Genomic DNA, 69,627 nt, shown 5'->3' with positions numbered 1-69,627 from the left:
ATATCTCTCTTTTGCAAAGAGCTGCGCATTGGAAAATTCAGGGCTATGTCGTGTAGATGATGGCCTAACAGGAGGCTTTAAAATTTTCTTTCTAGTGACCTTCGTTTGAGAGAAAAATGCAAAGGTACAAGACAGCTTTTCCTTGCCAATATCTCTCTTTTGCAAAGAGCTGCGCATTGGAAAATTCAGGGCTATGTCGTGTAGATGATGGCCTAACAGGAGGCTTTAAAATTTTCTTTCTAGTGACCTTCGTTTGGGAGAAAAATGCAAAGGTACAAGACAGCTTTTCCTTGCCAATATCTCTCTTTTGCAAAGAGCTGCGCATTGGAAAATTCAGGGCTATGTCGTGTAGATGATGGCCTAACAGGAGGCTTTAAAATATTCTTTCTAGTGTCCTTCGTTTGGGAGAAAAATGCAATGGTACAAGACAGCTTTTCCTTGCCAATATCTCTCTTTTGCAAAGAGCTGCGCATTGGAAAATTCAGGGCTATGTCGTGTAGATGATGGCCTAACAGGAGGCTTTAAAATTTTCTTTCTAGTGTCCTTCGTTTGGGAGAAAAATGCAAAGGTACAAGACAGCTTTTCCTTGCCAATATCTCTCTTTTGCAAAGAGCTACGCATTGGAAAATTCAGGGCTATGTCGTGTAGATGATGGCCTAACAGGAGGCTTTAAAATTTTCTTTCTAGTGACCTTCGTTTGGTAGAAAAATGCAAAGGTACAAGACAGCTTTTCCTTGCCAATATCTCTCTTTTGCAAAGAGCTGCGCATTGGAAAATTCAGGGCTATGTCGTGTAGATGATGGCCTAACAGGAGGCTTTAAAATATTCTTTCTAGTGTCCTTCGTTTGGGAGAAAAATGCAATGGTACAAGACAGCTTTTCCTTGCCAATATCTCTCTTTTGCAAAGAGCTGCGCATTGGAAAATTCAGGGCTATGTCGTGTAGATGATGGCCTAACAGGAGGCTTTACAATTTTCTTTCTAGTGACCTTCGTTTGGGAGAAAAATGCAAAGGTACAAGACAGCTTTTCCTTGCCAATATCTCTCTTTTGCAAAGAGCTGCGCATTGGAAAATTCAGGGCTATGTCGTGTAGATGATGGCCTAACAGTAGGCTTTAAAATTTTCTTTCTAGTGTCCTTCGTTTGGGAGAAAAATGCAAAGGTACAAGACAGCTTTTCCTTGCCAATATCTCTCTTTTGCAAAGAGCTGCGCATTGGAAAATTCAGGGCTATGTCGTGTAGATGATGGCCTAACAGGAGGCTTTAAAATGTTCTTTCTAGTGTCCTTCGTTTGGGAGAAAAATGCAATGGTACGAGACAGCTTTTCCTTGCCAATATCTCTCTTTTGCAAAGAGCTGCGCATTGGAAAATTCAGGGCTATGTCGTGTAGATGATGGCCTAACAGGAGGCTTTAAAATTTTCTTTCTAGTGTCCTTCGTTTGGGAGAAAAATGCAATGGTACAAGACAGCTTTTCCTTGCCAATATCTCTCTTTTGCAAAGAGCTGCGCATTGGAAAATTCAGGGCTATGTCGTGTAGATGATGGCCTAACAGGAGGCTTTAAAATTTTCTTTCTAGTGCCCTTCGTTTGGGAGAAAAATGCAATGGTACAAGACAGCTTTTCCTTGCCAATATCTCTCTTTTGCAAAGAGCTGCGCATTGGAAAATTCAGGGCTATGTCGTGTAGATGATGGCCTAAAAGGAGGCTTTAAAATTTTCTTTCTAGTGTCCTTCGTTTGGGAGAAAAATGCAAAGGTACAAGACAGCTTTTCCTTGCCAATATCTCTCTTTTGCAAAGAGCTAGGCATTGGAAAATTCAGGGCTATGTCGTGTAGATGATGGCCTAACAGGAGGCTTTAAAATTTTCTTTCTAGTGTCCTTCGTTTGGGAGAAAAATGCAAAGGTACAAGACAGCTTTTCCTTGCCAATATCTCTCTTTTGCAAAGAGCTACGCATTGGAAAATTCAGGGCTATGTCGTGTAGATGATGGCCTAACATGAGGCTTTAAAATTTTCTTTCTAGTGACCTTCGTTTGGGAGAAAAATGCAAAGGTACAAGACAGCTTTTCCTTGCCAATATCTCTCTTTTGCAAAGAGCTGCGCATTGGAAAATTCAGGGCTATGTCGTGTAGATGATGGCCTAACAGGAGGCTTTAAAATTTTCTTTCTAGTGCCCTTCGTTTGGGAGAAAAATGCAAAGGTACAAGACAGCTTTTCCTTGCCAATATCTCTCTTTTGCAAAGAGCTGCGCATTAAAAAATTCAGGGCTATGTCGTGTAGATGATGGCCTAACAGGAGGCTTTAAAATTTTCTTTCTAGTGACCTTCGTTTGGGAGAAAAATGCAAAGGTACAAGACAGCTTTTCCTTGCCAATATCTCTCTTTTGCAAAGAGCTGCGCATTGGAAAATTCAGGGCTATGTCGTGTAGATGATGGCCTAACAGGAGGCTTTAAAATTTTCTTTCTAGTGCCCTTCGTTTGGGAGAAAAATGCAAAGGTACAAGACAGCTTTTCCTTGCCAATATCTCTCTTTTGCAAAGAGCTGCGCATTGGAAAATTCAGGGCTATGTCGTGTAGATGATGGCCTAACAGGAGGCTTTAAAATTTTCTTTCTAGTGTCCTTCGTTTGGGAGAAAAATGCAATGGTACAAGACAGCTTTTCCTTGCCAATATCTCTCTTTTGCAAAGAGCTGCGCATTGGAAAATTCAGGGCTATGTCGTGTAGATGATGGCCTAACAGGAGGCTTTAAAATGTTCTTTCTAGTGTCCTTCGTTTGGGAGAAAAATGCAATGGTACAAGACAGCTTTTCCTTGCCAATATCTCTCTTTTGCAAAGAGCTGCGCATTGGAAAATTTAGGGCTATGTCGTGTAGATGATGGCCTAACAGGAGGCTTTAAAATTTTCTTTCTAGTGTCCTTCGTTTGGGAGAAAAATGCAATGGTACAAGACAGCTTTTCCTTGCCAATATCTCTCTTTTGCAAAGAGCTGCGCATTGGAAAATTCAGGGCTATGTCGTGTAGATGATGGCCTAACAGGAGGCTTTAAAATTTTCTTTCTAGTGTCCTTCGTTTGGGAGAAAAATGCAATGGTACAAGACAGCTTTTCCTTGCCAATATCTCTCTTTTGCAAAGAGCTGCGCATTGGAAAATTCAGGGCTATGTCGTGTAGATGATGGCCTAACAGGAGGCTTTACAATTTTCTTTCTAGTGACCTTCGTTTGGGAGAAAAATGCAAAGGTACAAGACAGCTTTTCCTTGCCAATATCTCTCTTTTGCAAAGAGCTGCGCATTGGAAAATTCAGGGCTATGTCGTGTAGATGATGGCCTAACAGTAGGCTTTAAAATTTTCTTTCTAGTGTCCTTCGTTTGGGAGAAAAATGCAAAGGTACAAGACAGCTTTTCCTTGCCAATATCTCTCTTTTGCAAAGAGCTGCGCATTGGAAAATTCAGGGCTATGTCGTGTAGATGATGGCCTAACAGGAGGCTTTAAAATGTTCTTTCTAGTGTCCTTCGTTTGGGAGAAAAATGCAATGGTACAAGACAGCTTTTCCTTGCCAATATCTCTCTTTTGCAAAGAGCTGCGCATTGGAAAATTCAGGGCTATGTCGTGTAGATGATGGCCTAACAGGAGGCTTTAAAATTTTCTTTCTAGTGTCCTTCGTTTGGGAGAAAAATGAAAGGTACAAGACAGCTTTTCCTTGCCAATATCTCTCTTTTGCAAAGAGCTACGCATTGGAAAATTCAGGGCTATGTCGTGTAGATGATGGCCTAACAGGAGGCTTTAAAATTTTCTTTCTAGTGACCTTCGTTTGGTAGAAAAATGCAAAGGTACAAGACAGCTTTTCCTTGCCAATATCTCTCTTTTGCAAAGAGCTGCGCATTGGAAAATTCAGGGCTATGTCGTGTAGATGATGGCCTAACAGGAGGCTTTAAAATATTCTTTCTAGTGTCCTTCGTTTGGGAGAAAAATGCAATGGTACAAGACAGCTTTTCCTTGCCAATATCTCTCTTTTGCAAAGAGCTGCGCATTGGAAAATTCAGGGCTATGTCGTGTAGATGATGGCCTAACAGGAGGCTTTACAATTTTCTTTCTAGTGACCTTCGTTTGGGAGAAAAATGCAAAGGTACAAGACAGCTTTTCCTTGCCAATATCTCTCTTTTGCAAAGAGCTGCGCATTGGAAAATTCAGGGCTATGTCGTGTAGATGATGGCCTAACAGTAGGCTTTAAAATTTTCTTTCTAGTGTCCTTCGTTTGGGAGAAAAATGCAAAGGTACAAGACAGCTTTTCCTTGCCAATATCTCTCTTTTGCAAAGAGCTGCGCATTGGAAAATTCAGGGCTATGTCGTGTAGATGATGGCCTAACAGGAGGCTTTAAAATGTTCTTTCTAGTGTCCTTCGTTTGGGAGAAAAATGCAATGGTACGAGACAGCTTTTCCTTGCCAATATCTCTCTTTTGCAAAGAGCTGCGCATTGGAAAATTCAGGGCTATGTCGTGTAGATGATGGCCTAACAGGAGGCTTTAAAATTTTCTTTCTAGTGTCCTTCGTTTGGGAGAAAAATGCAATGGTACAAGACAGCTTTTCCTTGCCAATATCTCTCTTTTGCAAAGAGCTGCGCATTGGAAAATTCAGGGCTATGTCGTGTAGATGATGGCCTAACAGGAGGCTTTAAAATTTTCTTTCTAGTGCCCTTCGTTTGGGAGAAAAATGCAATGGTACAAGACAGCTTTTCCTTGCCAATATCTCTCTTTTGCAAAGAGCTGCGCATTGGAAAATTCAGGGCTATGTCGTGTAGATGATGGCCTAAAAGGAGGCTTTAAAATTTTCTTTCTAGTGTCCTTCGTTTGGGAGAAAAATGCAAAGGTACAAGACAGCTTTTCCTTGCCAATATCTCTCTTTTGCAAAGAGCTAGGCATTGGAAAATTCAGGGCTATGTCGTGTAGATGATGGCCTAACAGGAGGCTTTAAAATTTTCTTTCTAGTGTCCTTCGTTTGGGAGAAAAATGCAAAGGTACAAGACAGCTTTTCCTTGCCAATATCTCTCTTTTGCAAAGAGCTACGCATTGGAAAATTCAGGGCTATGTCGTGTAGATGATGGCCTAACATGAGGCTTTAAAATTTTCTTTCTAGTGACCTTCGTTTGGGAGAAAAATGCAAAGGTACAAGACAGCTTTTCCTTGCCAATATCTCTCTTTTGCAAAGAGCTGCGCATTGGAAAATTCAGGGCTATGTCGTGTAGATGATGGCCTAACAGGAGGCTTTAAAATTTTCTTTCTAGTGCCCTTCGTTTGGGAGAAAAATGCAAAGGTACAAGACAGCTTTTCCTTGCCAATATCTCTCTTTTGCAAAGAGCTGCGCATTAAAAAATTCAGGGCTATGTCGTGTAGATGATGGCCTAACAGGAGGCTTTAAAATTTTCTTTCTAGTGCCCTTCGTTTGGGAGAAAAATGCAATGGTACAAGACAGCTTTTCCTTGCCAATATCTCTCTTTTGCAAAGAGCTGCGCATTGGAAAATTCAGGGCTATGTCGTGTAGATGATGGCCTAACAGGAGGCTTTAAAATTTTCTTTCTAGTGTCCTTCGTTTGGGAGAAAAATGCAATGGTACAAGACAGCTTTTCCTTGCCAATATCTCTCTTTTGCAAAGAGCTGCGCATTGGAAAATTCAGGGCTATGTCGTGTAGATGATGGCCTAACAGGAGGCTTTAAAATTTTCTTTCTAGTGTCCTTCGTTTGGGAGAAAAATGCAAAGGTACAAGACAGCTTTTCCTTGCCAATATCTCTCTTTTGCAAAGAGCTGCGCATTGGAAAATTCAGGGCTATGTCGTGTAGATGATGGCCTAACAGGAGGCTTTAAAATGTTCTTTCTAGTGTCCTTCGTTTGGGAGAAAAATGCAATGGTACAAGACAGCTTTTCCTTGCCAATATCTCTCTTTTGCAAAGAGCTGCGCATTGGAAAATTTAGGGCTATGTCGTGTAGATGATGGCCTAACAGGAGGCTTTACAATTTTCTTTCTAGTGTCCTTCGTTTGGGAGAAAAATGCAATGGTACAAGACAGCTTTTCCTTGCCAATATCTCTCTTTTGCAAAGAGCTGCGCATTGGAAAATTCAGGGCTATGTCGTGTAGATGATGGCCTAACAGGAGGCTTTAAAATTTTCTTTCTAGTGTCCTTCGTTTGGGAGAAAAATGCAATGGTACAAGACAGCTTTTCCTTGCCAATATCTCTCTTTTGCAAAGAGCTGCGCATTGGAAAATTCAGGGCTATGTCGTGTAGATGATGGCCTAACAGGAGGCTTTACAATTTTCTTTCTAGTGACCTTCGTTTGGGAGAAAAATGCAAAGGTACAAGACAGCTTTTCCTTGCCAATATCTCTCTTTTGCAAAGAGCTGCGCATTGGAAAATTCAGGGCTATGTCGTGTAGATGATGGCCTAACAGTAGGCTTTAAAATTTTCTTTCTAGTGTCCTTCGTTTGGGAGAAAAATGCAAAGGTACAAGACAGCTTTTCCTTGCCAATATCTCTCTTTTGCAAAGAGCTGCGCATTGGAAAATTCAGGGCTATGTCGTGTAGATGATGGCCTAACAGGAGGCTTTAAAATGTTCTTTCTAGTGTCCTTCGTTTGGGAGAAAAATGCAATGGTACAAGACAGCTTTTCCTTGCCAATATCTCTCTTTTGCAAAGAGCTGCGCATTGGAAAATTCAGGGCTATGTCGTGTAGATGATGGCCTAACAGGAGGCTTTAAAATTTTCTTTCTAGTGTCCTTCGTTTGGGAGAAAAATGCAATGGTACAAGACAGCTTTTCCTTGCCAATATCTCTCTTTTGCAAAAAGCTGCGCATTGGAAAATTCAGGGCTATGTCGTGTAGATGATGGCCTAACAGGAGGCTTTAAAATTTTCTTTCTAGTGCCCTTCGTTTGGGAGAAAAATGCAATGGTACAAGACAGCTTTTCCTTGCCAATATCTCTCTTTTGCAAAGAGCTGCGCATTGGAAAATTCAGGGCTATGTCGTGTAGATGATGGCCTAAAAGGAGGCTTTAAAATTTTCTTTCTAGTGTCCTTCGTTTGGGAGAAAAATGCAAAGGTACAAGACAGCTTTTCCTTGCCAATATCTCTCTTTTGCAAAGAGCTGCGCATTGGAAAATTCAGGGCTATGTCGTGTAGATGATGGCCTAACAGGAGGCTTTAAAATTTTCATTCTAGTGTCTTTCGTTTGGGAGAAAAATGCAAAGGTACAAGACAGCTTTTCCTTGCCAATATCTCTCTTTTGCAAAGAGCTGCGCATTGGAAAATTCAGGGTTATGTCGAGTAGATGATGGCCTAACAGGAGGCTTTAAAATTTTCTTTCTAGTGTCCTTCGTTTGGGAGAAAAATGCAATGGTACAAGACAGCTTTTCCTTGCCAATATCTCTCTTTTGCAAAGAGCTGCGCATTGGAAAATTCAGGGCTATGTCGTGTAGATGATGGCCTAACAGGAGGCTTTAAAATTTTCTTTCTAGTGTCCTTCGTTTGGGAGAAAAATGCAAAGGTACAAGACAGCTTTTCCTTGCCAATATCTCTCTTTTGCAAAGAGCTGCGCATTGGAAAATTCAGGGCTATGTCGTGTAGATGATGGCCTAACAGGAGACTTTAAAATTTTCTTTCTAGTGTCCTTCGTTTGGGAGAAAAATGCAATGGTACAAGACAGCTTTTCCTTGTACCTTTGCATTTTTCTCCCAAACGAAGGACACTAGAAAGAAAATTTTAAAGCCTCCTGTTAGGCCATCATCTACACGACATAGCCCTGAATTTTCCAATGCGCAGCTCTTTGCAAAAGAGAGATATTGGCAAGGAAAAGCTGTCTTGTACCATTGCATTTTTCTCCCAAACGAAGGTCACTAGAAAGAAAATTTTAAAGCCTCCTGTTAGGCCATCATCTACACGACATAGCCCTGAATTTTCCAATGCGTAGCTCTTTGCAAAAGAGAGATATTGGCAAGGAAAAGCTGTCTTGTACCTTTGCATTTTTCTCCCAAACGAAGGACACTAGAAAGAAAATTTTAAAGCCTCCTGTTAGGCCATCATCTACACGACATAGCCCTGAATTTTCCAATGCGCAGCTCTTTGCAAAAGAGAGATATTGGCAAGGAAAAGCTGTCTTGTACCTTTGCATTTTTCTCCCAAACGAAGGACACTAGAAAGAACATTTTAAAGCCTCCTGTTAGGCCATCATCTACACGACATAACCCTGAATTTTCCAATGCGCAGCTCTTTGCAAAAGAGAGATATTGGCAAGGAAAAGCTGTCTTGTACCTTTGCATTTTTCTCCCAAACGAAGGTTACTAGAAAGAAAATTTTAAAGCCTCCTGTTAGGCCATCATCTACACGACATAGCCCTGAATTTTCCAATACGCAGCTCTTTGCAAAAGAGAGATATTCGCAAGGAAAAGCTGTCTTGTACCATTGCATTTTTCTCCCAAACGTAGGACACTAGAAAGAAAATTTTAAAGCCTCCTGTTAGGCCATCATCTACACGACATAGCCCTGAATTTTCCAATGCGCAGCTCTTTGCAAAAGAGAGATATTGGCAAGGAAAAGCTGTCTTGTTCCTTTGCATTTTTCTCCCAAACGAAGGTCACTAGAAAGAAAATTTTAAAGCCTCCTGTTAGGCCATCATCTACACGACATAGCCCTGAATTTTCCAATGCGTAGCTCTTTGCAAAAGAGAGATATTGGCAAGGAAAAGCTGTCTTGTACCTTTGCATTTTTCTCCCAAACGAAGGACACTAGAAAGAAAATTTTAAAGCCTCCTGTTAGGCCATCATCTACACGACATAGCCCTGAATTTTCCAATGCGCAGCTCTTTGCAAAAGAGAGATATTGGCAAGGAAAAGCTGTCTTGTACCATTGCATTTTTCTCCCAAACGAAGGGCACTAGAAAGAAAATTTTAAAGCCTCCTGTTAGGCCATCATCTACACGACATAGCCCTGAATTTTTTAATGCGCAGCTCTTTGCAAAAGAGAGATATTGGCAAGGAAAAGCTGTCTTGTACCTTTGCATTTTTCTCCCAAACGAAGGGCACTAGAAAGAAAATTTTAAAGCCTCCTGTTAGGCCATCATCTACACGACATAGCCCTGAATTTTCCAATGAGTAGCTCTTTGCAAAAGAGAGATATTGGCAAGGAAAAGCTGTCTTGTACCTTTGCATTTTTCTCCCAAACGAAGGACACTAGAAAGAAAATTTTAAAGCCTCCTGTTAGGCCATCATCTACACGACATAGCCCTGAATTTTCCAATGCGCAGCTCTTTGCAAAAGAGAGATATTGGCAAGGAAAAGCTGTCTTGTACCATTGCATTTTTCTCCCAAACGAAGGACACTAGAAAGAACATTTTAAAGCCTCCTGTTAGGCCATCATCTACACGACATAGCCCTGAATTTTCCAATGCGCAGCTCTTTGCAAAAGAGAGATATTGGCAAGGAAAAGCTGTCTTGTACCTTTGCATTTTTCTCCCAAACGAAGGTCACTAGAAAGAAAATTTTAAAGCCTCCTGTTAGGCCATCATCTACACGACATAGCCCTGAATTTTCCAATGCGTAGCTCTTTGCAAAAGAGAGATATTGGCAAGGAAAAGCTGTCTTGTTACTTTGCATTTTTCTCCCAAACGAAGGACACTAGAAAGAAAATTTTAAAGCTCACTGCTCACAGCTCACTGAAAATAAAAAACCTAAAACTAAACTTTCACTAAGAAGCTCAGGAGAGCCCCTAGTGTGCACCCTTCTCGGCCGGGCACAAAAATCTAACTGAGGCTTGGAGGATTGTCATAGGGGGAGGAGCCAGTGCACACCAGGTAGTCCTAAAGCTTTACTTTTGTGCCCAGTATCCTGCGGAGCCGCTAATCCCCATGGTCCTTACGGAGTTCCCAGCATCCACTAGGACGTCAGAGAAACACTGATAGAGTACATTATATTTATGAATTAATTGCTTCCAGATTCTGCAGCAGCATCATCAGCACCACCAGTGTTACTCACAGTCACTTCACACTGACTGCTGCACAACACATCACTTAATTTCCGGGCCGCCCGCCACCTGGTGAAGAGACATGGGAGATGAAGGACCAGCAGTGCCACGTTGAGCGGAAGTATTGTGAATTAGTTACCCACACACTCCTTGTGACACCTGCTCCCCGTCTGCCCTCCCACCCGCCGCCTGCCGTCCGGAACCCGCACTGACAAGTAAGTCTCAGCAGAATGTGTCTGCCAGCAGCTCCCAGTCCCTCCTAGAGGAACACTGCCAGTGGTGTGGCGGCCGCGGCACACTAGGACTGAGAGACCGCAGCAGGAGGAAAGCACAGGTGGGCGGGAGGAGAGCATGGGCGGACATCACCACGTCACATTGCAAGGTGACGCCAGTCCCCCCAGTGAGGCCGCCGACGAATGCACTCAGCATAGTATTAGCAGCAGGCAGAGGGGGGTCGGGTGCAGCGGTGGTGGGAGGTACGGAAATGAGCTGCAGGCTAGGCTCCACCGATCACACAGTCAGCGATCACTGTGCTACAGCAAGCGTGGCGTGCAGCGGTGCTGAACATTAGGGAGTGCCTGTGCGCACCAGGCACCCCCTGTACGCACGCCTATGCGCTACCACCCCCCATATGCCACACTACATCACTATGCTACAGCCCTCCCATATGCTGCACTTCATAATTACACTATACCCCCCATACAACATACTACATCACCACACTACACTACTCACAATAAAATTAAAACATCCCAGTTCCTCATTCTTAATGAGCTCACGTGAGTTCTCTCCCCAACGGAGCTCCAGACCAAGTAACAATGAAGACACCAGCAGCGTGTAGGGGGCAGGCCTGGTCCACTTGTCAGGAGAGAGCAGTCACAGGATGGTAAGAAGGGGGCGGGGCCTAGTCCTACAGACGGGAGAGAGCACAGACAGGAGAGAGCAAGGTACAGGGGTAGAAGGGGACGGAGCCTATTCTTACAGGCTTTCAAAATTCGACTTTAAAATTCGACATTTGACAAATTCGACTTTTCTGCAATGGTACAAATGCGGCAATTCGACAAAAGTATATTCAATTGAAGTTTGTAAATTCGACAACAGTGCTTTTAAACAGTAAATTCGTCATTTTCAATCCGCCACACTTTGCTGGCGGAATCTAATAAAAAAAATTTAAAAACATGTTTTTTTTTTGCAGTTTTTTTTTTTTGGTAATAGCATATCTATTTATATTAGAAGGGATTAGGTACTTGGTTTGTCTTTTTTGGAGGCACAAGTATTATTTATATATTTTTTAAAATATTATTTATTTTTTAAATGGAATGTGAAAAACCCGAAAAAAAAATTGCGTGGGTCCCCCCTCCAAAGCATAACCAGCCTCGGGCTCTTCGAGCCGGTCCTGGTTCTAAAAATCCGGGGGAAAAACGGACAGGGGATCCCCCGTAATTTTAAAACCAGCACCGGGCTCTGCGCCTGGTGCTGGTGCAAAAAATACGGGGGACAAAAAGAGTAGGGGTCCCCCGTATTTTTTACACCAGCATCGGGCTCCAAGAAATCAGCTTGAATGCTTCAGGGGCTGGGGCATAGTCAACATGAGCCCCACACCGAAGGAGGGTGGACCTTCATGATCATAGTATCTCACCTGGCAGGTAAGTATGAGTTGGGCTAGAGCTGGGGAGGGTCGCTGCTCGGGCACCCCCCTGTCAAGTGAAGGAGATCCAACTGAGGCAGCACAAAGGAACTCTCGAAAGAAGAACAAGGCTAGAGGAAGATCTGACCTTGTTATCAGATTTTGGTGATCTTTAAGTAGACAAGTCAAAATTTCAAAAACCCCTCTTATGGTGTAGGGTACCTGGCCTTCTCTGATGTAATCAGAGTTAGATTTGATTCAGTGATTTTATAAAAACAGCTAGGAAGCACAATTTAGCAGTGGGTTGCAGAGAAAAAGAAATATGCTGGCAGAAAAATCCAATTGAGTGATTAAACAGCTCTTCATTTTCTGGCTTTATTTTTATGCTAACTAATTTGTTCTCTGAAAAGTGTCCACAAAGCCAAGTATCTGATTAACATATTTGTAGTGATGGTTTTTCACCTATTACTAAATTAAACTTGCTTCATTGGAAAGGCAGCAAGATGCATCCTCATTTCAATATCTACTGAAATAATACAGGTTGACACCAGGAAACATTAACGCCACTGCATCCTTGCTGCTTTCTCATGTGGAAGTCTGTTTAATGTGAAAACAAGGTGATATCTAATTAGCACACAGGTAAGGAATTAAGAAAATCTTTATTTAAGGGTGAAGATGTTTCTCACATAATCGTTGCCCCAATGCATCATTGAAATTCAAGCTGGAAAGATGATTTTAATATATCACTTGTACATTTTGTATTGCTCTTCTGGTGACAATGTAGTTTGTTTTTGTCAATTACCATTTTAATAATCGGGTAAAGAAAATTAATTGGATTTTTGAAAGAAAACAATACTGTCAATATACTATTAAAACAAATTAAAATGGTAAAAGTTATTGTACTTTAAGTAAAAATAAAAGCTAAAATATCAATCCCAGTTTTGGATTACTTTAATGAACAAAAAAAAATGCATATAGCAAAGGATAGTTTCAATCTGCCTACCTCTGGGTTATGGACCCAGCATGCTTCCAGTGCAGTACTCTGCTGCACATGTAAGTGCAAGAGATCCTGAAGCACTCACTCATCATGCGAAAGTACCAATGTGTTTCTTCATTGGTTGCTGGAAGAAACATCTTACAAAAACTCTCCAGATTATTGACTTTTTAAAGTTTTTCTAGGAAACGTTCTAGATGAATGCTTATTAGTCTTTGTCAGTATGTACTTTTTGCAAAGTGTCTCTGTGGCGCAATCGGTTAGTGTGTTCAGCTATTAATCAAAAGGTTGGTGGTTCAATCCCACCCAGGGACGTAATTGACCTTGTGATCAGATTTTGGTGATATTTAAGTAGACAAGTCAAAATTTCGAAAACCCCTGTTATGGTGTAGGGTACCTGGCCTTCTCTGATGTAATCAGAGTTAGATTTGATTCAGTGATTTTATAAAAACAGCTAGGAAGCACAATTTAGCAGTGGGTTGCAGAGAAAAAGAAATATGCTGGCAAAAAAATCCAATTGACTGATTAAACAGCTCTTCATTTTCTGGCTTTATTTTTATGCTAACAAATTTGTTCTCTGAAAAGTGTCCACAAAGCCAAGTATCTGATTAACATCTTTGTAGGGATGGTTTTTCACCTATTACTAAATTAAACTTGCTTCATTGGAAAGGCAGCAAGATGCATCCTCATTTCAATATCTACTGAAATAATACAGGTTGACACCAGGAAACATTAACGCCACTGCATCCTTGCTGCTTTCTCATGTGGAAGTCTGTTTAATGTGAAAACAAGGTGATATCTAATTAGCACACAGGTAAGGAATTAAGAAAATCTTTATTTAAGGGTGAAGATGTTTCTCACAAAATCGTTGCCCCAATGCATCATTGAAATTCAAGCTGGAAAGATGATTTTAATATATCACTTGTACATTTTGTATTGCTCTTCTGGTGACAATGTAGTTTGTTTTTGTCAATTACCATTTTAATACTCGGGTAAAGAAAATTAATTGGATTTTTGAAAGAAAACAATACTGTCAATATACTATTAAAACAAATTAAAATGGTAAAAGTTATTGTACTTTAAGTAAAAATAAAAGCTAAAATATCAATCCCAGTTTTGGATTACTTTAATGAACAAAAAAAAAATGCATATAGCAAAGGATAGTTTCAATCTGCCTACCTCTGGGTTATGGGCCCAGCATGCTTCCAGTGCAGTACTCTGCTGCACATGTAAGTGCAAGAGATCCTGAAGCACTCACTCATCATGCGAAAGTACCAATGTGTTTCTTCATTGGTTGCTGGAAGAAACATCTTACAAAAACTCTCCAGATTATTGACTTTTTAAAGTTTTTCTAGGAAACGTTCTAGATGAATGCTTATTAGTCTTTGTCAGTATGTACTTTTTGCAAAGTGTCTCTGTGGCGCAATCGGTTAGTGTGTTCAGCTATTAATCAAAAGGTTGGTGGTTCAATCCCACCCAGGGACGTAATTGACCTTGTGATCAGATTTTGGTGATATTTAAGTAGACAAGTCAAAATTTCGAAAACCCCTGTTATGGTGTAGGGTACCTGGCCTTCTCTGATGTAATCAGAGTTAGATTTGATTCAGTGATTTTATAAAAACAGCTAGGAAGCACAATTTAGCAGTGGGTTGCAGAGAAAAAGAAATATGCTGGCAAAAAAATCCAATTGACTGATTAAACAGCTCTTCATTTTCTGGCTTTATTTTTATGCTAACAAATTTGTTCTCTGAAAAGTGTCCACAAAGCCAAGTATCTGATTAACATCTTTGTAGGGATGGTTTTTCACCTATTACTAAATTAAACTTGCTTCATTGGAAAGGCAGCAAGATGCATCCTCATTTCAATATCTACTGAAATAATACAGGTTGACACCAGGAAACATTAACGCCACTGCATCCTTGCTGCTTTCTCATGTGGAAGTCTGTTTAATGTGAAAACAAGGTGATATCTAATTAGCACACAGGTAAGGAATTAAGAAAATCTTTATTTAAGGGTGAAGATGTTTCTCACAAAATCGTTGCCCCAATGCATCATTGAAATTCAAGCTGGAAAGATGATTTTAATATATCACTTGTACATTTTGTATTGCTCTTCTGGTGACAATGTAGTTTGCTTTTGTCAATTACCATTTTAATAATCGGGTAAAGAAAATTAATTGGATTTTTGAAAGAAAACAATACTGTCAATATACTATTAAAACAAATTAAAATGGTAAAAGTTATTGTACTTTAAGTAAAAATAAAAGAGCAAAAATATCAATCCCAGTTTTGGATTACTTTAATTAACAAAAAAAAAAATGCATATAGCAGAGGATAGTTTCAATCTGCCTACCTCTGGGTTATGGACCCAGCATGCTTCCATTACAGTACTCTGCTGCACATGTAAGTGCAAGAGATCCTGAAGCACTCACTTATCATGGGAAAGTACCAATGTGTTTCTTCATTGGTTGATGGAAGAAACATCATACAAAAACTCTCCACATTATTGACTTTTTAAAATGTTTCTAGGAATCGTTCTAGATGAATGCTTATTAGCCTTTGTCAGTATGTACTTTTGCAAAGTGTCGCGGTGGCGCAATCAGTTAGTGTGTAAGGCTATTAACCAAAAGGTTGGTGGTTCAATCCCACCCAGGGACTTAATTGACCTTGTTATCAGATTTTGGTGATCTTTAAGTAGACAAGTCAAAATTTCGAAAACCCCTGTTATGGTGTAGGGTACCTGGCCTTCTCTGATGTAATCAGAGTTAGATTTGATTCAGTGATTTTATAAAAACAGCTAGGAAGCACAATTTAGCAGTGGGTTGCAGAGAAAAAGAAATATGCTGGCAAAAAAATCCAATTGACTGATTAAACAGCTCTTCATTTTCTGGCTTTATTTTTATGCTAACAAATTTGTTCTCTGAAAAGTGTCCACAAAGCCAAGTATCTGATTAACATCTTTGTAGGGATGGTTTTTCACCTATTACTAAATTAAACTTGCTTCATTGGAAAGGCAGCAAGATGCATCCTCATTTCAATATCTACTGAAATAATACAGGTTGACACCAGGAAACATTAACGCCACTGCATCCTTGCTGCTTTCTCATGTGGAAGTCTGTTTAATGTGAAAACAAGGTGATATCTAATTAGCACACAGGTAAGGAATTAAGAAAATCTTTATTTAAGGGTGAAGATGTTTCTCACAAAATCGTTGCCCCAATGCATCATTGAAATTCAAGCTGGAAAGATGATTTTAATATATCACTTGTACATTTTGTATTGCTCTTCTGGTGACAATGTAGTTTGCTTTTGTCAATTACCATTTTAATAATCGGGTAAAGAAAATTAATTGGATTTTTGAAAGAAAACAATACTGTCAATATACTATTAAAACAAATTAAAATGGTAAAAGTTATTGTACTTTAAGTAAAAATAAAAGAGCAAAAATATCAATCCCAGTTTTGGATTACTTTAATTAACAAAAAAAAAATGCATATAGCAGAGGATAGTTTCAATCTGCCTACCTCTGGGTTATGGACCCAGCATGCTTCCATTACAGTACTCTGCTGCACATGTAAGTGCAAGAGATCCTGAAGCACTCACTCATCATGGGAAAGTACCAATGTGTTTCTTCATTGGTTGATGGAAGAAACATCATACAAAAACTCTCCACATTATTGACTTTTTAAAATGTTTCTAGGAATCGTTCTAGATGAATGCTTATTAGCCTTTGTCAGTATGTACTTTTGCAAAGTGTCGCGGTGGCGCAATCAGTTAGTGTGTAAGGCTATTAACCAAAAGGTTGGTGGTTCAATCCCACCCAGGGACTTAATTGACCTTGTTGTCAGATTTTGGTGATCTTTAAGTAGACAAGTCAAAATTTCAAACCCCCTGTTATGGTGTAGGGTACCTGGCCTTCTCTGATGTAATCAGAGTTAGATTTGATTCAGTGATTTTATAAAAACAGCTAGGAAGCACAATTTAGCAGTGGGTTGCAGAGAAAAAGAAAAATGCTGGCAGAAAAATCCAATTGAGTGATTAAACAGCTCTTCATTTTCTGGCTTTATTTTTATGCTAACTAATTTGTTCTCTGAAAAGTGTCCACAAAGCCAAGTATCTGATTAACATATTTGTAGGGATGGTTTTTCACCTATTACTAAATTAAACTTGCTTCATTGGAAAGGCAGCAAGATGCATCCTCATTTCAATATCTACTGAAATAATACAGGTTGACACCAGGAAACATTAACGCCACTGCATCCTTGCTGCTTTCTCATGTGGAAGTCTGTTTAATGTGAAAACAAGGTGATATCTAATTAGCACACAGGTAAGGAATTAAGAAAATCTTTATTTAAGGGTGAAGATGTTTCTCACAAAATCGTTGCCCCAATGCATCATTGAAATTCAAGCTGGAAAGATGATTTTAATATATCACTTGTACATTTTGTATTGCCCTTCTGGTGACAATGTAGTTTGTTTTTGTCAATTACCATTTTAATAATAGGGTAAAGAAAATTAAGTGGATTTTTGAAAGAAAACAATACTGTCAATATACTATTAAAACAAATTAAAATGGTAAAAGTTATTGTACTTTAAGTAAAAATAAAAGCTAAAATATCAATCCCAGTTTTGGATTACTTTAATGAACAACAAAAAAATGCATATAGCAAAGGATAGTTTCAATCTGCCTACCTCTGGGTTATGGACCCAGCATGCTTCCATTGCAGTACTCTGCTGCACATGTAAGTGCAAGAGATCCTGAAGCACTCACTCATCATGCGAAAGTACCAATGTGTTTCTTCATTGGTTGCTGGAAGAAACATCTTACAAACACTCTCCAGATTATTGACTTTTTAAAGTTTTTCTAGGAAACGTTCTAGATGAATGCTTATTAGTCTTTGTCAGTATATACTTTTTGCAAAGTGTCTCTGTGGCGCAATCGGTTAGTGTGTTCAGCTATTAATCAAAAGGTTGGTGGTTCAATCCCACCCAGGGACGTAATTGACCTTGTGATCAGATTTTGGTGATATTTAAGTAGACAAGTCAAAATTGCAAACCCCCTCTTATGGTGTAGGGTACCTGGCCTTCTCTGATGTAATCAGAGTTAGATTTGATTCAGTGATTTTATAAAAAAACAGCTAGGAAGCACAATTTAGCAGTGGGTTGCAGAGAAAAAGAAAAATGCTGGCAGAAAAATCCAATTGAGTGATTAAACAGCTCTTCATTTTCTGGCTTTATTTTTATGCTAACTAATTTGTTCTCTGAAAAGTGTCCACAAAGCCAAGTATCTGATTAACATCTTTGTAGGGATGGTTTTTCACCTATTACTAAATTAAACTTGCTTCATTGGAAAGGCAGCAAGATGCATCCTCATTTCAATGTCTACGGAAATAATACAGGTTGACACCAGGAAACATTAACGCCACTGCATCTTTGCTGTTTTCTCATGTGGAAGTCTGTTTAATGTGAAAACAAGGTGATATCTAATTAGCACACAGGTAAGGAATTAAGAAAATCTTTATTTAAGGGTGAAGATGTTTCTCACAAAATCGTTGCGCCAATGCATCATTGAAATTCAAGCTGGAAAGATGATTTTAATATATCACTAGTACATTTTGTATTGCTCTTCTGGTGACAATGTAGTTTGTTTTTGTCAATTACCATTTTAATAATCGGGTAAAGAAAATTAAGTGGATTTTTGAAAGAAAACAATACTGTCAATTATAAGGGCACGGTCGTGCCCTTATATTAAGGCTGAATCGAACAAACGGAATTCTCCCATAGGGAACTTCTGAGATGGGGGCATGGTGTTTGAGGGGCTACACCTCAAAACTGATAGGACGTACTGAGCTGAAATTTGGCATGGACGCGTAGAATCGTCACCCGCTGCTGCAGGCCAAATTTCAGGGCAAAATAATAAAAAATGAGGAATTGGGAGTAAGCTAAATTCCAACTGTCAGTTTTTTTCTGCCACTCCCTCTGTGGCTTTTTGACAACGTTTTCCTATAGAGTGAATGAAGATTTTTTTGGGAAGGCATAACTCAGGATAGAGGACGAATTAAGACTTGGGGTTTGTTTTACTAGATAGAGTATGCCCCAGTGTAGTGCCTTTTGGGGTTGTGGTTTTTCAGAAAGTTATAGGGTTTTTTTAATTAAGAGAAATATGCCCCATTATAGAGATAGGGCATTTCAATTTGTTGCGCGTGCGCAGTGACCGCCAGCAGGGGGTGTACAGAGAGTAGCTCTGGCAGTTGGGCACGAGGAGACAGAGCGGGAAGGAGTCACGTGGAGCTGCAGGAGGACAGCCAGCGGTTCCCGGCGTGTGAGTTCATTGAGGTCCATGAAGCGGGAGGAGATCGCCGGAGCTGCGTAGCACTGGGTGAGTTCTGTCAGGCAGCCCACCGCTGTGTACCCAGCTTCCACTTCTCCCCCGCGTGTCCGGCCACCCTCCCTTCCCGCCCGCCCGGCCACCCTCCCCTCCCGCCCGCCCGCCCGCCCGCTCGCCCGCCCGCCCGCTCGCCCGCCCGCTTGCCCGCTGTGTGCCCGGCCGCCCGCCGGACCTTCCCTGGTGGCTGCCTGCGTCTCCTCCCCGCGTCTGTGGTGCGGCTGGCAGTAGGAGGCGTCTCGGGCAGCTGTGTCCGGCCACTCCTCCCTCCTCCTCCTCCCGCTGTGTCCGGCCCTCCCTACCTGCAGTATGCGGTATTTATCAAGGTCTCTATGGTCACCAGTCACCCCCCCTTCCCCCTCTCGCCCTCCCTGCTGTGTGTCCGTCTCCCCCCCCCTGCTGTGTGTCCGTCGCCCCCCCCCCCTTGCCCTCCCTGCTGTGTGTCCCCCCCTCCTCCCTGCAGTGTGTTCCCCCCCGTGCCCTCCCTGCTGTGTGTCCGGCCACCCTCCCCTCCTCCCGCTGTGTCCGGCCACCCCCCCCTCCCGCTGTGTCCGGCCACCACCCCCCCTCTCGCTGTGTCCGTCCACCCCCCCCTCCCGCTGTGTCCGGCCACCCCCCCCCTCCCGCTGTGACCGGCCACCCCCCCCACTCCCGCTGTGTCTGGCCACCCCCCCCTCCCTCTGTGTCCGGCCACCCTCCCCTCCTCCCGCTGTGTCCGGCCACCCTCCCCTCCTCCCGCTGTGTCCGGCCACCCCCCCCTCCCGCTGTGTCCGGCCACCCCCCCTCCCGCTGTGTCCGTCCACCCCCCCCTCCCGCTGTGTCCGGCCACCCTCCCCCTCCCGCTGTGTCCGGCCACCCCCCCCCTCCTCCCGCTGTGTCCGGCCACCCCCCCTCCTCCCGCTGTGTCAGGCCACCCCCCCTCCTCCCGCTGTGTCTGTCCACCCCCCCTCCTCCTCTCTGCTGTGTGTCCGTTCTCCCCCCGCCCTCCCTGCTGTGTGTCCGTCCCCCCCCGCCCTCCCTGCAGCGCCTGACACACGCACATGCAGCGCCTGACACACACGCACACACGCAGCACCTGACACACACACACAGACGCAGCACCTGACACTCACACGGACCTGACACACACGCACACACTCACACGCAGCGCCTGACACACACAGACACGCAGCGCCTGACACACACAGACACGCAGCGCCTGACACACACACACTCACGCACCTGACACACACACTCACGCACCTGACACACACACACACACTCACGCACCTGACACACACATACTCACGCACCTGACACACGCACACTCACGCACCTGACACACGCACACGGCACGCAGCACCTGACACACACACACAGCACCTGACACACACACACACACGCAGCACCTGACACACAGACATGCAGCGCCTGACACACACACACAGACACGCAGCACCTGACACACACACGCAGACACGCAGCACCTGACACACACACACACACGCAGCACCTGACACACACACGCAGACATGCAGCACCTGACACACACACGCAGACACGCAGCACCTGACACACACACGCAGACACGCAGCACCTGACACAGACACGCAGCACCTGACACACACACACATACGCAGCACCTGACACACACACACACACAGCACCTGACACATACACACGCAGCACCTGACACAGACATGCAGCGCCTGACACACACACGCAGACATGCAGCACCTGACACACACATGCAGCACCTGACAGACACACACACACACACACACACACACACACACATGCAGCACCTGACACACCCACACACACAGACATGCAGCACCTGACACACCCACACACACACGCAGCACCTGACACACATACATACATGTGGCATTTAACGCACACACGCACAGCACCTGACACACAATCATATACACTCAGAGCACCTAACACACACATACACTCGCAGCACCTCCCACACACTCGTATACACACGCAGCACCTGCCACTCACACATATATACACATGTAGCACCTGCCACTCCCACATACATGAACAGCACCTAACACACACATATATACATGCAGCACCTGACACACACATACACGTGCAGCACCTGACAGTCACACACATACAGATGCGACACAAACACATACACGCTCAACACCTGACACCCACGTGGCAGCTGACGCATACAAATGCAGCACCTGAGATACACACATATACACGTGCAGCACCTGAGACACACACATACACGTACAGCACCTGACACACACACACATGTATGTACACGCGCGGCTCCAGGCACACACATACGTACGTACACACGCGGAATTTAACACACACACACACATACACGTGCGGCACCTGACACACATGTACGAACACGCGTGGCTCCTGACACACACACACGCGTGGCTCCTGACACACACACACACATGTACGAACACGCGCGGCTCCTGACACACACACGTATATACGTATACGCACGGCACCTGACACCTACACGTATGTACGTATACGCACGGCTCCTGACACCCACACGCATGTACACGCGCGGCTCCTGGCACACACACACACACACACGTACGTACACGCGCGGCACCTGACACACGCCTGTACGTACACACATGCACAGCACCTGACATACACACATGTAGGTACGCGCCACCTGACACACACACACACACACACGTACACGTACGACACTTGACACACACGTACGTACACGCACGGCACTGACACGTATGTACGCGCACGGCACCTGACACTCACGTACATACTAGTGATGAGTGGGTTCGGTTCGTCGGAATCCGAACCCCCCGAACTTCACCCATTTTACACGGGTCCGAGGCAGGTTCGAACCTTCCCGCCTTGCTCGGCTAGCCTGAGCGCGCACGAACGTCATCATCCCGCTGTCGGATTCTCGCGAGATTCGGATGTCTGCATTCGTGGAAAGGGATCCCATGTGTAAACATGGGACCCCTTTCAGTCCGTCTGGTCCGGGTGTTCGGTTTGTTGTTTTGCCAAGTACGTGGATTTAATCTGGAACCTGGATCAGGTGAGTATAATTATCTTTTATTTTCAGGTACCCGTGGATTCTACTTGGAGAAGAGGACCGACTGCTTCATGTCAACATAGGTAAGTATGTGTGTGTCGGCAGGTGGGAAATAAAGTTATACTTTCACGGTGTCTGTGTCCTGTTTTTATTTGGGTATTTTTTCCCCAGTAGAACTACAGGTACCAGCGGGCCCGTTTTTCTCCTGCATGCTGGTACTTGTGGTTCTCCAAGTACCAGCTTGCGGGGGAGGCTTGCTGGGACTTGTAGTACTACTAGAAAAAACAATATTCTTTAAATTTTCTCAAGGCTATCAGCCTCCCATCCGCAGCCCTTGGATGGGGGGGACAGCCTCGGGCTTCACCCCTGGCCCTTAGGTGGCTGGGGGGGACCCCTTGATTGAAGGGGTCCCCACTCCCCCAGGGTACCCCGGCCAGGGGTGACTAGTTGGATATTTAATGCCACGGCCGCAGGGCACTGTATAAAAGTGACCCCCGGCTGTGGCATTATCTGTCCAGCTAGTGGAGCCCGATGCTGGTGTAAAAAATACGGGGGACCCCTACTCTTTTTGTCCCCCGTATTTTTTGCACCAGCACCAGGCGCAGAGCCCGGTGCTGGTTTTAAAATTACGGGGGATCCCCTGTCCGTTTTTCCCCCGGATTTTTAGAACCAGGACCGGCTCGAAGAGCCCGAGGCTGGTTATGCTTTGGAGGGGGGACCCACGCAATTTTTTTTTCGGGTTTTTCACATTCCATTTAAAAAATAAATAATATTTTAAAAAATATATAAATAATACTTGTGCCTCCAAAAAAGACAAACCAAGTACCTAATCCCTTCTAATATAAATAGATATGCTATTACCAAAAAAAAAAAACTGCAAAAAAAAAACATGTTTTTAAATTTTTTTTATTAGATTCCGCCAGCAAAGTGTGGCGGATTGAAAATGACGAATTTACTGTTTAAAAGCACTGTTGTCGAATTTACAAACTTCAATTGAATATACTTTTGTCGAATTGCCGCATTTGTACCATTGCAGAAAAGTCGAATTTGTCAAATGTCGAATTTTAAAGTCGAATTTTGAAAGCCTGTAAGAATAGGCTCCGTCCCCTTCTACCCCTGTACCTTGCTCTCTCCTGTCTGTGCTCTCTCCCGTCTGTAGGACTAGGCCCCGCCCCCTTCTTACCATCCTGTGACTGCTCTCTCCTGACAAGTGGACCAGGCCTGCCCCCTACACGCTGCTGGTGTCTTCATTGTTACTTGGTCTGGAGCTCCGTTGGGGAGAGAACTCACGTGAGCTCATTAAGAATGAGGAACTGGGATGTTTTAATTTTATTGTGAGTAGTGTAGTGTGGTGATGTAGTATGTTGTATGGGGGGTATAGTGTAATTATGAAGTGCAGCATATGGGAGGGCTGTAGCATAGTGATGTAGTGTGGCATATGGGGGGTGGTAGCGCATAGGCGTGCGTACAGGGGGTGCCTGGTGCGCACAGGCACTCCCTAATGTTCAGCACCGCTGCACGCCACGCTTGCTGTAGCACAGTGATCGCTGACTGTGTGATCGGTGGAGCCTAGCCTGCAGCTCATTTCCGTACCTCCCACCACCGCTGCACCCGACCCCCCTCTGCCTGCTGCTAATACTATGCTGAGTGCATTCGTCGGCGGCCTCACTGGGGGGACTGGCGTCACCTTGCAATGTGACGTGGTGATGTCCGCCCATGCTCTCCTCCCGCCCACCTGTGCTTTCCTCCTGCTGCGGTCTCTCAGTCCTAGTGTGCCGCGGCCGCCACACCACTGGCAGTGTTCCTCTAGGAGGGACTGGGAGCTGCTGGCAGACACATTCTGCTGAGACTTACTTGTCAGTGCGGGTTCCGGACGGCAGGCGGCGGGTGGGAGGGCAGACGGGGAGCAGGTGTCACAAGGAGTGTGTGGGTAACTAATTCACAATACTTCCGCTCAACGTGGCACTGCTGGTCCTTCATCTCCCATGTCTCTTCACCAGGTGGCGGGCGGCCCGGAAATTAAGTGATGTGTTGTGCAGCAGTCAGTGTGAAGTGACTGTGAGTAACACTGGTGGTGCTGATGATGCTGCTGCAGAATCTGGAAGCAATTAATTCATAAATATAATGTACTCTATCAGTGTTTCTCTGACGTCCTAGTGGATGCTGGGAACTCCGTAAGGACCATGGGGATTAGCGGCTCCGCAGGATACTGGGCACAAAAGTAAAGCTTTAGGACTACCTGGTGTGCACTGGCTCCTCCCCCTATGACAATCCTCCAAGCCTCAGTTAGATTTTTGTGCCCGGCCGAGAAGGGTGCACACTAGGGGCTCTCCTGAGCTTCTTAGTGAAAGTTTAGTTTTAGGTTTTTTATTTTCAGTGAGACCTGCTGGCAACAGGCTCACTGCATCGAGGGACTAAGGGGAGAAGAAGCGAACTCACCTGCGTGCAGAGTGGATTGGGCTTCTTAGGCTACTGGACACCATTAGCTCCAGAGGGACCGAACACAGGCCCAGCCTCGGAGCTCGGTCCCAGAGCCGCGCCGCCGGCCCCCTTACAGAGCCAGAAGCAAGAAGAGGTCCGGAAAATCGGCGGCAGAAGACATCCTGTCTTCACCAAGGTAGCGCACAGCACTGCAGCTGTGCGCCATTGCGCCTCAGCACACTTCACACTTCGGTCACTGAGGGTGCAGGGCGCTAGGGGGGGGCACCCTGAGCAGCAATAGAAACACCTTGGCTGGCGAAAATACATCATATATAGCCCCCAGGGCTATATGGATGAATTTTAACCCCTGGCAGATTCCACAGAAAAACGGGAGAAAAGGCCGCCGAGAAGGGGGCGGAGCCTATCTCCTCAGCACACTGGCGCCATTTTCTCTCACAGCTCCGTTGGAGGGAAACTCCCTGGCTCTCCCCTGCAGTTACTACACTACAGAAAGGGGTTAAAAAAGAGAGGGGGGCACTAATTAGGCGTAGTATAACAATACAGCAGCTATAAGGGGAAAAACACTTATATAAGGTTATCCCTGTATATATATATATATATATAGCGCTCTGGTGTGTGCTGGCATACTCTCCCTCTGTCTCCCCAAAGGGCTAGTGGGGTCCTGTCCTCTATCAGAGCATTCCCTGTGTGTGTGTGTGTCGGTACGATTGTGTCGACATGTATGAGGAGGAAAATGGTGTGGAGGCGGAGCAATTGCCTGTAATGGAGTTGTCACCCCCTAGGGAGTCGACACCTGAGTGGCTGAGCTTATGGAAGGAATTACGTGACAGTGTCAGCTCTTTACAAAAGATTGATGACATGAGACAGCCGGCTACTCAGCCTGTGCCTGTCCAGGTGTCTCAAAAGCCATCAGGGGCTCTAAAACGCCCGTTACCGCAGATGGCAGATACAGACGCCGACACGGATACTGATTCCAGTGTCGACGATTAAGAGACGAATGTGACTTCCAGTAGGGCCACACGTTACATGATTGAGGCTATGGAAAATGTTTTTACACATTTCTGATAATACCAGTACCACTAAAAAGGGTATTATGTTGGGTGAGAAAAAACTGCCTGTAGTTTTTCCTGCATCTGAGGAATTAAATGAAGTGTGTGATGATGCGTGGGTTTCCCCCGATAAAAACTGTTAATTCCTAAAAAGTTATTAGCATCATACCCCTTCCCGCCAGAGGATAGGGCACATTGGGAAACACCCCCTAGGGTGAATAAAGCGCTCACACGCTTGTCTAAACAGGTGGCACTACCGTCCCCGGATACGGCCGCCCTTAAGGAACCTGCTGACAGAAAGCAGTAAAATATCCTAAAATGTATATACACTCACACGGGTGTGATACTGCGACCAGCAATCGCCTCAGCCTGGATGTGCAGTGCTGGGGTGGCTTGGTCGGATTCCCTGACTGACAATATTGATACCCTAGATAGGGACAGTATATTACTGACTATAGAGCATTTAAAAGATGCTTTCTATATATGCGTGATGCACAGAGGGATATTTGCCGACTGGCATCAAGAGTAAGTGCGCTGTCCATTTCTGCCAGAAGAGGGTTATGGACAAGACAGTGGTCAGGTGATGCTGATTCCAAAAGGCATATGGAAGTATCGCCTTATAAAAGGGAGGAGTTATTTGGGGTAGGTCTAACAGACCTGGTGGCCACGGCAACGGCTGGGAAATCCACATTTTTACCCCAGGTAGCCTCTCAACATAAGAAGACGCCGTATTATCAGGCGCAGTCCTTTGGGCCCCATAAGGGCAAGCGGGCAAAAGGCTCCTCATTTCTGCCCCGTGGCAGAGGGAGAGGAAAAAGGCTGCAGCAAACAGCCAGTTCCCAGGAACAGAAACGGTGGGGGCCCGTCTCATAAATTTCAGCGTGCAGTGGGCTCACTCACAGGTGGACCCCTGGATCCTTCAGGTGGTATCTCAGGGGTACAAATTGGAATTCGAGACGTCTCCCCTTCGCCGTTTTCCTAAAGTCTGCTTTACCGACGTCTCCCTCCGACAGGGAGGCGGTATGGGAAGCCATTCACAAGCTGTATTCCCAGCAGGTGATAATCAAGGTACCCCTCCTACAACAGGGAAAGGGGTATTATTCCACGCTGTTTGTGGTACCGAAGCCGGACGGCTCGGTGAGACCTAATTTAAATCTGAAATCCTTGAACACTTACATACAAAGGTTCAAATTCAAGATGGAGTCACTCAGAGCGGTGATGGCAAACCGGGAAGAAGGGGATTATATGGTGTCTCTGGACATCAAGGATGCTTATCTCCATGTCCCAAATTACCCTTCTCACCAAGGGTACCTCAGGTTTGTGGTACAGAACTGTCACTATCAGTTTCAGACGCTGCCGTTTGGTTTGTCCACGGCACCCCGGGTCTTTACCAAAGTAATGGCCGAAATGATGATACTCCTTCGAAGGAAGGGAGTTTTAATTATCCCTTACTTGGACGATCTCCGGATAAGGGCAAGATCCAGGGAACAGTTGGTAGTCGGGGTAGCACTATCTCAAGTAGTGTTGCGGCAGCACGGTTGGATTCTTAATATTCCAAAATCGCAGCTGATTCCGACGACACGTCTTCTATTCCTAAGGATGATCCTGGACACAGTCCAGAAAATAAGAATTTACTTACCGATAATTCTATTTCTCATAGTCCGTAGTGGATGCTGGGGACTCCGAAAGGACCATGGGGAATAGCGGCTCCGCAGGAGACTGGGCACAAAGTAAAAGCTTTAGGACTAGCTGGTGTGCACTGGCTCCTCCCCCTATGACCCTCCTCCAAGCCTCAGTTAGGATACTGTGCCCGGACGAGCGTACACAATAAGGAAGGATTTTGAATCCCGGGTAAGACTCATACCAGCCACACCAATCACACCGTACAACTTGTGATCTGAACCCAGTTAACAGCATGATAACAGAAGGAGCCTCTGAAAAGATGGCTCACAACAACAATAACCCGATTTTTGTAACAATAACTATGTACAAGTAATGCAGACAATCCGCACTTGGGATGGGCGCCCAGCATCCACTATGGACTATGAGAAATAGAATTATCGGTAAGTAAATTCTTATTTTCTCTAACGTCCTAGTGGATGCTGGGGACTCCGAAAGGACCATGGGGATTATACCAAAGCTCCCAACCGGGTGGGAGAGTGCGGATGACTCTGCAGCACCGAATGAGAGAACTCCAGGTCCTCCTCAGCCAGGGTATCAAATTTGTAGAATTTAGCAAACATGTTTTCCCCTGACCAAGTAGCTGCTCGGCAAAGTTGTAAAGCCGAGACCCCTCGGGCAGCCGCCCAAGATGAGCCCACTTTCCGTGTGGAATGGGCTTTTACAGATTTTGGCTGTGGCAGGCCTGCCACAGAATGTGCAAGCTGAATTGTACTACAAATCCAACGAGCAATCGTCTGCTTAGAAGCAGGAGCACCCAGCTTGCTGGGTGCATACAGGATAAACAGCGAATCAGATTTTCTGACTCCAGCCGTCCTGGAAACATATATTTTCAGGGCCCTGACTACGTCCAGCAACTTGGAATCCTCCAAGTCCCTAGTAGCCGCAGGCACCACATATGAAAAATTAGGTAAGGGCTTTTATAGGATAAAGCCGCCAATTCTGAGACACGATGTACAGAGAGCCAACGTAAAAAATAACAATGTTTATTAATAAAACATATAAAAAGATTAATTGTCAAATAACCGGTGAAAAATATATATAAATATATATAAGAACATTCTACCTTTGAGAAAGTCACGTGAACGTGACGAAACGCGTCAGGACCCGCCCCTATCCACACTCAGCTCAGGTGAAATCTTCCAGGTGTTCCTTGGTCCCCGCTGCACCCTCCTTCTACAGCATCCGACATCAGCGGCTTCAGCGCACACGCCGCCACGACCGGGTTGTGAGAGAGACGGTCCATTCCTTTCCGCTGCACAGCGTATATGGGCATTGCAGGACATTGAAGCCGAGGACGCTCGGCTCTTACCAGCCCATTTTGGAAAGGTATTGAATATCAATTTCAACTGAGGGACTTTTTTATTCATTAGGATCCTACCAACACACCTGGTATTTATCAACTATCTAACAAGTGAATCACTGAACTTTTCACCCCAATAAGCTGAGTCATTACAATATACCACTAGTTCACGTCTAGTGACTGTTCTTATATATATTTGTATATATTTTTCACCGGTTATTTGACAATTAATCTTTTTATATGTTTTATTAATAAACATTGTTATTTTTTACGTTGGCTCTCTGTACATCATGTTTCGTTCCTGATATTCAGCGCAGCCGTTTGTTCTTTTTCTATGCTATCACCACAATACTACACATAGTATTCCGGCAAGCGCAGACTATCAGGAACATAAAATTGTGATTATTTAATTCTATGAAACACGTATTGGTTTTCACTTTTTATTTTGATGATTAGGCGCTCGTTTGTTGCAGTTTTTTGTTTTGGTCAATTCTGAGACACGCCTGGCTGAAGCCAGGGCTAACAGCATTACCACTTTCCATGTGAGATATTTTAAGTCCACAGTGGTGAGTGGTTCAAACCAATGTGATTTTAGGAATCCCAAAACTATATTGAGATCCCAAGGTGCCACTGGAGGCACAAAAGGAGGCTGTATATGCAGTACTCCCTTGACAAACGTCTGAACTTCAGGAACAGAAGCCAGTTCTTTTTGGAAGAATATTGACAGGGCCGAAATTTGAACCTTAATGGACCCTAATTTGAGGCCCATAGACAGTCCTGTTTGCAGGAAATGCAGGAAACGACCCAGTTGAAATTCCTCTGTAGGGGCCTTCCTGGCCTCGCACCACGCAACATATTTACGCCAAATACGGTGATAATGTTGTATGGTTACATCCTTCCTGGCTTTGATCAGGGTAGGGATGACTTCATCCGGAATGCCTTTTTCCTTCAGGATCCGGCGTTCAACCGCCATGCCGTCAAACGCAGCCGCGGTAAGTCTTGGAACAGACATGGTCCCTGCTGGAGCAGGTCCTTTCTTAGAGGTAGAGGCCACGGGTCTTCCGTGAGCATCTCTTGAATTTCCGGGTACCAAGTCCTTCTTGGCCAATCCGGAGCCACGAGTATAGTCTTTACTCCTCTCCTTCTTATGATTCTCAGTACTTTTGGTATGAGAGGAAGAGGAGGGAACACATACACTGACTGGTACACCCACGGTGTTACCAGAGAGTCCACAGCTATTGCCTGAGGGTCCCTTGACCTGGCGCAATATCTGTCCAGCTTTTTGTTGAGGCGGGACGCCATCATGTCCACCCTTTGGTTTTTCCCAACGGTTCACAATCATGTGGAAGACTTCTGGGTGAAGTCCCCACTCCCCCGGGTGAAGATCGTGTCTGCTGAGGAAGTCTGCTTCCCAGTTGTCCACTCCCGGAATGAACACTGCTGACAGTGCTATCACATGATTCTCCGCCCAGCGAAGAATCCTTGCCACTTCCATCATTGCCCTCCTGCTTCTTGTGCCGCCCTGTCTGTTTACGTGGGCGACTGCCGTGATGTTGTCCGACTGGATCAACACCGGCTGACCCTGAAGCAGAGGTCTTGCCTGACTTAGGGCATTGTAAATGGCCCTTAGTTCCAGGATATTTATGTGAAGTGACGTTTCCATGCTTGACCACAAGCCCAGGAAATTTCTTCCCTGTGTGACTGCTCCCCAGCCTCTCAGGCTGGCATCCGTGGTCACCAGGACCCAATCCTGAATGCCGAATCTGCGGCCCTCTAGGAGATGAGCACTCTGTAACCACCACAGGAGAGACATCCTTGTCCTTGGAGACAGGGTTATCCGCTGATGCATTTGAAGATGCGATCCGGACCATTTGTCCAGCAGATCCCACTGAAAAGTTCTTGCATGGAATCTGCCGAATGGAATCGCTTCGTAAGAAGCCACCATCTTTCCCAGGACCATTGTGCATTGTACTGACACTTGGCCTGGTCTTAGGAGGTTCCTGACTATGTCGGATAACTCCTTGGCTTTCTCCTCCGGGAGAAACACCTTTTTCTGTACTGTGTCCAGAATCATCCCTAGGAACAGCAGACGTGTCGTCGGAATCAGCTGCGATTTTGGAATATTTAGAATCCATCCGTGCTGTCGTAGTACTACTTGAGATAGTGCTACTCCGACCTCTAACTGTTCTCTGGACCTTGCCTGCTTACTTTGTGCCTTCCAATGCACAATGCAAACTACAGGTAGTGCTGCAGGGCCCACACCCTTTTACTTGCCGTACAGAGCAGCTCTGGAGCTGTTACAGTGCCCAGCTGCTGCAAGAAATCAGCTTGAATGCTTCAGGGGCTGGGGCATAGCCAACATGAGCCCCACACCGAAGGAGGGTGGAGGTGTTTAATGCGAACTAGGGGTCATCCAAGCACCGCAAAAGGCCGCCATGCCCTGCACGCCCCTTTTCTCTTTTCATATGCAGACGAGGGTTGAAGCCAACTTTGACCCACTGCTTGGATGACATCACCGTATGCAAATCCATCTGCTGCAGGCCTTCCCCCAGGAATGCTTGCACTAGTTGTTGCATTTGGTTTGTTGTTTGACCCACTGCTTGGATGACATCACCGTATGCAAATCCATCTGCTGCAGGCCTTCCCCCAGGAATGCTTGCACTAGTTGTTGCATTTGGTTTGTTGTTTGGGGGTGCTTCATTATTAGGCAGCCTTCTGCCCTCCCATGTTCATCTGAAAATTTGTGTTCTCCCTGCAGTTGTTGTCCCCAGATGAGAGTTCCCTTGTGCTGCCTCAGTTGAATCTCCTTTACTTGACAGAGATGTGCCTGAGCAGCGGCCCTCCCCAGCCCTATCCCAAATCATACTTATTTTGCATAGGAGATACCATGGTCATGAAGATTGTTCTCCCAGGGTGAGGTTCATTCATTGCATTCTGGGTATGCTGACCCCTGTGATTTCCCCAAATGTGGGAAACTCGACTGCATTATTTGTGGTAGTGGGGGACTGTGTTTGTGCTTTCCTCTGGTCAGCTCTGGTAAAAGTCAGATTTATTTGTCTCAGATCTTCCTCTAGCCTTGTTCTTCTTTCGAGAGTTCCCTTGTGCTGCCTCAGTTGGATCTCCTTCACTTGACAGGGTGGTACCCGAGCAGCGACCCTCCCCAGCTCTAGCCCAACTTCTACTTACCTGGCAGGTGAGATACTATGATCATGTAAGTGCTTCTCCCAGGGCAAGGCTCACCCATTGCACTCTGGGTGTGCTGCTCCTGCGATTTCCCCAAATGTGGGAAACTTGACTGCATAATTTGTGTTTCCCCTGGTCGGCTCTCATATAATTCAGATCTCTTTGTCTCAGGTCTCTCTCCAGCCTAGTTTGCTGTCTGTTTCAACTTCTCTTTTCTTGAGCCGCTCCCTTCTATGCCCTTGCGCACTATCCTGACTTCTCCCGTCTGCTTACTTTGTGCCTTCCAATGCACAATGCAAACTACAGGTAGTGCTGCAGGGCCCACACCCTTTTACTTGCCGTTCAGAGCAGCTCTGGAGCTGTTACAGTGCCCAGCTGCTGCAAGAAATCAGCTTGAATGCTTCAGGGGCTGGGGCATAGCCAACATGAGCCCCACACCGAAGGAGGGTGGAGGTGTTTAATGCGAACTAGGGGTCATCCAAGCGCCGCAAAAGGCCACCATGCCCTGCACGCCCCTTTTCTCTTTGAAGCCAACTTTGACCCACTGCTTGGATGACATCACCATATGCAAATCCATCTGCTGCAGGCCTTCCCCCAGGAATGCTTGTACTAGTTGTTGCATTTGGTTTGTTGTTTGGGGGTGCTTCAGTATTAGGCAGCCTTCTGCCCTCCCATGTTTATCTGGAAATATGTGTTCTCCCTGCAGTTGTTGTCCCCAGATGAGAGTTCCCTTGTGCTGCCTCAGTTGAATCTCCTTTACTTGACAGAGATGTGCCTGAGCAGCGGCCCTCCCCAGCCCTATCCAAAATCATACTTATTTTGCATAGGCGATACCATGGTCATGAAGATTGTTCTCCCAGGGTGAGGTTCATTCATTGCATTCTGGGTATGCTGACCCCTGTGATTTCCCCAAATGTGGGAAACTCGACTGCATTATTTGTGGTAGTGGGGGACTGTGTTTGTGCTTTCCTCTGGACAGCTCTGGTAAAAGTCAGATTTATTTGTCTCAGATCTTCCTCTAGCCTTGTTCTTCTTTCGAGAGTTCCCTTGTGCTGCCTCAGTTGGATCTCTTTCACTTGACAGGGGGGTGCCAGAGCAGCGACCCTCCTCAGCTCTAGCCCAACTCCTACTTACCTGCCAGGTGAGATACTTTGATCATGAAGGTGCTTCTCCCAGGGCAAGGCTCACCCATTGCACTCTGGGTGTGGTGCCCCTGCGATTTCCCCAAATGTGGGAAGCTTGACTGCATAATTTGTGTTTCCCCTGGTCGGCTCTCGTATAATTCAGATCTCTTTGTCTCAGGTCTCTCTCCAGCCTAATTTGCTGTCTGTTTCCACTTCTTTTTTCATGAGCCCCTCCCTTTTATACCCTTGTGCACTATCCTGACTTCTCCTCCTGTCTGCTTTCTTTGTGCCTTCCAATGCACAATGCAAACTACAGGTAGTGCTGCAGGGCCCACACCCTTTTACTTGCCGTACAGAGCAGCTCTGGAGCTGTTACAGTGCCCAGCTGCTGCAAGAAATCAGCTTGAATGCTTCAGGGGCTGGGGCATAGCCAACATGAGCCCCACACCGAAGGAGGGTGGAGGTGTTTAATGCGAACTAGGGGTCATCCAAGCGTCGCAAAAGGCCGCCATGCCCTGCACGCCCCTTTTCTCTTTTCATATGCAGACGAGGGTTGAAGCCAACTTTGACCCACTGCTTGGATGACATCACCGTATGCAAATCCATCTGCTGCAGGCCTTCCCCCAGGAATGCTTGCACTAGTTGTTGCATTTGGTTTGTTGTTTGGGGGTGCTTCAGTATTAGGCAGCCTTCTGCCCTCCCATGTTCATCTGAAAATATGTGTTCTCCCTGCAGTTGTTGTCCCCAGATGAGAGTTCCCTTGTGCTGCCTCAGTTGAATCTCCTTTACTTGACAGAGATGTGCATGAGCAGCGGCCCTCCCCAGCCCTATCCCAAATCATACTTATTTTGCATAGGAGATACCATGGTCATGAAGATTACTCTCCCAGGGTGAGGTTCATTCATTGCATTCTGGGTATGCTGACCCCTGTGATTTCCCCAAATGTGGGAAACGCGACTGCTTTATTTGTTGGTAGTGGGGGGACTGTGTTTGTGCTTTCTTCTGGTCAGCTCTGGTAAAAGTCAGATTTCTTTGTCTCAGATCTTCCTCTAGCCTTGTTCTTCTTTCGAGAGTTCCTTTGTGCTGCCTCAGTTGGATCTCCTTCACTTGACAGGGGGGTGCCCGAGCAGCGACCCTCCCCAGCTCTTGCCCAACTCCTACTTACCTGCCAGGTGAGATACTATGATCATGAAGGTGCTTCTCCCAGGGCAAGGCTCACCCATTGCACTCTGGGTGTGCTGCCCCTGCGATTTCCCCAAATGTGGGAAACTTGACTGCATAATTTGTGTTTCCCCTGGTCGGCTCTCGTATAATTCAGATCTCTTTGTCTCAGGTCTCTCTCCAGCCTAGTTTGCTGTCTGTTTCCACTTCTCTTTTCTTGAGCCGCTCCCTTCTATGCCCTTGCGCACTATCCTGACTTCTCCCATCTGCTTACTTTGTGCCTTCCTACGCACAATGCGAACTACAGGTAGTGCTGCAGGGCCCACACCCTTTTAGTTGCCTTACAGAGCAGCTCTGGAGCTGTTACAGTGCCCAGCTGCTGCAAGAAATCAGCTTGAATGCTTCAGGGGCTGGGGCATAGCCAACATGAGCCCCACACCGAAGGAGGGTGGAGGTGTTTAATGCGAACTAGGGGTCATCCAAGCGCCGCAAAAGGCCGCCATGCCCTGCATAACCCTTTTCTCTTTTCATATGCAGATGAGGGTTCCAGCCAACTTTGGCCCACTGCTTGGATGACATCACCGTATGCAAATCCGTCTTCTGCAGACCTTCACCCAGGAATGCTTTTACTAGTTGTTGCATTTGGTTTGTTGTTTGGGGGTGCTTCAGTATTAGGCAGCCTTCTGTCCTCCCATGTTCATCTGAAAATATGTGTTCTCCCTGCAGTTGTTGTCCCCAGATGAGAGTTCCCTTGTGCTGCCTCAGTTGAATCTCCTTTACTTGACAGAGATGTGCCTGAGCAGCGGCCCTCCCCAGCCCTATCCCAAATCATACTTATTTTGCATAGGAGATACCATGGTCATGAAGATTGTTCTCCCAGGGTGAGGTTCATTCATTGCATTCTGGGTATGCTGACCCCTGTGATTTCCCCAAATTTGGGAAACTCGACTGCATTATTTGTGGTAGTGGGGGACTGTGTTTGTGCTTTCCTCTGGTCAGCTCTGGTAAAAGTCAGATTTCTTTGTCTCAGATCTTCCTCTAGCCTTGTTCTTCTTTCGAGAGTTTCCTTGTGCTGCCTCAGTTGGATCTCCTTCACTTGACAGGGGGGTGCCCGAGCAGCGACCCTCCCAAGCTCTAGCCCAACTCCTACTTACCTGCCAGGTGAGATACTATAATCAGGAAGGTGCTTCTCCCAGGGCAAGGCTCACCCATTGCACTCTGGGTGTGCTGCTCCTGCGATTTCCCCAAATGTGGGAAACTTGACTGCATAATTTGTGTTTCCCCTGGTCGGCTCTCGTATAATTCAGATCTCTTTGTCTCAGGTCTCTCTCCAGCCTAGTTTGCTGTCTGTTTCAACTTCTCTTTTCTTGAGCCGCTCCCTTCTATGCCCTTGCGCACTATCCTGACTTCTCACGTCTGCTTACTTTGTGCCTTCCAATGCACAATGCAAACTACAGGTAGTGCTGCAGGGCCCACACCCTTTTACTTGCCGTTCAGAGCAGCTCTGGAGCTGTTACAGTGCCCAGCTGCTGCAATAAATCAGCTTGAATGCTTCAGGGGATGGGGCATGGCCAACATGAGCCCCACACCAAAGGAGGGTGGGGGTGTTTAATGCGAACTAGGGGTCATCCAAGCATCGCAAAAGGCCGCCATGCCCTGCACGCCCCTTTTCTCTTTTCATATGCAGATGAGGGTTGAAGCCAACTTTGACCCACTGCTTGGATGACATCACCGTATGCAAATCCGTCTTCTGCAGAACTTACCCCAGGAATGCTTGCACTAGTTGTTGCATTTGGTTTGTTGTTTGGGGGTGCTTCAGTATTAGGCAGCCTTCTGCCCTCCCATGTTCATCTGAAAATATGTGTTCTCCCTGCAGTTGTTGTCCCCAGATGAGAGTTCCCTTGTGCTGCCTCAGTTGAATCTCCTTTACTTGACAGAGATGTGCATGAGCAGCGGCCCTCCCCAGCCCTATCCCAAATCATACTTATTTTGCATAGGAGATACCATGGTCATGAAGATTACTCTCCCAGGGTGAGGTTCATTCATTGCATTCTGGGTATGCTGACCCCTGTGATTTCCCCAAATGTGGGAAACGCGACTGCTTTATTTGTTGGTAGTGGGGGACTGTGTTTGTGTTTTCCTCTGGTCAGCTCTGGTAAAAGTCAAATTTCTTTGTCTCAGATCTTCCTCTAGCCTTGTTCTTCTTTCGAGAGTTTCCTTGTGCTGCCTCAGTTGGATCTCCTTCACTTGACAGGGGGGTGCCCGAGCAGCGACCCTCCCCAGCTCTAGCCCAACTCCTACTTACCTGCCAGGTGAGATACTATGATCATGAAGGTGCTTCTCCCAGGGCAAGGCTCACCCATTGCACTCTGGGTGTGCTGCCCCTGCGATTTCCCCAAATGTGGGAAACTTGACTGCATAATTTGTGTTTCCCCTGGTCAGGTCTCGTATAATTCAGATCTCTTTGTCTCAGGTCTCTCTCCAGCCTAGTTTGCTGTCTGTTTCAACTTCTCTTTTCTTGAGCCGCTCCCTTTTATACCCTTGTGCACTATCCTGACTTCTCCTCCTGTCTGCTTACTTTGTGCCTTCCAATGCGCAATGCAAACTACAGGTAGTGCTGCAGGGCCCACACCCTTTTACTTGCCTAACAGAACAGCTCTGGAGCTGTTACAGTGCCAAGCTGCTGCAAGAAATCAGCTTGAATGCTTCAGGGGATGGGGCATGGCCAACATGAGCCCCACACCGAAGGAGGGTGGGGGTGTTTAATGCGAACTAAGGGTCATCCAAGCGCCGCAAAAGGCCGCCATGCCCTGCATACCCCTTTTCTCTTTTCATATGCAGATGAGGGTTCCAGCCAACTTTGGCCCACTGCTTGGATGACATCACCGTATGCAATTCCGTCTTCTGCAGAACTTCCCCCAGGAATGCTTGTACTAAGTGTTGCATTTGGTTTGTTGTTTGGGGGTGCTTCAGTATTAGGCAGCCTTCTGCCCTCCCATGTTCATCTGAAAATATGTGTTCTCCCTGCAGTTGTTGTCCCCAGATGAGAGTTTCCTTGTGCTGCCTCAGTTGAATCTCCTTTACTTGACAGAGATGTGCATGAGCAGCGGCCCTCCCCAGCCCTATCCCAAATCATACTTATTTTGCATAGGAGATACCATGGTCATGAAGATTGTTCTCCCAGGGTGAGGTTCATTCATTGCATTTTGGGTATGCTGACCCCTGTGATTTCCCCAAATGTGGGAAACTCGACTGCATTATTTGTGGTAGTGGGGGACTGTGTTTGTGCTTTCCTCTGGTCAGCTCTGGAAAAAGTCAGATTTCTTTGTCTCAGATCTTCCTCTAGCCTTGTTCTTCTTTCGAGAGTTCCCTTGTGCTGCCTCAGTTGGATCTCTTTCACTTGACAGGGGGGTGCCCGAACAGCGACTTTCCCCAGCTCTAGCCCAACTCCTACTTACCTGCCAGGTGAGATACTATGATCATGAAGGTGCTTCTCCCAGGGCAAGGCTCACCCATTGCACTCTGGGTGTGCTGCCCCTGCGATTTCCCCAAATGTGGGAAACTTGACTGCATAATTTGTGTTTCCCCTGGTCGGCTCTCGTATAATTCAGATCTCTTTGTCTCAGGTCTCTCTCCAGCCTAGTTTGCTGTCTGTTTCCACTTCTCTTTTCTTCAGCCGCTCCCTTCTATACCCTTGTGCACTATCCTGACTTCTCCTCCCATCTGCTTACTTTGTGCCTTCCAATGCACAATGCAAACTACAGGTAGTGCTGCAGGGCCCACACCCTTTTACTTGCCTTACAGAGCAGCTCTGGAGCTGTTACAGTGCCCAGCTGCTGCAAGAAATCAGCTTGAATGCTTCAGGGGATGGGGCATGGCCAACATGAGCCCCACACCAAAGGAGGGTGGAGGTGTTTAATGCGAACTAGGGGTCATCCAAGCACCGCAAAAGGCCACCATGCCCTGCACGCCCCTTTTCTCTTTTCATATGCAGATGAGGGTTGAAGCCAACTTTGACCCACTGCTTGGATGACATCACCGTATGCAAATCCGTCTTCTGCAGAACTTCCCCCAGGAATGCTTGGACTAGTTGTTGCATTTGGTTTGTTGTTTGGGGGTGCTTCAGTATTAGGCAGCCTTCTGCCCTCCCATGTTCATCTGAAAATATGTGTTCTCCCTGCAGTTGTTGTCCCCAGATGAAAGTTCCCTTGTGCTGCCTCAGTTGAATCTCCTTTACTTGACAGAGATGTGCATGAGCAGCGGCCCTCCCCAGCCCTATTCCAAATCATACTTATTTTGCATAGGAGATACCATGGTCATGAAGATTTTTCTCCCAGGGTGAGGTTCATTCATTGCATTTTGGGTATGCTGACCCCTGTGATTTCCCCAAATGTGGGAAACTTGACTGCATTATTTGTGGTAGTGGGAGACTGTGTTTGTGCTTTCCTCTGGTCAGCTCTGGTAAAAGTCAGATTTCTTTGTCTCAGATTTTCCTTTAGCCTTGTTCTTCTTTCGAGAGTTCCCTTGTGCTGCCTCAGTTGGATCTCCTTCACTTTACAGGGGGGTACCCGAGCAGCGACCCTCCCCAGCTCTAGCCCAACTCCTACTTACCTGCCAGGTGAGATACTATGATCATGAAGGTGCTTCTCCCAGGGCAAGGCTCACCCATTGTACTCTGGGTGTGCTGCTCCTGCGATTTCCCCAAATGTGGGAAACTTGACTGCATAATTTGTGTTTCCCCTGGTCGGCTCTCGTATAATTCAGATCTCTTTGTCACAGGTCTCTCTCCAGCCTAGTTTGCTGTCTGTTTCCACTTCTCTTTTCTTCAGCCGCTCCCTTCTATACCCTTGTGCACTATCCTGACTTCTCCTCCCGTCTGCTTACTTTGTGCCTTCCAATGCACAATGCAAACTACAGGTAGTGCTGCAGGGCCCACACCCTTTTACTTGCCTTACAGAGCAGCTCTGGAGCTGTTACAGTGCCCAGCTGCTGCAAGAAATCAGCTTGAATGCTTCAGGGGATGGGGCATGGCCAACATGAGCCCCACACCAAAGGAGGGTGGAGGTGTTTAATGCGAACTAGGGGTCATCCAAGCACCGCAAAAGGCCGCCATGCCCTGCACGCCCCTTTTCTCTTTTCATATGCAGATGAGGGTTGAAGCCAACTTTGACCCACTGCTTGGATGACATCACCGTATGCAAATCCGTCTTCTGCAGAACTTCCCCCAGGAATGCTTGCACTAGTTGTTGCATTTGGTTTGTTGTTTGGGGGTGCTTCAGTATTAGGCAGCCTTCTGCCCTCCCATGTTCATCTGAAAATATGTGTTCTCCCTGCAGTTGTTGTCCCAAGATGAGAGTTCCCTTGTGCTGCCTCAGTTGAATCTCCTTTACTTGACAGAGATGTGCATGAGCAGCGGCCCTCCCCAGCCCTATTCCAAATCATACTTATTTTGCATAGGAGATACCATGGTCATGAAGATTTTTCTCCCAGGGTGAGGTTCATTCATTGCATTTTGGGTATGCTGACCCCTGTGATTTCCCCAAATGTGGGAAACTTGACTGCATTATTTGTGGTAGTGGGAGACTGTGTTTGTGCTTTCCTCTGGTCAGCTCTGGTAAAAGTCAGATTTCTTTGTCTCAGATTTTCCTTTAGCCTTGTTCTTCTTTCGAGAGTTCCCTTGTGCTGCCTCAGTTGGATCTCCTTCACTTTACAGGGGGGTACCCGAGCAGCGACCCTCCCCAGCTCTAGCCCAACTCCTACTTACCTGCCAGGTGAGATACTATGATCATGAAGGTGCTTCTCCCAGGGCAAGGCTCACCCATTGTACTCTGGGTGTGCTGCTCCTGCAATTTCCCCAAATGTGGGAAACTTGACTGCATAATTTGTGTTTCCCCTGGTCGGCTCTCGTATAATTCAGATCTCTTTGTCTCAGGTCTCTCTCCAGCCTAGTTTGCTGTCTGTTTCCACTTCTCTTTTCTTCAGCCGCTCCCTTCTATACCCTTGTGCACTATCCTGACTTCTCCTCCCGTCTGCTTACTTTGTGCCTTCCAATGCACAATGCAAACTACAGGTAGTGCTGCAGGGCCCACACCCTTTTACTTGCCTTACAGAGCAGCTCTGGAGCTGTTACAGTGCCCAGCTGCTGCAAGAAATCAGCTTGAATGCTTCAGGGGATGGGGCATGGCCAACATGAGCCCCACACCAAAGGAGGGTGGAGGTGTTTAATGCGAACTACGGGTCATCCAAGCACCGCAAAAGGCCGCCATGCCCTGCACGCCCCTTTTCTCTTTTCATATGCAGATGAGGGTTGAAGCCAACTTTGACCCACTGCTTGGATGACATCACCGTATGCAAATCCGTCTTCTGCAGAACTTCCCCCAGGAATGCTTGCACTAGTTGTTGCATTTGGTTTGTTGTTTGGGGGTGCTTCAGTATTAGGCAGCCTTCTGCCCTCCCATGTTCATCTGAAAATATGTGTTCTCCCTGCAGTTGTTGACCCAAGATGAGAGTTCCCTTGTGCTGCCTCAGTTGAATCTCCTTTACTTGACAGAGATGTGCATGAGCAGCGGCCCTCCCCAGCCCTATTCCAAATCATGCTTATTTTGCATAGGAGATACCATGGTCATGAAGATTTTTCTCCCAGGGTGAGGTTCATTCATTGCATTTTGGGTATGCTGACCCCTGTGATTTCCCCAAATGTGGGAAACTTGACTGCATTATTTGTGGTAGTGGGGGACTGTGTTTGTGCTTTCCTCTGGTCAGCTCTGGTAAAAGTCAGATTTCTTTGTCTCAGATTTTCCTCTAGCCTTGTTCTTCTTTCGAGAGTTCCCTTGTGCTGCCTCAGTTGGATCTCCTTCACTTTACAGGGGGGTACCCGAGCAGCGACCCTCCCCAGCTCTAGCCCAACTCCTACTTACCTGCCAGGTGAGATACTATGATCATGAAGGTGCTTCTCCCAGGGCAAGGCTCACCCATTGCTCTGGGTGTGCTGCTCCTGCGATTTCCCCAAATGTGGGAAACTTGACTGCATAATTTGTGTTTCCCCTGGTCGGCTCTCGTATAATTCAGATCTCTTTGTCTCAGGTCTCTCTCCAGCCTAGTTTGCTGTCTGTTTCCACTTCTCTTTTCTTGAGCCGCTCCCTTCTATGCCCTTGCGCACTATCCTGACTTCTCCTCCTGTCTGCTTACTTTGTGCCTTCCAACGCACAATGCGAACTACAGGTAGTGCTGCAGGGCCCACACCCTTTTACTTGCCTTACAGAGCAGCTCTGGAGCTGTTACAGTGCCCAGCTGCTGCAAGAAATCAGCTTGAATGCTTCAGGGGCTGGGGCATAGCCAACATGAGCCCCACACCAAAGGAGGGTGGAGGTGTTTAATGCAAACTAGGGGTCAGCCAAGCGCCGCAAAAGGCCACCATGCCCTGCACGCCCCTTTTCTCTTTTCATATGCAGACGAGGGTTGAAGCCAACTTTGACCCACTGCTTGGATGACATCACCATATGCAAATCCATCTGCGGCAGGCCTTCCCCCAGGAATGCTTGCACTAGTTGTTGCATTTGGTTTGTTGTTTGGGGGTGCTTCAGTATTAGGCAGCCTTCTGCCCTCCCATGTTCATCTGAAAATATATGTTCTCCCTGCAGTTGTTGTCCCCAGATGAGAGTTCCCTTGTGTTGCCTCAGTTAAATCTCCTTTACTTGACAGAGATGTGCATGAGCAGCGGCCCTCCCCAGCCCTATTCCAAATCATACTTATTTTGCATAGGAGATACCATGGTCATGAAGATTTTTCTCCCAGGGTGAGGTTTATTCATTGCATTTTGGGTATGCTGACCCCTGTGATTTCCCCAAATGTGGGAAACTTGACTGCATTATTTGTGGTAGTGGGAGGCTGTGTTTGTGATTTCTTCTGGTCAGCTCTGGTAAAAGTCAGATTTCTTTGTCTCAGATTTTCCTTTAGCCTTGTTCTTCTTTCGAGAGTTCCCTTGTGCTGCCTCAGTTGGATCTCCTTCACTTTACAGGGGGGTACCCGAGCAGCGACCCTCCCCAGCTCTAGCCCAACTCCTACTTACCTGCCAGGTGAGATACTATGATCATGAAGGTGCTTCTCCCAGGGCAAGGCTCACCCATTGTACTCTGGGTGTGCTGCTCCTGCGATTTCCCCAAATGTGGGAAACTTGACTGCATAATTTGTGTTTCCCCTGGTCGGCTCTCGTATAATTCAGATCTCTTTGTCTCAGGTCTCTCTCCAGCCTAGTTTGCTGTCTGTTTCCACTTCTCTTTTCTTCAGCCGCTCCCTTCTATACCCTTGTGCACTATCCTGACTTCTCCTCCCGTCTGCTTACTTTGTGCCTTCCAATGCACAATGCAAACTACAGGTAGTGCTGCAGGGCCCACACCCTTTTACTTGCCTTACAGAGCAGCTCTGGAGCTGTTACAGTGGCCAGCTGCTGCAAGAAATCAGCTTGAATGCTTCAGGGGCTGGGGAATAGCCAACATGAGCCCCACACCGAAGGAGGGTGGAGGTGTTTAATGCAAACTAGGGGTCAGTCAAGCGCCGCAAAAGGCCACCATGCCCTGCACGCCCCTTTTCTGTTTTCATATGCAGACGAGGGTTGAAGCCACCTTTGACCAACTGCTTGGATGACATCACCACAAATCCATCTGCGGCAGGCCTTCCCCCAGGAATGCTTGCACTAGTTGTTGCATTTGGTTTGTTGTTTGGGGGTGCTTCAGTATTAGGCAGCCTTCTGCTCCACCCTCCTTTGGTGTTTGGCTCATGTTGGCCATGTCCCATCCCCTGAAGCATTCAAGCAGATTTCTTGCAGCAGCTGGGCACTGTAACAGCTCCAGAGACGCTCTGTAAGGCAAGTAAAAGGGTGTGGGCCCTGCAGCACTACCTGTAGTTTGCATTGTGCATTGGAAGGCACAAAGTAAGCAGACGGGAGGAGAAGTCAGGATAGTGCACAAGGGTATAGAAGGGAGCGGCTGAAGAAAAGAGAAGTGGAAACAGACAGCAAACTAGGCTGGAGAGAGATCTGAGACAAAGAGATCTGAATTATACGAGAGCCGACCAGGGGAAACACAAATTATGCAGTCAAGTTTCCCACATTTGGGGAAATCGCAGGGGCAGCACACCCAGAGTGCAATGGGTGAGCCTTGCCCTGGGAGAAGCACCTTCATGATCATAGTATCTCACCTGGCAGGTAAGTAGGAGTTGGGCTAGAGCTGGGGAGGGTCGCTGCTCGGGCACCCCCCTGTTAAGTGAAGGAGATCCAACTGAGGCAGCACAAGGGAACTCTCGAAAGAAGAACAAGGCTAAAGGAAAATCTGAAACAAAGAAATCTGACTTTTACCAGAGCTGACCAGAAGAAATCACAAACACAGCCTCCCACTACCACAAATAATGCAGTCGAGTTTCCCACATTTGGGGAAATCACAGGGGTCAGCATACCCAAAATGCAATGAATGAACCTCACCCTGGGAGAAAAATCTTCATGACCATGGTATCTCCTATGCAAAATAAGTATGATTTGGAATAGGGCTGGGGAGGGCCGCTGCTCATGCACATCTCTGTCAAGTAAAGGAGATTCAACTGAGGCAGCACAAGGGAACTCTCATCTTGGGACAACAACTGCAGGGAGAACATATATTTTCAGATGAACATGGGAGGGCAGAAGGCTGCCTAATACTGAAGCACCCCCAAACAACAAACCAAATGCAACAACTAGTGCAAGCATTCCTGGGGGAAGGCCTGCCGCAGATGGATTTGCATATGGTGATGTCATCCAAGCAGTTGGTCAAAGTTGGCTTCAACCCTCGTCTGCATATGAAAAGAGAAAAGGGGCGTGCAGGGCATGGTGGCCTTTTGCGGCGCTAGGCTGACCCCTAGTTTGCATTAAACACCTCCACCCTCCTTTGGTGTGGGGCTCATGTTGGCTATGCCCCAGCCCCTGAAGCATTCAAGCTGAATTCTTGCAGCAGCTGGGCACTGTAACAGCTCCAGAGCTGCTCTGTAAGGCAAGTAAAAGGGTGTGGGCCCTGCAGCACTACCTGTAGTTCGCAGATGGATTTGCCGCCATAGAATGCGCCTGCTGAATCGTGTTACAGATCCAGAGAGCAATAGTCTGCTTTGAAGCAGGGGTGCCAATCTTGTTGGCTGCATACAGGACAAACAGTGCTTCTGTTTTTCTGACTCTAGCCGTTCTGGCCACGTAAATTTTCAAAGCCCTGACCACATCAAGGGACTCGGAATCCTCCAAGTCACGCGTAGCCACAGGCATCACAATAGGTTGGTTCATATGAAAGGATGATTCCACTTTTAGCAGGAATTGAGGACGGGTCTGCAATTCCGCTGCCACCGCGCTACAACCCCGGCCGACGCAATTGCCGGTCTGAGTAAGGTACCAGAATGTGTGTAAATGGACTTTAGGGTAACCTCCTGCTTGCGGTCAGCAGGGTCCCTGATGGTAGCCGTATCCTGGGATGGCAGCGCTACCTTTTTGGATAAGCGTGTCAATGCTTTATCAACCCTAGGGGAGGATTCCCACCGTATCCTGTCCATTGGCGGGAAAGGATACGCCATAAGAATCCTTTTGGGAATCTGCAGCTTTTTGTCTGGAGATTCCCAAGCTTTTTCACATAATTCGTTCAACTCATGTGAGGGGGGAAAGGTTATCTCAGGTTTCTTTCCCTTATACATGTGTACCCTCGTGTCAGGGACAGGGGACTCTGTGATGTGCAAAACATCTTTTAGTGCAATAATCATATATCGAATACATTTAGCCAATTTTGGCTGTAACTTTGCATCATCGTAGTCGACACTGGAGTCAGAATCCGTGTCGGTATCTGTGTCAACTATTTGGGATAGTGGGCGCTTTTGAGACCCCGAAGGTCCCTGCGACATAGGGACAGGCATGGGTTGACTCCCTGACTGTTCCCTAGCTTCAGCTTTGTCTAATCTCTTGTGTAATAAGTTTACATTAGCACTTAAAACATTCCACATATCCATCCAGTCAGGTGTCGGCGTTGTCGATGGAGACACCACATTAATTTGCTCCTGCTCCTCTCTAGGAGAGCCTTCTACCTCAGACATGTCGACACACGTGTACCGACACACCATACACTCAGGGAATCCTCTTATCTGAGGACAGTTCCCCAACAAGGCCCTTTGGAGAGACAGAGAGAGAGAGTATGCCAGCACACACCCCAGCGCTATATGACCCAGGAAAAAAACACAATAATTTTATGTTTACCCAGTAGCGCTGTATTTCCATATATATATGCGCCTAATTATGTGCCCCCCTCTTCTTTAAGACCCTCTTTCTACCGTGGTATAAGCAGGGGAGAGTCCGTGGAGCTTCCCCTCAGCGGTGCTGTGGAGAAAATGGCGCTGGTGAGTGCTGAGGGAGAAGCCCCACCCCCTCAGCGACGGGCTTCTGTCCCGCTCAAATATAGTAAAAAAAAGGCGGGGGCTCTTATATATATATACAGTGCCTAGCTGCATATATATTTATTTTGCCAAAGAGAGGTCTATATTGCTGCCCAGGGCGTCCCCCCTGCGCCCTTCACCCTTACACTGACTGCCGTGTGAGAGGTGTATGGGAGCAATGGAGCACAGCTTTACTGCTGTGCGTTACCTCAGTGAAGATCATGAAGTCTTCCGCCGCCTCTGAAGTCTTCTTTTCTTCTCATACTCACCCGGCTTCTATCTTCCGGCTCTGCGAGGGGGACGGCGGCGCGGCGCTGGGACGGACGGCGAGGGTGAGACCTGCGTACCGATCCCTCTGGAGCTAATGCTGTACAGTAGCCTAAGAAGCAGAGCCTATCAACTCACAGAAGTAGGTGTGCATCTCTCCCCTCCGCCCCTCGATGCAGGGAGTCTGTTGCCAGCAGGCTCCCTGAAAATAAAAAAATCTAACAAATATACTTTCTGTCAGGAAACTCAGGAGAGCTCCCTGAAAAGCACCCAGTCTCCTCTGGGCACAGTAGTAAACTGAGGTCTGGAGGAGGGGCATAGAGGGAGGAGCCAGTGCACACCCAGATCTAAAGTCTTTCTTAAAGTGCCCATGTCTCCTGCGGAGCCCGTCTATCCCCCATGGTCCTTACGGAGTCCCCAGCATCCTCTAGGACGTAAGAGAAAAATTATGCTGGCAGAAAAATCCAATTGAGTGATTAAACAGCTCCAGAGCTGCTCTGTAAGGCAAGTAAAAGGGTGTGGGCCCTGCAGCACTACCTGTAGTTTGCATTGTGCATTGGAAGCCTAGTTTGCTGTCTGTTTCCACTTCTTTTTTCTTGAGCCCCTCCCGTCTATACCCTTGTGCACTATCCTGACTTCTCTTCCCGTCTGCTTACTTTGTGCCTTCCAAAGCACAATGCAAACTACAGGTAGTGCTGCAGGGCCCACACCCTTTTACTTGCCTTACAGAGCAGCTCTTGAGCTGTTACAGTGCCCAGCTGCTGCAAGAAATCAGCGTGAATGCTTCAGGGGCTGGGGCATGGCCAACATGAGCCCCACACCGAAGGAGGGTGGGGGTGTTTAATGCGAACTAGGGGTCTCGCACAATGCGAACTACAGGTAGTGCTGCAGGGCCCACACCCTTTTACTTGCCTTACAGAGCAGCTCTGGAGCTGTTACAGTGCCCAGCTGCTGCAAGAAATGTGAACTAGGTGTCATCCAAGTGCCGCAAAAGGCCGCCATGCCCTGCACGCCCCTTTTCTCTTTTCATATGCAGACGAGGGTTGAAGCCAACTTTGACCCACTGCTTGGATGACATCGCCATATGCAAATCCATCTGCTGCAGGCCTTCCCCCAGGAATGCTTGCACTAGTTGTTGCATTTGGTTTGTTGTTTGGGGGTGCTTCAGTATTAGGCAGCCTTCTGCCCTCCCATGTTCATCTGAAAATATGTGTTCTCCCTGCAGTTGTTGTCCCCAGATGAGAGTTCCCTTGTGCTGCCTCAGTTGAATCTCCTTTACTTGACAGAGATGTGCCTGAGCAGCGGCCCTCCCCAGCCCTATCCCAAATCATACTTATTTTGCATAGGAGATACCATGGTCATGAAGACTGTTCTCCCAGGGAGCGGTTCATTCATTGCATTCTGGGTATGCTGACCCCTGTGATTTCCCCAAATGTGGGAAACTCGACTGCATTATTTAATGCGAACTAGGGGTCATCCAAGCACCGCAAAAGGCCGCCATGCCCTGCATACCCCTTTTCTCTTTTCATAAGCAGACGAGGTTTGAAGCCAACTTTGACCCACTGCTTGGATGACATCACTTGCTGCCTTTCCAATGAAGCAAGTTTAATTTAATAATAGGTGAAAAACCATCCCTACAAAGGTGTTAATCAGATACTTGGCTTTGTGGACACTTTTCAGAGCACAAATTTGTTAGCATAAAATAAAGCCAGAAAATGAAGAGCTGTTTAATCACTCAATTGGATTTTTCTGCCAGCATATTTCTTTTTCTCTGCAACCCACTGCTAAATTGTGCTTCCTAGCTGTTTTTATAAAATCACTGAATCAAATCTAACTCTGATTACATCAGAGAAGGCCAGGTACCCTACACCATAACAGGGGGTTTGAAATTTTGACTTGTCTACTTAAAGATCACCAAAATCTGATAACAAGGTCAATTAAGTCTCTGGGTGGGATTGAACCACCAACCTTTTGGTTAATAGCCTTACACACTAACTGATTGCGCCACAGCAACACTTTGCAAAAGTCCATACTGACAAAGGCTAATAAGCATTCATCTAGAACGATTCCTAGAAACATTTTAAAAAGTCAATAATGTGGAGAGTTTTTGTAAGATGTTTCTTCCATCAACCAATGAAGAAACACATTGGTACTTTCCCATGATGAGTGAGTGCTTCAGGATCTTTTGCACTTACATGTGCAGCAGAGTACTGTAATGGAAGTGCTGGGTCCATAACCCAGAGGTAGGCAGATTGAAACTATCCTCTGCTATATGCATTTTTTTTTGTTAATTAAAGTAATCCAAAACTGGGATTGATATTTTTGCTCTTTTATTTTTACTTAAAGTACAATAACTTTTACCATTTTAATTTGTTTTAATAGTATATTGACAGTATTGTTTTCTTTCAAAAATCCAATTAATTTTCTTTACCCGATTATTAAAATGGTAATTGACAAAAACAAACTACATTGTCACCAGAAGAGCAATACAAAATGTACAAGTGATATATTAAAATCATCTTTCCAGCTTGAATTTCAATGATGCATTGGGGCAATGATTTTGTGAGAAACATCTTCACCCTTAAATAAAGATTTTCTTAATTCCTTACCTGTGTGCTAATTAGATATCACCTTGTTTTCATATTAAACAGACTTCCACATGAGAAAACAGCAAAGATGCAGTGGCGTTAATGTTTCCTGGTGTCAACCTGTATTATTTCCGTAGATATTGAAATGAGGATGCATCTTGCTGCCTTTCCAATGAAGCAAGTTTAATTTAGTAATAGGTGAAAAACCATCCCTACAAAGATGTTAATCAGATACTTGGCTTTGTGGACACTTTTCTGAGAACAAATTTGTTATCATAAAAATAAAGCCAGAAAATGAAGAGCTGTTTAATCACTCAATTGGATTTTTCTGCCAGCATTTTTCTTTTTCTCTGCAACCCACTGCTAAATTGTGCTTCCTAGCTGTTTTTTTTATAAAATCACTTAATCAAATCTAACTCTGATTACATCAGAGAAGGCCAGGTACCCTACACCATAAGAGGGGGTTTGCAATTTTGACTTGTCTACTTAAATATCACCAAAATCTGATCACAAGGTCAATTACGTCCCTGGGTGGGATTGAACAACCAACCTTTTGATAAATAGCTGAACACACTAACCGATTGCGCCACAGAGACACTTTGCAGAAAATACATACTGACAAAGACTAATAAGCATTCATCTAGAACGTTTCCTAGAAAAACTTTAAAAAGTCAATAATCTGGAGAGTTTTTGTAAGATGTTTCTTCCAGCAACCAATGAAGAAACACATTGGTACTTTCGCATGATGAGTGAGTGCTTCAGGATCTCTTGCACTTACATGTGCAGCAGAGTACTGCAATGGAAGCATGCTGGGCCCATAACCCAGAGGTAGGCAGATTGAAACTATCCTTTGCTATATGCATTATTTTTTTGTACATTAAAGTAATTCATAACTGGGATTGATATTTTAGCTTTTATTTTTACTTAAAGTACAATAACTTTTACCATTTTAATTTGTTTTAATAGTATATTGACAATATTGTTTTCTTTCAAAAATCCAAGCCACTGCATCTTTGCTGTTTTCTCATATGGAAGTCTGTTTAATGTGAAAACAAGGTGATATCTAATTAGCACACAGGTAAGGAATTAAGAAAATCTTTATTTAAGGGTGAAGATGTTTCTCACAAAATCGTTGCCCCAATGCATCATTGAAATTCAAGCTGGAAAGATGATTTTAATATATCACTTGTACATTTTGTATTGCTCTTCTGGTGACAATGTAGTTTGTTTTTGTCAATTACCATTTTAATAATCGGGTAAAGAAAATTAATTGGATTTTTGAAAGAAAACAATACTGTCAATATACTATTAAAACAAATTAAAATGGTAAAAGTTATTGTACTTTAAGTAAAAATAAAAGCTAAAATATCAATCCCAGTTTTGGATTACTTTAATGAACAAAAAAAAATGCATATAGCAAAGGATAGTTTCAATCTGCCTACCTCTGGGTTATGGGCCCAGCATGCTTCCAGTGCAGTACTCTGCTACACATGTAAGTGCAAGAGATCCTGAAGCACTCACTCATCATGCGAAAGTACCAATGTGTTTCTTCATTGGTTGCTGGAAGAAACATCTTACAAAAACTCTCCAGATTATTGACTTTTTAAAGTTTTTCTAGGAAACGTTCTAGATGAATGCTTATTAGTCTTTGTCAGTATGTACTTTTTGCAAAGTGTCTCTGTGGCGCAATCGGTTAGTGTGTTCAGCTATTAATCAAAAGGTTGGTGGTTCAATCCCACCCAGGGACGTAATTGACCTTGTGATCAGATTTTGGTGATATTTAAGTAGACAAGTCAAAATTGCAAACCCCCTCTTATGGTGTAGGGTACCTGGCCTTCTCTGATGTAATCAGAGTTAGATTTGATTAAGTGATTTTATAAAAAAACAGCTAGGAAGCACAATTTAGCAGTGGGTTGCAGAGAAAAAGAAAAATGCTGGCAGAAAAATCCAATTGAGTGATTAAACAGCTCTTCATTTTCTGGCTTTATTTTTATAACAAATTTGTTCTCTGAAAAGTGTCCACAAAGCCAAGTATCTGATTAACATCTTTGTAGGGATGGTTTTTCACCTATTACTAAATTAAACATGCTTCATTGGAAAGGCAGCAAGATGCATCCTCATTTCAATATCTACGGAAATAATACAGGTTGACACCAGGAAACATTAACGCCACTGCATCTTTGCTGTTTTCTCATGTGGAAGTCTGTTTAATGTGAAAACAAGGTGATATCTAATTAGCACACAGGTAAGGAATTAAGAAAATCTTTATTTAAGGGTGAAGATGTTTCTCACAAAATCGTTGCCCCAATGCATCATTGAAATTCAAGCTGGAAAGATGATTTTAATATATCACTTGTACATTTTGTATTGCTCTTCTGGTGACAATGTAGTTTGTTTTTGTCAATTACCATTTTAATAATCGGGTAAAGAAAATTAATTGGATTTTTGAAAGAAAACAATACTGTCAATATACTATTAAAACAAATTAAAATGGTAAAAGTTATTGTACTTTAAGTAAAAATAAAAGAGCAAAAATGTCAATCCCAGTTTTGGATTACTTTAATTAACAAAAAAAAATGCATATAGCAGAGGATAGTTTCAATCTGCCTACCTCTGGGTTATGGACCCAGCATGCTTCCATTACAGTACTCTGCTGCACATGTAAGTGCAAGAGATCCTGAAGCACTCACTCATCATGGGAAAGTACCAATGTGTTTCTTCATTGGTTGATGGAAGAAACATCTTACAAAAACTCTCCAGATTATTGACTATTTAAAGTTTTTATAGGAAACGTTCTAGATGAATGCTTATTAGCCTTTGTCAGTATGTACTTTTGAAAAGTATCGCTGTGGCGCAATCAGTTAGTGTGTACGGCAATTAACCAAAAGGTTGGTGGTTCAATCCCACCCAGGGACGTAATTGACCTTGTTATCAGATTTTGTTGATCTTTAAGTAGACAAGTCAAAATTTCGAATACCCCTGTTATGGTGTAGGGTACCTGGCCTTCTCTGATGGAATCAGAATTAGATTTGATTCAGTGATTTTATAAAAACAGCTAGGAAGCACAATTTAGCAGTGGGTTGCAGAGAAAAAGAAATATGCTGGCAAAAAAATCCAATTGAGTGATTAAACAGCTCTTCATTTTCTGGCTTTATTTTTATGCTAACAAATTTGTTCTCTGAAAAGTGTCCACAAAGCCAAGTATCTGATTAACATCTTTGTAGGGATGGTTTTTCACCTATTACTAAATTAAACTTGCTTCATTGGAAAGGCAGCAAGATGCATCCTCATTTCAATATCTACTGAAATAATACAGGTTGACACCAGGAAACATCAACGCCACTGCATCCTTGCTGCTTTCTCATGTGGAAGTCTGTTTAATGTGAAAACAAGGAGATATCTAATTAGCACACAGGTAAGGAATTAAGAAAATCTTTATTTAAGGGTGAAGATGTTTCTCACAAAATCGTTGCCCCAATGCATCATTGAAATTCAAGCTGGAAAGATGATTTTAATATATCACTTGTACATTTTGTATTGCTCTTCTGGTGACAATGTAGTTTGCTTTTGTCAATTACCATTTTAATAATCGGGTAAAGAAAATTAATTGGATTTTTGAAAGAAAACAATACTGTCAATATACTATTAAAACAAATTAAAATGGTAAAAGTTATTGTACTTTAAGTAAAAATAAAAGAGCAAAAATTTCAATCCCAGTTTTGGATTACTTTAATTAACAAAAAAAAATGCATATAGCAGAGGATAGTTTCAATCTGCCTACCTCTGGGTTATGGACCCAGCATGCTTCCATTACAGTACTCTGCTGCACATGTAAGTGCAAGAGATCCTGAAGCACTCACTCATCATGGGAAAGTACCAATGTGTTTCTTCATTGGTTGATGGAAGAAACATCTTACAAAAACTCTCCACATTATTGACTTTTTAAAATGTTTCTAGGAATCGTTCTAGATGAATGCTTATTAGCCTTTGTCAGTATATACTTTTGCAAAGTGTTGCTGTGGCGCAATCAGTTAGTGTGTAAGGCTATTAACCAAAAGGTTGGTGGTTCAATTCCACCCAGGGACTTAATTGACCTTGTTATCAGATTTTGGTGATCTTTAAGTAGACAAGTCAAAATTTCAAACCCCCTGTTATGGTGTAGGGTACCTGGCCTTCTCTGATGTAATCAGAGTTAGATTTGATTCAGTGATTTTATAAAAACAGCTAGGAAGCACAATTTAGCAGTGGGTTGCAGAGAAAAAGAAATATGCTGGCAGAAAAATCCAATTGAGTGATTAAACAGCTCTTCATTTTCTGGCTTTATTTTTATGCTAACTAATTTGTTCTCTGAAAAGTGTCCACAAAGCCAAGTATCTGATTAACATATTTGTAGGGATGGTTTTTCACCTATTACTAAATTAAACTTGCTTCATTGGAAAGGCAGCAAGATGCATCCTCATTTCAATATCTACTGAAATAATACAGGTTGACACCAGGAAACATTAACGCCACTGCATCCTTGCTGCTTTCTCATGTGGAAGTCTGTTTAATGTGAAAACAAGGTGATATCTAATTAGCACACAGGTAAGGAATTAAGAAAATCTTTATTTAAGGGTGAAGATGTTTCTCACAAAATCGTTGCCCCAATGCATCATTGAAATTCAAGCTGGAAAGATGATTTTAATATATCACTTGTACATTTTGTATTGCTCTTCTGGTGACAATGTAGTTTGTTTTTGTCAATTACCATTTTAATAATAGGGTAAAGAAAATTAAGTGGATTTTTGAAAGAAAACAATACTGTCAATATACTATTAAAACAAATTAAAATGGTAAAAGTTATTGTACTTTAAGTAAAAATAAAAGCTAAAATATCAATCCCAGTTTTGGATTACTTTAATGAACAAAAAAAAATGCATATAGCAAAGGATAGTTTCAATCTGCCTACCTCTGGGTTATGGGCCCAGCATGCTTCCATTGCAGTACTCTGCTGCACATGTAAGTGCAAGAGATCCTGAAGCACTCACTCATCATGCGAAAGTACCAATGTGTTTCTTCATTGGTTGCTGGAAGAAACATCTTACAAAAACTCTCCAGATTATTGACTTTTTAAAGTTTTTCTAGGAAACGTTCTAGATGAATGCTTATTAGTCTTTGTCAGTATATAGTTTTTGCAAAGTGTCTCTGTGGCGCAATCGGTTAATGTGTTCAGCTATTAATCAAAAGGTTGGTGGTTCAATCCCACCCAGGGACGTAATTGACCTTGTGATCAGATTTTGGTGATATTTAAGTAGACAAGTCAAAATTGCAAACCCCCTCTTATGGTGTAGGGTACCTGGCCTTCTCTGATGTAATCAGAGTTAGATTTGATTAAGTGATTTTATAAAAAAACAGCTAGGAAGCACAATTTAGCAGTGGGTTGCAGAGAAAAAGAAAAATGCTGGCAGAAAAATCCAATTGAGTGATTAAACAGCTCTTCATTTTCTGGCTTTATTTTTATGATAACAAATTTGTTCTCTGAAAAGTGTCCACAAAGCCAAGTATCTGATTAACATCTTTGTAGGGATGGTTTTTCACCTATTACTAAATTAAACTTGCTTCATTGGAAAGGCAGCAAGATGCATCCTCATTTCAATATCTACGGAAATAATACAGGTTGACACCAGGAAACATTAACGCCACTGCATCTTTGCTGTTTTCTCATGTGGAAGTCTGTTTAATGTGAAAACAAGGTGATATCTAATTAGCACACAGGTAAGGAATTAAGAAAATCTTTATTTAAGGGTGAAGATGTTTCTCACAAAATCGTTGCCCCAATGCATCATTGAAATTCAAGCTGGAAAGATGATTTTAATATATCACTTGTACATTTTGTATTGCTCTTCTGGTGACAATGTAGTTTGTTTTTGTCAATTACCATTTTAATAATCGGGTAAAGAAAATTAAGTGGATTTTTGAAAGAAAACAATACAGTCAATTATAAGGGCACGGTCGTGCCCTTATATTAAGGCTGAATCGAACAAACGGAATTCTCCCATAGGGAACTTCTGAGATGGGGGCATGGTGTTTGAGGGGCTACACCTCAAAACTGATTGGACGTACTGAGCTGAAATTTGGTATGGACGCGTAGAATCGTCACCCGCTGCTGCAGGACAAATTTCAGGGCAAAATAATAAAAAATGAGGAATTGGGAGTAAGCTAAATTTCCAACTGTCAGTTTTTTTCTGCCACTCCCTCTGTGGCTTTTTGACAACGTTTTCCCATAGAGTGAATGAAGATTTTTTTGGGAAGGCATAAGTCAGGATAGAGGACGAATTAAGACTTGGGGTTTGTTTTACTAGATAGAGTATGCCCCAGTGTAGTGCCTTTTGGGGTTGTGGTTTTTCAGAAAGTTATAGGGTTTTTTTAATTAAGAGAAATATGCCCCATTATAGAGATAGGGCATTTCAATTTGTTGCGCCTGCGCAGTGACCGCCAGCAGGGGGTGTACAGAGAGTAGCTCTGGCAGTTGGGCACGAGGAGACAGAGCGGGAAGGAGTCACGTGGAGCTGCAGGAGGACAGCCAGCGGTTCCCGGCGTGTGAGTTCATTGAGGTCCATGAAGCGGGAGGAGATCGCCGGAGCTGCGTAGCACTGGGTGAGTTCTGTCAGGCAGCCCACCGCTGTGTACCCAGCTTCCACTTCTCCCCCGCGTGTCCGGCCACCCTCCCCTCCCGCCCGCCCGGCCACCCTCCCCTCCCGCCCGCCCGCCCGCCCGCTCGCCCGCCCGCTCGCCCGCTGTGTGCCCGGCCGCCCGCCGGACCTTCCCTGGTGGCTGCCTGCGTCTCCTCCCCGCGTCTGTAGTGCGGCTGGCAGTAGGAGGCGCCTCGGGCAGCTGTGTCCGGCCACTCCTCCCTCCTCCTCCTCCCGCTGTGTCCGGCCCTCCCTCCGTGCAGTATGCGGTATTTATCAAGGTCTCTATGGTCACCAGTCACCCCCCCCTCCCCCTCTCGCCCTCCCTGCTGTGTGTCCGTCTCCCTCCCCCCCCCTGCTGTGTGTCCGTCGCCCCCCCCTTGCCCTCCCTGCTGTGTGTCCCCCCCCCTCCTCCCTGCAGTGTGTTCCCCACCGCGCCCTCCCTGCTGTGTGTCCGGCCACCCTCCCCTCCTCCCGCTGTGTCCGGCCACCCTCCCCTCCTCCCGCTGTGTCCGGCCACCCCCCCCTCCCGCTGTGTCCGGCCACCCCCCCCTCTCGCTGTGTCCGTCCACCCCCCCTCCCGCTGTGTCCGGCCACCACCCCCTCCCGCTGTGTCCGGCCACCCCCCCCTCCCGCTGTGTCTGGCCACCCCCCCCTCCCGCTGTGTCCGGCCACCCTCCCCTCCTCCCGCTGTGTCCGGCCACCCCCCCCTCCCGCTGTGTCCGGCCACCCCCCCTCCCGCTGTGTCCGTCCACCCCCCCCTCCCGCTGTGTCCGGCCACCCCCCCCTCCCGCTGTGTCCGGCCACCCCCTCTCCTCCCGCTGTGTCCGGCCACCCCCCCTCCTCCCGCTGTGTCCGGCCACCCCCCTCCTCCCGCTGTGTCCGGCCACCCCCCCTCCTCCCGCTGTGTCCGGCCACCCCCCCTCCTCCTCTCTGCTGTGTGTCCGTTCTCCCCCCGCCCTCCCTGCTGTGTGTCCGTCCCCCCCCGCCCTCCCTGCTGTCCGTCCTTCCCGCCCTCCCTGCAGCGCCTGACACACGCACACGCAGCGCCTGACACACACGCACACACGCAGCACCTGACACACACACACAGACGCAGCACCTGACACTCACACGGACCTGACACACACGCACACACTCACACGCAGCGCCTTACACACACAGACACGCAGCGCCTGACACACACAGACACGCAGCGCCTGACACACACACACTCACGCACCTGACACACACACTCACGCACCTGACACACACACACACACTCACGCACCTGACACACACACACTCACGCACCTGACACACGCACACTCACGCACCTGACACACGCACACGGCACGCAGCACCTGACACACACACACAGCACCTGACACACACACACGCAGCACCTGACACACAGACATGCAGCGCCTGACACACACACGCAGACATGCAGCACCTGACACACACACGCAGACACGCAGCACCTGACACACACACACACACACACACACACGCAGCACCTGACACACACACGCAGACACGCAGCACCTGACACACACACGCAGACACGCAGCACCTGACACACACACACACACACACACAGCACCTGACACACACACACACACGCAGCACCTGACACAGACATGCAGCGCCTGACACACACGCAGACATGCAGCACCTGACACACACATGCAGCACCTGACAGACACACACACACACACACACATGCAGCACCTGACACACCCACACACACAGACATGCAGCACCTGACACACCCACACACACACGCAGCACCTGACACACATACATACATACATGTGGCATTTAACGCACACACGCACAGCACCTGACACACAATCATATACACTCAGAGCACCTAACACACACATACACTCGCAGCACCTCACACACACTCGTATACACACGCAGCACCTGCCACTCACACATATATACACATGTAGCACCTGCCACTCCCACATACATGAACAGCACCTAACACACACATATATACATGCAGCACCTGACACACACATACACGTGCAGCACCTGACAGTCACACACATACAGATGCGACACAAACACATACACGCTCAACACCTGACACCCACGTGGCAGCTGACGCATACAAATGCAGCACCTGAGATACACACATATACACGTGCAGCACCTGAGACACACACATACACGTACAGCACCTGACACACACACACATGTATGTACACGCGCGGCTCCAGGCACACACATACGTACGTACACACGCGGAATTTAACACACACACACACACATACACGTGCGGCACCTGACACACATGTACGAACACGCGCGGCTCCTGACACACACACACGCGTGGCTCCTGACACACACACACATGTACGAACACGCGCGGCTCCTGACACACACACGTATATACGTATACGCACGGCACCTGACACCTACACGTATGTACGTATACGCACGGCTCCTGACACCCACACGCATGTACACGCGCGGCTCCTGGCACACACACACACGTACGTACACGCGCGGCACCTGACACACGCCTGTACGTACACACATGCACAGCACCTGACATACACACATGTAGGTACGCGCCACCTGACACACACACACACACGTACACGCACGACACTTGACACACACGTACGTACACACACGGCACTGACACGTATGTACGCGCACGGCACCTGACACTCACGTACATACTAGTGATGAGTGGGTTCGGTTCGTCGGAATCCGAACCCCCCGAACTTCACCCATTTTACACGGGTCCGAGGCAGGTTCGAACCTTCCCGCCTTGCTCGGCTAGCCCGAGCGCGCACGAACGTCATCATCCCGCTGTCGGATTCTCGCGAGATTCGGATGTCTGCATTCGTGGAAAGGGATCCCATGTGTAAACATGGGACCCCTTTCAGTCCGTCTGGTCCGGGTGTTCGGTTTGTTGTTTTGCCAAGTACGTGGATTTAATCTGGAACCTGGATCAGGTGAGTATAATTATCTTTTATTTTCAGGTACCCGTGGATTCTACTTGGAGAAGAGGACCGACTGCTTCATGTCAACATAGGTAAGTATGGGTGTGTCGGCAGGTGGGAAATAAAGTTAAATTTTTACGGTGTCTGTGTCCTGTTTTTATTTGGGTATTTTTTCCCCAGTAGAACTACAGGTACCAGCGGGCCCGTTTTTCTCCTGCATGCTGGTACTTGTGGTTCTCCAAGTACCAGCTTGCGGGGGAGGCTTGCTGGGACTTGTAGTACTACTAGAAAAAACAATATTATTTAAATTTTCTCAAGGCTATCAGCCTCCCATCCGCAGCCCTTGGATGGGGGGGACAGCCTCGGGCTTCACCCCTGGCCCTTGGGTGGCTGGGGGGGACCCCTTGATTGAAGGGGTCCCCACTCCCCAAGGGTACCCCGGCCAGGGGTGACTAGTTGGATATTTAATGCCACGGCCGCAGGGCACTGTATAAAAGTGACCCCCGGCTGTGGCATTATCTGTCCAGCTAGTGGAGCCCGATGCTGGTGTAAAAAATACGGGGGACCCCTACTCTTTTTGTTCCCCGTATTTTTTGCACCAGCACCAGGCGCAGAGCCCGGTGCTGGTTTTAAAAATACGGGGGATCCCCTGTCCGTTTTTCCCCCAGATTTTTAGAACCAGGACCGGCTCGAAGAGCCCGAGGCTCGTTATGCTTTGGAGGGGGGACCCACGCAATTTTTTTTCGGGTTTTTCACATTCCATTTAAAAAATAAATAATATTTTAAAAAATATATAAATAATACTTGTGCCTCCAAAAAAGACAAACCAAGTACCTAATCCCTTCTAATATAAATAGATATGCTATTACCAAAAAAAAAAAAACTGCAAAAAAAAAACATGTTTTTAAATTTTTTTTATTAGATTCCGCCAGCAAAGTGTGGCGGATTGAAAATGACGAATTTACTGTTTAAAAGCACTGTTGTCGAATTTACAAACTTCAATTGAATATACTTTTGTCGAATTGCCGCATTTGTACCATTGCAGAAAAGTCGAATTTGTCAAATGTCGAATTTTAAAGTCGAATTTTGAAAGCGTGTAAGAATAGGCTCCGTCCCCTTCTACCCCTGTACCTTGCTCTCTCCTGTCTGTGCTCTCTCCCGTCTGTAGGACTAGGCCCCGCCCCCTTCTTACCCTCCTGTGACTGCTCTCTCCTGACAAGTGGACCAGGCCTGCCCCCTACACGCTGCTGGTGTCTTCATTGTTACTTGGTCTGGAGCTCCGTTGGGGAGAGAACTCACGTGAGCTCATTAAGAATGAGGAACTGGGATGTTTTAATTTTATTGTGAGTAGTGTAGTGTGGTGATGTAGTATGTTGTATGGGGGGTATAGTGTAATTATGAAGTGCAGCATATGGGAGGGCTGTAGCATAGTGATGTAGTGTGGCATATGGGTGGTGGTAGCGCATAGGCGTGCGTACAGGGGGTGCCTGGTGCGCACAGGCACTCCCTAATGTCCAGCACCGCTGCACGCCACGCTTGCTGTAGCACAGTGATCGCTGAGTGTGTGATCGGTGGAGCCTAGCCTGCAGCTCATTTCCGTACCTCCCACCACCGCTGCACCCGACCCCCCTCTGCCTGCTGCTAATACTATGCTGAGTGCATTCGTCGGCGGCCTCACTGGGGGGACTGGCGTCACCTTGCAATGTGACATGGTGATGTCCGCCCATGCTCTCCTCCCGCCCACCTGTGCTTTCCTCCTGCTGCGGTCTCTCAGTCCTAGTGTGCCGCGGCCGCCACACCACTGGCAGTGTTCCTCTAGGAGGGACTGGGAGCTGCTGGCAGACACATTCTGCTGAGACTTACTTGTCAGTGCGGGTTCCGGACGGCAGGCGGCGGGTGGGAGGGCAGACGGGGAGCAGGTGTCACAAGGAGTGTGTGGGTAACTAATTCACAATACTTCCGCTCAACGTGGCACTGCTGGTCCTTCATCTCCCATGTCTCTTCACCAGGTGGCGGGCGGCCCGGAAATTAAGTGATGTGTTGTGCAGCAGTCAGTGTGAAGTGACTGTGAGTAACACTGGTGGTGCTGATGATGCTGCTGCAGAATCTGGAAGCAATTAATTCATAAATATAATGTACTCTATCAGTGTTTCTCTGACGTCCTAGTGGATGCTGGGAACTCCATAAGGACCATGGGGATTAGCGGCTCCGCTGGAGACTGGGCACAAAAGTAAAGCTTTAGGACTACCTGGTGTGCACTGGCTCCTCCCCCTATGACAATCCTCCAAGCCTCAGTTAGATTTTTGTGCCCGGCCGAGAAGGGTGCACACTAGGGGCTCTCCTGAGCTTCTTAGTGAAAGTTTAGTTTTAGGTTTTTTATTTTCAGTGAGACCTGCTGGCAACAGGCTCACTGCATCGAGGGACTAAGGGGAGAAGAAGCGAACTCACCTGCGTGCAGAGTGGATTGGGCTTCTTAGGCTACTGGACACCATTAGCTCCAGAGGGACCGAACACAGGCCCAGCCTCGGAGCTCGGTCCCAGAGCCGCGCCGCCGGCCCCCTTACAGAGCCAGAAGCAAGAAGAGGTCCGGAAAATCGGCGGCAGAAGACATCCTGTCTTCACCAAGGTAGCGCACAGCACTGCAGCTGTGCGCCATTGCTCCTCAGCACACTTCACACTTCGGTCACTGAGGGTGCAGGGCGCTAGGGGGGGGCACCCTGAGCAGCAATAGAAACACCTTGGCTGGCGAAAATACATCACATATAGCCCCCAGGGCTATATGGATGAATTTTAACCCCTGCCAGATTCCACAGAAAAACGGGAGAAAAGGCAGCCGAGAAGGGGGCGGAGCCTATCTCCTCAGCACACTGGCGCCATTTTCTCTCACAGCTCCGTTGGAGGGAAGCTCCCTGGCTCTCCCCTGCAGTTACTACACTACAGAAAGGGGTTAAAAAAGAGAGGGGGGCACTAATTAGGCGTAGTATAACAATACAGCAGCTATAAGGGGAAAAACACTTATATAAGGTTATCCCTGTATATATATTATTAGCGCTCTGGTGTGTGCTGGCATACTCTCCCTCTGTCTCCCCAAAGGGCTAGTGGGGTCCTGTCCTCTATCAGAGCATTCCCTGTGTGTGTGCTGTGTGTCGGTACGATTGTGTCGACATGTATGAGGAGGAAAATGGTGTGGAGGCGGAGCAATTGCCTGTAATGGAGTTGTCACCCCCTAGGGAGTCAACACCTGAGTGGCTGAGCTTATGGAAGGAATTACGTGACAGTGTCAGCTCTTTACAAAAGATTGATGACATGAGACAGCCGGCTACTCAGCCTGTGCCTGTCCAGGTGTCTCAAAAGCCATCAGGGGCTCTAAAACGCCCGTTACCGCAGATGGCAGATACAGACGCCGACACGGATACTGATTCCGGTGTCGACGATTAAGAGACGAATGTGACTTCCAGTAGGGCCACACGTTACATGATTGAGGCTATGGAAAATGTTTTTACACATTTCTGATAATACCAGTACCACTAAAAAGGGTATTATGTTGGGTGAGAAAAAACTGCCTGTAGTTTTTCCTGCATCTGAGGAATTAAATGAAGTGTGTAATGATGCGTGGGTTTCCCCCGATAAAAACTGTTAATTCCTAAAAAGTTATTAGCATCATACCCCTTCCCGCCAGAGGATAGGGCACATTGGGAAACACCCCCTAGGGTGAATAAAGCGCTCACACGCTTGTCTAAACAGGTGGCACTACCGTCCCCGGATACGGCCGCCCTTAAGGAACCTGCTGACAGAAAGCAGTAAAATATCCTAAAATGTATATACACTCACACGGGTGTGATACTGCGACCAGCAATCGCCTCAGCCTGGATGTGCAGTGCTGGGGTGGCTTGGTCGGATTCCCTGACTGACAATATTGATACCCTAGATAGGGACAGTATATTACTGACTATAGAGCATTTAAAAGATGCTTTCTATATATGCGTGATGCACAGAGGGATATTTGCCGACTGGCATCAAGAGTAAGTGCGCTGTCCATTTCTGCCAGAAGAGGGTTATGGACAAGACAGTGGTCAGGTGATGCTGATTCCAAAAGGCATATGGAAGTATCGCCTTATAAAAGGGAGGAGTTATTTGGGGTAGGTCTAACAGACCTGGTGGCCACGGCAACGGCTGGGAAATCCACATTTTTACCCCAGGTAGCCTCTCAACATAAGAAGACGCCGTATTATCAGGCGCAGTCCTTTGGGCCCCATAAGGGCAAGCGGGCAAAAGGCTCCTCATTTCTGCCCCGTGGCAGAGGGAGAGGAAAAAGGCTGCAGCAAACAGCCAGTTCCCAGGAACAGAAACGGTGGGGGCCCGTCTCATAAATTTCAGCGTGCAGTGGGCTCACTCACAGGTGGACCCCTGGATCCTTCAGGTGGTATCTCAGGGGTACAAATTGGAATTCGAGACGTCTCCCCTTCGCCGTTTTCCTAAAGTCTGCTTTACCGACGTCTCCCTCCGACAGGGAGGCGGTATGGGAAGCCATTCACAAGCTGTATTCCCAGCAGGTGATAATCAAGGTACCCCTCCTACAACAGGGAAAGGGGTATTATTCCACGCTGTTTGTGGTACCGAAGCCGGACGGCTCGGTGAGACCTAATTTAAATCTGAAATCCTTGAACACTTACATACAAAGGTTCAAATTCAAGATGGAGTCACTCAGAGCGGTGATGGCAAACCGGGAAGAAGGGGATTATATGGTGTCTCTGGACATCAAGGATGCTTATCTCCATGTCCCAAATTACCCTTCTCACCAAGGGTACCTCAGGTTTGTGGTACAGAACTGTCACTATCAGTTTCAGACGCTGCCGTTTGGTTTGTCCACGGCACCCCGGGTCTTTACCAAAGTAATGGCCGAAATGATGATACTCCTTCGAAGGAAGGGAGTTTTAATTATCCCTTACTTGGACGATCTCCGGATAAGGGCAAGATCCAGGGAACAGTTGGTAGTCGGGGTAGCACTATCTCAAGTAGTGTTGCGGCAGCACGGTTGGATTCTTAATATTCCAAAATCGCAGCTGATTCCGACGACACGTCTTCTATTCCTAAGGATGATCCTGGACACAGTCCAGAAAATAAGAATTTACTTACCGATAATTCTATTTCTCATAGTCCGTAGTGGATGCTGGGGACTCCGAAAGGACCATGGGGAATAGCGGCTCCGCAGGAGACTGGGCACAAAGTAAAAGCTTTAGGACTAGCTGGTGTGCACTGGCTCCTCCCCCTATGACCCTCCTCCAAGCCTCAGTTAGGATACTGTGCCCGGACGAGCGTACACAATAAGGAAGGATTTTGAATCCCGGGTAAGACTCATACCAGCCACACCAATCACACCGTACAACTTGTGATCTGAACCCAGTTAACAGCATGATAACAGAAGGAGCCTCTGAAAAGATGGCTCACAACAACAATAACCCGATTTTTGTAACAATAACTATGTACAAGTAATGCAGACAATCCGCACTTGGGATGGGCGCCCAGCATCCACTATGGACTATGAGAAATAGAATTATCGGTAAGTAAATTCTTATTTTCTCTAACGTCCTAGTGGATGCTGGGGACTCCGAAAGGACCATGGGGATTATACCAAAGCTCCCAACCGGGTGGGAGAGTGCGGATGACTCTGCAGCACCGAATGAGAGAACTCCAGGTCCTCCTCAGCCAGGGTATCAAATTTGTAGAATTTAGCAAACATGTTTTCCCCTGACCAAGTAGCTGCTCGGCAAAGTTGTAAAGCCGAGACCCCTCGGGCAGCCGCCCAAGATGAGCCCACTTTCCGTGTGGAATGGGCTTTTACAGATTTTGGCTGTGGCAGGCCTGCCACAGAATGTGCAAGCTGAATTGTACTACAAATCCAACGAGCAATCGTCTGCTTAGAAGCAGGAGCACCCAGCTTGCTGGGTGCATACAGGATAAACAGCGAATCAGATTTTCTGACTCCAGCCGTCCTGGAAACATATATTTTCAGGGCCCTGACTACGTCCAGCAACTTGGAATCCTCCAAGTCCCTAGTAGCCGCAGGCACCACATATGAAAAATTAGGTAAGGGCTTTTATAGGATAAAGCCGCCAATTCTGAGACACGATGTACAGAGAGCCAACGTAAAAAATAACAATGTTTATTAATAAAACATATAAAAAGATTAATTGTCAAATAACCGGTGAAAAATATATATAAATATATATAAGAACATTCTACCTTTGAGAAAGTCACGTGAACGTGACGAAACGCGTCAGGACCCGCCCCTATCCACACTCAGCTCAGGTGAAATCTTCCAGGTGTTCCTTGGTCCCCGCTGCACCCTCCTTCTACAGCATCCGACATCAGCGGCTTCAGCGCACACGCCGCCACGACCGGGTTGTGAGAGAGACGGTCCATTCCTTTCCGCTGCACAGCGTATATGGGCATTGCAGGACATTGAAGCCGAGGACGCTCGGCTCTTACCAGCCCATTTTGGAAAGGTATTGAATATCAATTTCAACTGAGGGACTTTTTTATTCATTAGGATCCTACCAACACACCTGGTATTTATCAACTATCTAACAAGTGAATCACTGAACTTTTCACCCCAATAAGCTGAGTCATTACAATATACCACTAGTTCACGTCTAGTGACTGTTCTTATATATATTTGTATATATTTTTCACCGGTTATTTGACAATTAATCTTTTTATATGTTTTATTAATAAACATTGTTATTTTTTACGTTGGCTCTCTGTACATCATGTTTCGTTCCTGATATTCAGCGCAGCCGTTTGTTCTTTTTCTATGCTATCACCACAATACTACACATAGTATTCCGGCAAGCGCAGACTATCAGGAACATAAAATTGTGATTATTTAATTCTATGAAACACGTATTGGTTTTCACTTTTTATTTTGATGATTAGGCGCTCGTTTGTTGCAGTTTTTTGTTTTGGTCAATTCTGAGACACGCCTGGCTGAAGCCAGGGCTAACAGCATTACCACTTTCCATGTGAGATATTTTAAGTCCACAGTGGTGAGTGGTTCAAACCAATGTGATTTTAGGAATCCCAAAACTATATTGAGATCCCAAGGTGCCACTGGAGGCACAAAAGGAGGCTGTATATGCAGTACTCCCTTGACAAACGTCTGAACTTCAGGAACAGAAGCCAGTTCTTTTTGGAAGAATATTGACAGGGCCGAAATTTGAACCTTAATGGACCCTAATTTGAGGCCCATAGACAGTCCTGTTTGCAGGAAATGCAGGAAACGACCCAGTTGAAATTCCTCTGTAGGGGCCTTCCTGGCCTCGCACCACGCAACATATTTACGCCAAATACGGTGATAATGTTGTATGGTTACATCCTTCCTGGCTTTGATCAGGGTAGGGATGACTTCATCCGGAATGCCTTTTTCCTTCAGGATCCGGCGTTCAACCGCCATGCCGTCAAACGCAGCCGCGGTAAGTCTTGGAACAGACATGGTCCCTGCTGGAGCAGGTCCTTTCTTAGAGGTAGAGGCCACGGGTCTTCCGTGAGCATCTCTTGAATTTCCGGGTACCAAGTCCTTCTTGGCCAATCCGGAGCCACGAGTATAGTCTTTACTCCTCTCCTTCTTATGATTCTCAGTACTTTTGGTATGAGAGGAAGAGGAGGGAACACATACACTGACTGGTACACCCACGGTGTTACCAGAGAGTCCACAGCTATTGCCTGAGGGTCCCTTGACCTGGCGCAATATCTGTCCAGCTTTTTGTTGAGGCGGGACGCCATCATGTCCACCCTTTGGTTTTTCCCAACGGTTCACAATCATGTGGAAGACTTCTGGGTGAAGTCCCCACTCCCCCGGGTGAAGATCGTGTCTGCTGAGGAAGTCTGCTTCCCAGTTGTCCACTCCCGGAATGAACACTGCTGACAGTGCTATCACATGATTCTCCGCCCAGCGAAGAATCCTTGCCACTTCCATCATTGCCCTCCTGCTTCTTGTGCCGCCCTGTCTGTTTACGTGGGCGACTGCCGTGATGTTGTCCGACTGGATCAACACCGGCTGACCCTGAAGCAGAGGTCTTGCCTGACTTAGGGCATTGTAAATGGCCCTTAGTTCCAGGATATTTATGTGAAGTGACGTTTCCATGCTTGACCACAAGCCCAGGAAATTTCTTCCCTGTGTGACTGCTCCCCAGCCTCTCAGGCTGGCATCCGTGGTCACCAGGACCCAATCCTGAATGCCGAATCTGCGGCCCTCTAGGAGATGAGCACTCTGTAACCACCACAGGAGAGACATCCTTGTCCTTGGAGACAGGGTTATCCGCTGATGCATTTGAAGATGCGATCCGGACCATTTGTCCAGCAGATCCCACTGAAAAGTTCTTGCATGGAATCTGCCGAATGGAATCGCTTCGTAAGAAGCCACCATCTTTCCCAGGACCATTGTGCATTGTACTGACACTTGGCCTGGTCTTAGGAGGTTCCTGACTATGTCGGATAACTCCTTGGCTTTCTCCTCCGGGAGAAACACCTTTTTCTGTACTGTGTCCAGAATCATCCCTAGGAACAGCAGACGTGTCGTCGGAATCAGCTGCGATTTTGGAATATTTAGAATCCATCCGTGCTGTCGTAGTACTACTTGAGATAGTGCTACTCCGACCTCTAACTGTTCTCTGGACCTTGCCTGCTTACTTTGTGCCTTCCAATGCACAATGCAAACTACAGGTAGTGCTGCAGGGCCCACACCCTTTTACTTGCCGTACAGAGCAGCTCTGGAGCTGTTACAGTGCCCAGCTGCTGCAAGAAATCAGCTTGAATGCTTCAGGGGCTGGGGCATAGCCAACATGAGCCCCACACCGAAGGAGGGTGGAGGTGTTTAATGCGAACTAGGGGTCATCCAAGCACCGCAAAAGGCCGCCATGCCCTGCACGCCCCTTTTCTCTTTTCATATGCAGACGAGGGTTGAAGCCAACTTTGACCCACTGCTTGGATGACATCACCGTATGCAAATCCATCTGCTGCAGGCCTTCCCCCAGGAATGCTTGCACTAGTTGTTGCATTTGGTTTGTTGTCATAGGGGGAGGAGCCAGTGCACACCAGGTAGTCCTAAAGCTTTACTTTTGTGCCCAGTCTCCAGCGGAGCCGCTAATCCCCATGGTCCTTATGGAGTTCCCAGCATCCACTAGGACGTCAGAGAAACACTGATAGAGTACATTATATTTATGAATTAATTGCTTCCAGATTCTGCAGCAGCATCATCAGCACCACCAGTGTTACTCACAGTCACTTCACACTGACTGCTGCACAACACATCACTTAATTTCCGGGCCGCCCGCCACCTGGTGAAGAGACATGGGAGATGAAGGACCAGCAGTGCCACGTTGAGCGGAAGTATTGTGAATTAGTTACCCACACACTCCTTGTGACACCTGCTCCCCGTCTGCCCTCCCACCCGCCGCCTGCCGTCCGGAACCCGCACTGACAAGTAAGTCTCAGCAGAATGTGTCTGCCAGCAGCTCCCAGTCCCTCCTAGAGGAACACTGCCAGTGGTGTGGCGGCCGCGGCACACTAGGACTGAGAGACCGCAGCAGGAGGAAAGCACAGGTGGGCGGGAGGAGAGCATGGGCGGACATCACCATGTCACATTGCAAGGTGACGCCAGTCCCCCCAGTGAGGCCGCCGACGAATGCACTCAGCATAGTATTAGCAGCAGGCAGAGGGGGGTCGGGTGCAGCGGTGGTGGGAGGTACGGAAATGAGCTGCAGGCTAGGCTCCACCGATCACACACTCAGCGATCACTGTGCTACAGCAAGCGTGGCGTGCAGCGGTGCTGGACATTAGGGAGTGCCTGTGCGCACGCCTATGCGCTACCACCACCCATATGCCACACTACATCACTATGCTACAGCCCTCCCATATGCTGCACTTCATAATTACACTATACCCCCCATACAACATACTACATCACCACACTACACTACTCACAATAAAATTAAAACATCCCAGTTCCTCATTCTTAATGAGCTCACGTGAGTTCTCTCCCCAACGGAGCTCCAGACCAAGTAACAATGAAGACACCAGCAGCGTGTAGGGGGCAGGCCTGGTCCACTTGTCAGGAGAGAGCAGTCACAGGAGGGTAAGAAGGGGGCGGGGCCTAGTCCTACAGACGGGAGAGAGCACAGACAGGAGAGAGCAAGGTACAGGGGTAGAAGGGGACGGAGCCTATTCTTACACGCTTTCAAAATTCGACTTTAAAATTCGACATTTGACAAATTCGACTTTTCTGCAATGGTACAAATGCGGCAATTCGACAAAAGTATATTCAATTGAAGTTTGTAAATTCGACAACAGTGCTTTTAAACAGTAAATTCGTCATTTTCAATCCGCCACACTTTGCTGGCGGAATCTAATAAAAAAAATTTAAAAACATGTTTTTTTTTTTGCAGTTTTTTTTTTTTTGGTAATAGCATATCTATTTATATTAGAAGGGATTAGGTACTTGGTTTGTCTTTTTTGGAGGCACAAGTATTATTTATATATTTTTTAAAATATTATTTATTTTTTAAATGGAATGTGAAAAACCCGAAAAAAAATTGCGTGGGTCCCCCCTCCAAAGCATAACGAGCCTCGGGCTCTTCGAGCCGGTCCTGGTTCTAAAAATCTGGGGGAAAAACGGACAGGGGATCCCCCGTATTTTTAAAACCAGCACCGGGCTCTGCGCCTGGTGCTGGTGCAAAAAATACGGGGAACAAAAAGAGTAGGGGTCCCCCGTATTTTTTACACCAGCATCGGGCTCCACTAGCTGGACAGATAATGCCACAGCCGGGGGTCACTTTTATACAGTGCCCTGCGGCCGTGGCATTAAATATCCAACTAGTCACCCCTGGCCGGGGTACCCTTGGGGAGTGGGGACCCCTTCAATCAAGGGGTCCCCCCCAGCCACCCAAGGGCCAGGGGTGAAGCCCGAGGCTGTCCCCCCCATCCAAGGGCTGCGGATGGGAGGCTGATAGCCTTGAGAAAATTTAAATAATATTGTTTTTTCTAGTAGTACTACAAGTCCCAGCAAGCCTCCCCCGCAAGCTGGTACTTGGAGAACCACAAGTACCAGCATGCAGGAGAAAAACGGGCCCGCTGGTACCTGTAGTTCTACTGGGGAAAAAATACCCAAATAAAAACAGGACACAGACACCGTAAAAATTTAACTTTATTTCCCACCTGCCGACACACCCATACTTACCTATGTTGACATGAAGCAGTCGGTCCTCTTCTCCAAGTAGAATCCACGGGTACCTGAAAATAAAAGATAATTATACTCACCTGATCCAGGTTCCAGATTAAATCCACGTACTTGGCAAAACAACAAACCGAACACCCGGACCAGACGGACTGAAAGGGGTCCCATGTTTACACATGGGATCCCTTTCCACGAATGCAGACATCCGAATCTCGCGAGAATCCGACAGCGGGATGATGACGTTCGTGCGCGCTCGGGCTAGCCGAGCAAGGCGGGAAGGTTCGAACCTGCCTCGGACCCGTGTAAAATGGGTGAAGTTCGGGGGGTTCGGATTCCGACGAACCGAACCCACTCATCACTAGTATGTACGTGAGTGTCAGGTGCCGTGCGCGTACATACGTGTCAGTGCCGTGTGTGTACGTACGTGTGTGTCAAGTGTCGTGCGTGTACGTGTGTGTGTGTGTGTCAGGTGGCGCGTACCTACATGTGTGTATGTCAGGTGCTGTGCATGTGTGTACGTA

At 46.5% G+C, this 69,627-nt stretch overlaps 21 non-coding genes and 2 pseudogenes across 21 annotated transcripts; 21 read left to right on the top strand and 2 right to left on the bottom strand.

Annotated features, from left to right (window-relative positions):
* The first annotated feature begins 31,369 nt into the window (after window positions 1-31,369).
* LOC135045331 (U1 spliceosomal RNA) lies at window positions 31,370-31,533 on the top strand. The gene has a single exon (XR_010237817.1). It is a non-coding gene; the product is annotated as a U1 spliceosomal RNA (small nuclear RNA).
* Window positions 31,534-31,685: 152 nt separating this feature from the next.
* On the top strand, window positions 31,686-31,827 carry LOC135045334 (U1 spliceosomal RNA; annotated as a pseudogene).
* Window positions 31,828-32,500: 673 nt separating this feature from the next.
* LOC135045312 (U1 spliceosomal RNA) lies at window positions 32,501-32,664 on the top strand. The gene has a single exon (XR_010237799.1). It is a non-coding gene; the product is annotated as a U1 spliceosomal RNA (small nuclear RNA).
* Window positions 32,665-32,816: 152 nt separating this feature from the next.
* On the top strand, window positions 32,817-32,979 carry LOC135045359 (U1 spliceosomal RNA). Its single transcript, XR_010237842.1, has one exon. It is a non-coding gene; the product is annotated as a U1 spliceosomal RNA (small nuclear RNA).
* Window positions 32,980-33,653: 674 nt separating this feature from the next.
* Window positions 33,654-33,819, top strand: LOC135045332 (U1 spliceosomal RNA). The gene has a single exon (XR_010237818.1). It is a non-coding gene; the product is annotated as a U1 spliceosomal RNA (small nuclear RNA).
* A 152-nt stretch (window positions 33,820-33,971) lies between these two features.
* LOC135045337 (U1 spliceosomal RNA) lies at window positions 33,972-34,134 on the top strand. Its single transcript, XR_010237822.1, has one exon. It is a non-coding gene; the product is annotated as a U1 spliceosomal RNA (small nuclear RNA).
* Window positions 34,135-34,805: 671 nt separating this feature from the next.
* On the top strand, window positions 34,806-34,969 carry LOC135045343 (U1 spliceosomal RNA). Its single transcript, XR_010237827.1, has one exon. It is a non-coding gene; the product is annotated as a U1 spliceosomal RNA (small nuclear RNA).
* A 152-nt stretch (window positions 34,970-35,121) lies between these two features.
* Window positions 35,122-35,284, top strand: LOC135045350 (U1 spliceosomal RNA). The gene has a single exon (XR_010237834.1). It is a non-coding gene; the product is annotated as a U1 spliceosomal RNA (small nuclear RNA).
* Window positions 35,285-35,955: 671 nt separating this feature from the next.
* Window positions 35,956-36,120, top strand: LOC135045341 (U1 spliceosomal RNA). Its single transcript, XR_010237825.1, has one exon. It is a non-coding gene; the product is annotated as a U1 spliceosomal RNA (small nuclear RNA).
* A 152-nt stretch (window positions 36,121-36,272) lies between these two features.
* On the top strand, window positions 36,273-36,435 carry LOC135045340 (U1 spliceosomal RNA). Its single transcript, XR_010237824.1, has one exon. It is a non-coding gene; the product is annotated as a U1 spliceosomal RNA (small nuclear RNA).
* Window positions 36,436-37,109: 674 nt separating this feature from the next.
* LOC135045305 (U1 spliceosomal RNA) lies at window positions 37,110-37,273 on the top strand. Its single transcript, XR_010237795.1, has one exon. It is a non-coding gene; the product is annotated as a U1 spliceosomal RNA (small nuclear RNA).
* Window positions 37,274-37,425: 152 nt separating this feature from the next.
* LOC135045336 (U1 spliceosomal RNA) lies at window positions 37,426-37,588 on the top strand. The gene has a single exon (XR_010237821.1). It is a non-coding gene; the product is annotated as a U1 spliceosomal RNA (small nuclear RNA).
* Window positions 37,589-38,262: 674 nt separating this feature from the next.
* On the top strand, window positions 38,263-38,426 carry LOC135045320 (U1 spliceosomal RNA). The gene has a single exon (XR_010237807.1). It is a non-coding gene; the product is annotated as a U1 spliceosomal RNA (small nuclear RNA).
* Window positions 38,427-38,578: 152 nt separating this feature from the next.
* LOC135045346 (U1 spliceosomal RNA) lies at window positions 38,579-38,741 on the top strand. Its single transcript, XR_010237830.1, has one exon. It is a non-coding gene; the product is annotated as a U1 spliceosomal RNA (small nuclear RNA).
* Window positions 38,742-39,415: 674 nt separating this feature from the next.
* On the top strand, window positions 39,416-39,579 carry LOC135045318 (U1 spliceosomal RNA). The gene has a single exon (XR_010237805.1). It is a non-coding gene; the product is annotated as a U1 spliceosomal RNA (small nuclear RNA).
* Window positions 39,580-39,731: 152 nt separating this feature from the next.
* On the top strand, window positions 39,732-39,894 carry LOC135045342 (U1 spliceosomal RNA). Its single transcript, XR_010237826.1, has one exon. It is a non-coding gene; the product is annotated as a U1 spliceosomal RNA (small nuclear RNA).
* Window positions 39,895-40,568: 674 nt separating this feature from the next.
* On the top strand, window positions 40,569-40,732 carry LOC135045316 (U1 spliceosomal RNA). The gene has a single exon (XR_010237803.1). It is a non-coding gene; the product is annotated as a U1 spliceosomal RNA (small nuclear RNA).
* A 152-nt stretch (window positions 40,733-40,884) lies between these two features.
* On the top strand, window positions 40,885-41,045 carry LOC135045356 (U1 spliceosomal RNA). Its single transcript, XR_010237839.1, has one exon. It is a non-coding gene; the product is annotated as a U1 spliceosomal RNA (small nuclear RNA).
* A 674-nt stretch (window positions 41,046-41,719) lies between these two features.
* LOC135045323 (U1 spliceosomal RNA) lies at window positions 41,720-41,883 on the top strand. Its single transcript, XR_010237810.1, has one exon. It is a non-coding gene; the product is annotated as a U1 spliceosomal RNA (small nuclear RNA).
* A 152-nt stretch (window positions 41,884-42,035) lies between these two features.
* On the top strand, window positions 42,036-42,198 carry LOC135045345 (U1 spliceosomal RNA). Its single transcript, XR_010237829.1, has one exon. It is a non-coding gene; the product is annotated as a U1 spliceosomal RNA (small nuclear RNA).
* Window positions 42,199-43,022: 824 nt separating this feature from the next.
* LOC135045335 (U1 spliceosomal RNA) lies at window positions 43,023-43,185 on the bottom strand. The gene has a single exon (XR_010237820.1). It is a non-coding gene; the product is annotated as a U1 spliceosomal RNA (small nuclear RNA).
* Window positions 43,186-43,337: 152 nt separating this feature from the next.
* On the bottom strand, window positions 43,338-43,501 carry LOC135045324 (U1 spliceosomal RNA). The gene has a single exon (XR_010237811.1). It is a non-coding gene; the product is annotated as a U1 spliceosomal RNA (small nuclear RNA).
* A 3,497-nt stretch (window positions 43,502-46,998) lies between these two features.
* LOC135045306 (U1 spliceosomal RNA) lies at window positions 46,999-47,177 on the top strand (annotated as a pseudogene).
* Window positions 47,178-69,627: the final 22,450 nt, after the last annotated feature.

This window comes from Pseudophryne corroboree, unplaced genomic scaffold (genome assembly GCF_028390025.1).
Source record: "Pseudophryne corroboree isolate aPseCor3 unplaced genomic scaffold, aPseCor3.hap2 scaffold_900, whole genome shotgun sequence".
Lineage (NCBI taxonomy): Eukaryota > Metazoa > Chordata > Amphibia > Anura > Myobatrachidae > Pseudophryne > Pseudophryne corroboree.
This window is presented reverse-complemented; position numbering and strand designations above follow the sequence as displayed.